General features: G+C 42.1%; 3 protein-coding genes, 1 long non-coding RNA gene and 1 pseudogene across 6 annotated transcripts; 2 read left to right on the top strand and 3 right to left on the bottom strand.

Moving 5' to 3' along the window:
• Positions 1–12,274: 12,274 nt before the first annotated feature.
• On the bottom strand, positions 12,275–18,903 carry LOC127346013 (uncharacterized). The gene is made up of 3 exons (XR_007879223.2): positions 16,939–18,903; positions 13,488–13,611; positions 12,275–13,395 (listed from the first exon to the last, which is right to left on the bottom strand). It is a non-coding gene; the product is annotated as an uncharacterized lncRNA (long non-coding RNA).
• LOC127346012 (uncharacterized) lies at positions 12,293–16,309 on the top strand. 3 transcript variants are annotated; one of them, XM_051372545.2, is made up of 8 exons: positions 12,297–12,503; positions 14,298–14,412; positions 14,497–14,528; positions 14,630–14,954; positions 15,029–15,108; positions 15,272–15,466; positions 15,668–15,724; positions 15,790–16,309. In XM_051372545.2, exons 1-8 carry the CDS (start codon positions 12,381–12,383, stop codon positions 15,862–15,864), a joined length of 1,002 nt encoding a protein of 333 aa, XP_051228505.1. In that variant the 5' UTR covers positions 12,297–12,380; the 3' UTR covers positions 15,865–16,309. The 3 variants fall into 3 exon arrangements, with proteins under 3 accessions (XP_051228507.1, XP_051228505.1, XP_051228506.1); XM_051372546.2 differs by having other exon boundaries at positions 14,298–14,400; XM_051372547.2 differs by lacking the exon at positions 15,668–15,724 and having other exon boundaries at positions 12,293–12,503.
• A 4,116-nt stretch (positions 18,904–23,019) lies between the features above and the next one.
• LOC127346014 (uncharacterized) lies at positions 23,020–24,397 on the top strand. Its single transcript, XM_051372548.2, has 3 exons — positions 23,020–23,474; positions 23,564–24,031; positions 24,120–24,397. Exons 1-3 carry the CDS (start codon positions 23,376–23,378, stop codon positions 24,222–24,224), a joined length of 672 nt encoding a protein of 223 aa, XP_051228508.1. The 5' UTR covers positions 23,020–23,375; the 3' UTR covers positions 24,225–24,397.
• A 9,088-nt stretch (positions 24,398–33,485) lies between these two features.
• Positions 33,486–36,704, bottom strand: LOC127346017 (VAMP-like protein YKT61). The gene is made up of 6 exons (XM_051372550.1): positions 36,204–36,704; positions 36,010–36,107; positions 35,808–35,912; positions 34,888–34,953; positions 34,088–34,174; positions 33,486–33,823 (listed from the first exon to the last, which is right to left on the bottom strand). Exons 1-6 carry the CDS (start codon positions 36,430–36,432, stop codon positions 33,773–33,775), a joined length of 636 nt encoding a protein of 211 aa, XP_051228510.1. The 5' UTR covers positions 36,433–36,704; the 3' UTR covers positions 33,486–33,772.
• A 420-nt stretch (positions 36,705–37,124) lies between these two features.
• On the bottom strand, positions 37,125–40,289 carry LOC127346015 (serine decarboxylase 1-like; annotated as a pseudogene).
• Between the last annotated feature and the right edge of the window lie 31,800 nt (positions 40,290–72,089).

Below are 72,089 nucleotides of genomic sequence, written 5' to 3' on the forward strand. Positions count from 1 at the left end.
TGCATTTTCCGGCACTAACCTATTGACGAGATGCCGAAGAGCCAGTTGCTGTTTTCTGCTGTTTTTGGTTTCAGAAATCCTACAAAGGAAATATTCTCGGAATTGGACGAAATCAACGCCCAGGGTCCTATTTTTGCACGAAGCTTCCAGAAGTCCGAAGGAGAGACGAAGTGGGGCCACGAGGTGGCCAGACACTAGGGCGGCGCGGCCTGGGCCTTGGCCGCGCCGGCCTGTTGTGTGGGCCCCTCGTGTGGCCCCCTGACCTGCCCTTCCACCTACTTAAAGCCTCCGTCGCGAAACCCCCAGTACCGAGAGCCACGATACGGAAAACCTTACAGAGACGCCGCCGCCGCCAATCCCATCTCGGGGGATTCAGGAGATCGCCTCCGGCACCCTGCCGGAGAGGGGAATCATCTCCCGGAGGTCTCTTCATCGCCATGATCGCCTCCGGATTGATGTGTGAGTAGTTCACCCCTGTACTATGGGTCCATAGCAGTAGCTAGATGGTCGTCTTCTCCCCATTGTGCTATCATGTTAGATCTTGTGAGCTGCCTATCATGATCAAGATCATCTATTTGTAATCCTTCATGTTGTGTTTGTTGGGATCCGATGAATATTGAATACTATGTCAAGTTGATTATCAATCTATCATATATGTTATTTATGTTCTTGCATGCTCTCCGTTGCTAGTAGAGGCTCTGGCCAAGTTGATACTTGTGACTCCAAGAGGGAGTATTTATGCTCGATAGTGGGTTCATGCCTCCATTAAATCTGGGACAGTGACAGAAAGTTTTAAGGTTGTGGATGTGCTGTTGCCACTAGGGATAAAACATCGATGCTTTGTCTAAGGATATTTGTGTTGATTACATTACGCACCATACTTAATGCAATTGTCTGTTGTTTACAACTTAATACCGGAAGGGGTTCGGATGATAATCTGAAAGTGGACTTTTTAGGCATAGATGCATGCTGGATGGCGGTCTATGTACTTTGTCGTAATGCCCTGATTAAATCTCATAGTACTCATCATGATATATGTATGTGCATTGTTATGCCTTCTTTATTTGTCAATTGCCCAATTGTAATTTGTTCACCCAACATCTGCTATCTTATGGGAGAGACACCGCTAGTGAACTGTGGACCCCGGTCCTATTCTTTACATCTGAAATACAATCTACTGCAATTGTTCTTTACTGTTCTTTGCAAACAATCATCATCATCCACACTATACATCTAATCCTTTGTTTACAGCAAGCCGGTGAGATTGACAACCTCGCTGTTACGTTGGGGCAAAGTTCTGTGATTGTGTTGTGCAGGTTCCACGTTGGCGCCGGAATCCCTGGTGTTGCGCCGCACTACACTCCGCCGCCATCAACCTTCAACGTGCTTCTTGGCTCCTACTGGTTCGATAACCTTGGTTTCTTACTGAGGGAAAACTTGCTGCTGTGTGCATCATACCTTCCTCTTGGGGTTCCCAACGGACGTGTTAACTACGCGCAATCAAGCATATTTTCTGGCGCCGTTGCCGGGGAGATCAAGACACGCTGCATGGGGAGTCTCCACTTCCAATCTCTTTACTTTGTTTTTGTCTTGCTTTATTTTATTTACTACTTTGTTTGCTGCACTTATATCAAAACACAAAAAAATTAGTTGCTAGTTTACTCTATTTACTGTCTTGTTCTCTATATCGAAAATACAAAAAAAATTAGTTACTTGCATTTACTTTATCTAGTTTGCTTTATTTACTATTGCTAAAATGAATACTTCTGAAAATACTAAGTTGTGTGACTTCACTAGTAAGGCATAATGGAAAACATCTGTGAGCTTTTTAAACTATTTCCTGAGTCAAGACATGAATGGTTTAATGCGAAAATTAAAAAACCTATGGAACCTTATTTGCATGCTGGTAGTAATATTAGTATGAACGCTTTGAACACCATTGTTGATAATGATATAGAAAATTCTAAGCTTGGGGAGGTCGGTTTTGATGAAAATGATCTCTTTAGCCCTCCGGGTATTGAGGAGAAAGTTTATGTTGATTATGATATGCCTCCCATATATGATGATTATAATGATAGTGGTCTTCTGGTGCCGTCTACTATGGAGAGTAAATTTTATTATGATTATACTATGCCTCCTACGCTTGATGAGAATAATAATGATAGCTACTTTGTTGAATTTGCTCCCACTACAACTAATAAAATTGATTATGCTTATGTGGAGAGTAATGATACTTTTATGTATGTGAATAAGAATGCTTTATGTGATACTTATATTATTGAGTTTGTTCATGATGCCACTGAAAGTTATTATGAGAGAGGGAAACATGGTTATATGCATCTTAATAATGTTAAGTTTCCCCTCTTTATGTTGAGAATTGTGAAGTTACACTGGTTTTATCTTCCTATGCTTGTTATTTTGCTCTTCATGAACTTGTTTATTTACAAGATTCCTATGCATAGGAAGCATGTTAGACTTAAATGTGTTTTGAATTTTCTTCTTGAGGTTCTCTTTTGCTTCAACTCTTATTTCTTGCGCGAGCATCATTAAAATTGCTGAGCCCATCTTAATGGCTATAAAGAAAGAACTTCTTGGGAGATAACCCATGTCTTTATTTTATTTCTGCACTTTATTTTATATTTGAGTCTTGGAAGTTGTTTACCACTGTAGCAACCTCTCCTTATCTTTATTTTATTGCATTGTAGTGCCAAGTAAAGTCTTTGATAGTAAAGTCAATACTAGATTTGGATTACTGCGCAGAAATAGATTTCTTGCTGTCACGAATTTCGACCTGCCTCTCTGTAGGTAGCTCAGAAAAATCTTCCAATTTACGTGCGTGATCCTCAGATATGTACGCAACTTTCATTCAATTTGGGCATTTTCATCTGAGCAAGTCTGGTGCCACTTTAAAATTCGTCTTTACGAACTGTTCTGTTTTGACAGATTCTGCCTTTTATTTCGCATTGCCTGTTTTGCTATGTTTGATGGATTTCTCTGTTCCATTAACTTTCAGTAGCTTTGTGCAATGTCCAGAAGTGTTAAGAATGATTATGTCACCTCTGAATATATGAATTATGCACTGACCCTCTAATGAGTTTGTTTCGAGTTTGGTGTGGAGGAAGTTTTCAAGGGTCAAGAGAGGAGGATGATACAATATGATCAAGAAGAGTGAAAAGTCAAAGCTTGGGGATGCCCTCGTGGCTCATCCCTGCATATTTTAAGAAGACTCAAGCGTCTAAGCTTGGGGATGCCCAAGGCATCCCTTCTTCATCGACAACTTATCAGGTTCCTCTAGTGAAACTATATTTTTATTCCGTCACATCTTATGTGCTTTACTTGGAGCGTCTGTTTGTTTTTATTTTTGTTTTTGTTTGAATAAAATCGGATCCTAGCATTCTTTGTTTGGGAGAGAGACACGCTCCGCTGTTTCGTATGAACACATATGTTCTTAGCTTTATCTTTAATGTTCATTGCGAAAGTTGAACTACTTCATTCATTGTTATATGGTTGGAAACGGAAAATGCCGAATGTGGTAAATGGTTTAATGTCTTGAATAATGTGATACTTGGCAATTGTTGTGCTCATATAGATCTTGTTTAAGCTCTTGCATCATGTACCTTGTACTCATTAATGAATAACTACATAGAGCTTGTTAAAATTTGGTTTGCATGATTGATCTCTAGAGTCTAGATATTTTCTGGTTGAGGTGTTTGAACAACAAGGAGACAATGTAAAGTCTTATAATAGTTACAATATGTTCATATGTGAGCTATGCTGCACCTTTTATACTTGAGTTTGCTTCAAACAACCTTGCTAGCCTAGCCTTGTATTGAGAGGAATTCTTCTCATGCATCCAAATCCTTGAGCCAATAACCATGCCATTTGTGTCCACCATACCTACCTACCACATGGTATTTCTCCGCCATTCCAAAGTAAATTACTTGAGTGCTACCTTTAAAATTTCTATTCTTTACCTTTGCAATATATAGCTCATGGGACAAAAATAGCTTAAAAACTATCGTGGTGAAAAATATGTACTTATGTGTCTTATTTCTTAGTAAGTTGCTTGTTGAGCGGTAACCATGTTTTCTGGGGACGCCATCAACTCTTTTACGTTTGTTCAATATCATGTGAGTTGCTATGCATGTTCGTCTTGTCTGAAGTAAGGGCGATTTTCATGATCAAATGGTTTGAGTATGCATACTGTTAGAGAAGAACATTGGGCCGCTAACTAAAGCCATGATTCATGGTGGAAGTTTCAGTTTGGACAACTAATCCTCAATCTCTTATGAGAATATTAACTGTTGTTGAATGCTTATGCATTAAAAAGAGGAGTCCATTATCTGTTGTCTATGTTGTCCCGGTATGGATGTCTAAGTTGAGAATAATCAAAAGCGAGAAATCCAATGCGAACTTTCTCCTTAGACCTTTGTACAGGCGGCATAGAGGTACCCCTTTGTGACACTTGGTTGAAACATATGCTATGCAATGATAATCCGTGTTAATCCAAGCTAATTAGGACAAGGTGCGAGCACTATTAGTATACTATGCATGAGGCTTGCAACTTATAAGATGTCTTATACATAACTCATATGCTTTATTACTACCGTTGACAAAATTGTTTCTTGTTTTCAAAATGAAAAGCTCTAGCACAAATATAGTAATCAATGCTTCCCTCTGCGAAGGGCCTATCTTTTACTTTATTGTTGAGTCAGTTTGCCAATTCTTTCTATCTTAGAAGCAAACACTTGTATCAACTGTGTGCATTGATTCTTACATGTCTACTTATTGCACTTGTTATATTACTTTGTGTTGACAATTATCCATGAGATATACATGTTGAAGTTGAAAGCAACCGCTGAAACTTTATCTTCCTTTGTGTTGCTTCAATACCTTTACTTCGAATTTATTGCTTTATGAGTAACTCTTATGCAAGTCTTATTGATGCTTGTCTTGAAAGTATTATTCATGAAAAGTCTTTGCTATATGATTCATTTGTTTACTCATTATCTTCATCATTGCTTCGAATCGCTGCATTCATCTCATATGCTTTACAATAGTATGATCAAGATTATGATAGCATGTCACTTCAGAAATTATCTTTGTTACCGTTTACCTACTCGAGGGCGAGTAGGAACTAAGCTTGGGGATGCTTGATACGTCCCAAACGTATCTATAATTTCTTATGTTCCATGCTACTTTTATGATGATACTCACATGTTTTATACACATTATATGTCATATTTATGCATTTTCCGGCACTAACCTATTGACGAGATGCCGAAGAGCCAGTTGCTGTTTTCTGCTATTTTTGGTTTCAGAAATCCTACAAAGGAAATATTCTCGGAATTGGACGAAATCAACGCACAGGGTCCTATTTTTGCACGAAGCTTCCAGAAGTCCGAAGGAGAGACGAAGTGGGGCCACGAGGTGGCTAGACACTAGGGCGGCGCGGCCTGGGCCTTGGCCGCGCTGGCCTGTTGTGTGGGCCCCTCGTGTGGCCCCCTGACTTGCCCTTCCGCCTACTTAAAGCCTCCGTCGCGAAACCCCCAGTACCGAGAGCCACGATACGGAAAACCTTACAGAGACGCCGCCGTCGCCAATCCCATCTCGGGGGATTCAGGAGATCGCCTCCGGCACCCTGCCGGAGAGGGGAATCATCTCCCGGAGGTCTCTTCATCGCCATGATCGCCTCCGGATTGATGTGTGAGTAGTTCACCCCTAGACTATGGGTCCATAGCAGTAGCTAGATGGTCGTCTTCTCCCCATTGTGATATCATGTTAGATCTTGTGAGCTGCCTAGCATGATCAAGATCATCTATTTGTAATCCTTCATGTTGTGTTTGTTGGGATCCGATGAATATTGAATACTGTGTCAAGTTGATTATCAATCTATCATATATGTTATTTATGTTCTTGCATGCTCTCCGTTGCTAGTAGAGGCTCTGGCCAAGTTGATACTTGTGACTCCAAGAGGGAGTATTTATGCTCGATAGTGGGTTCATGCCTCCATTAAATCTGGGACAAGGAGAAAGTTCTAAGGTTGTGGATGTGCTGTTGCCACTAGGGATAAAACATCGATGCTTTGTCTAAGGATATTTGTGTTGATTACATTACGCACCATACTTAATGCAATTGTCTGTTGTTTACAACTTAATACCGGAAGGGGTTCGGATGATAACCTGAAAGTGGACTTTTTAGGCATAGATGCATGCTGGATGGCGGTCTATGTACTTTGTCGTAATGCCCTGATTAAATCTCATAGTACTCATCATGATATATGTATGTGCATTGTTATGCCTTCTTTATTTGTCAATTGCCCAACTGTAATTTGTTCACCCAACATCTGCTATCTTATGGGAGAGACACCGCTAGTGAACTGTGGACCCCGGTCCTATTCTTTACATCTGAAATACAATCTACTGCAATTGTTCTTTACTGTTCTTTGCAAACAATCATCATCATCCACACTATACATCTAATCCTTTGTTTACAACAAGCCAGTGAGATTGACAACCTCGCTGTTACGTTGGGGCAAAGTTCTGTGATTGTGTTGTGCAGGTTTCACGTTGGCGCCGGAATCCCTGGTGTTGCGCCGCACTACACTCCGCCGCCATCAACCTTCAACGTGCTTCTTGGCTCCTACTGGTTCGATAACCTTGGTTTCTTACTGAGGGAAAACTTGCTGCTGTGCGCATCATACCTTCCTCTTGGGGTTCCCAACGGACGTGTTAACTACGCGCAATCAAGCATATTTTCTGGCGCCGTTGCCGGGGAGATCAAGACACGCTGCAAGGGGAGTCTCTACTTCCAATCTCTTTACTTTGTTTTTGTCTTGCTTTATTTTATTTACTACTTTGTTTGCTGCACTTATATCAAAACACAAAAAAATTAGTTGCTAGTTTTACTTTATTTACTGTCTTGTTCTCTATATCGAAAATACAAAAAAATTAGTTACTTGCATTTACTTTATCTAGTTTGCTTTATTTACTATTGCTAAAATGAATACTTCTGAAAATACTAAGTTGTGTGACTTCACTAGTAAGACATAATGGAAAACATCTGTGAGCTTTTTAAACTATTTCGTGAGTCAAGACATGAATGGTTTAATGCGAAAATTAAAAAACCTATGGAACCTTATTTGCATGCTGGTAGTAATATTAGTATGAACGCTTTGACCACCATTGTTGATAATGATATAGAAAATTCTAAGCTTGGAGAGGTCGGTTTTGATGAAAATGATCTCTTTAGCCCTCCGGGTATTGAGGAGAAAGTTTATGTTGATTATGATATGCCTCCCATATATGATGATTATAATGATAGTGGTCTTCTGGTGCCGCCTACTATGGAGAGTAAATTTTATTATGAATATACTATGCCTCCTACGCTTGATGAGAATAATAATGATAGCTACTTTGTTAAATTTGCTCCCACTACAACTAATAAAATTGATTATGCTTATGTGGAGAGTAATGATACTTTTATGCATGTGAATAAGAATGCTTTATGTGATACTTATATTATTGAGTTTGTTCATGATGCCACTGAAAGTTATTATGAGAGAGGGAAACATGGTTATATGCATCTTAATAATGTTAAGTTTCCCCTCTTTATGTTGAGAATTGTGAAGTTACACTGGTTTTATCTTCCTATGCTTGTTATTTTGCTCTTCATGAACTTGTTTATTTACAAGATTCCTATGCATAGGAAGCATGTTAGACTTAAATGTGTTTTGAATTTTCTTCTTGAGGCTCTCTTTTGCTTCAACTCTTATTTCTTGCGCGAGCATCATTAAAATTGCTGAGCCCATCTTAATGGCTATAAAGAAAGAACTTCTTGGGAGATAACCCATGTCTTTATTTTACTTCTGCACTTTATTTTATAATTGAGTCTTGGAAGTTGTTTACTACTGTAGCAACCTCTCCTTATCTTTATTTTATTGCATTGTAGTGCCAAGTAAAGTCTTTGATAGTAAAGTCAATACTAGATTTGGATTACTGCGCAGAAACAGATTTCTTGCTGTCACGAATTTCGACCTGCCTCTCTGTAGGTAGCTCAGAAAAATCTTCCAATTTACGTGCGTGATCCTCAGATATGTACGCAACTTTCATTCAATTTGGGCATTTTCATCTGAGCAAGTCTGGTGCCACTTTAAAATTCGTCTTTACGAACTGTTCTGTTTTGACAGATTCTGCCTTTTATTTCGCATTGCCTGTTTTGCTATGTTTGATGGATTTCTTTGTTCCATTAACTTTCAGTAGCTTTGTGCAATGTCCAGAAGTGTTAAGAATGATTATGTCACCTCTGAATATATGAATTATGCACTGATCCTCTAATGAGTTTGTTTCGAGTTTGGTGTGGAGGAAGTTTTCAAGGATCAAGAGAGGAGGATGATACAATATGATCAAGAAGAGTGAAAAGTCAAAGCTTAGGGATGCCCCCGTGGTTCATCACTGCATATTTTAAGAAGACTCAAGCGTCTAAGCTTGGGGATGCCCAAGGCATCCCTTCTTCATCGACAACTTATCAGGTTCCTCTAGTGAAACTATATTTTTATTCCGTCACATCTTATGTGCTTTACTTGGAGCGTATGTTTGTTTTTATTTTTATTTTTGTTTGAATAAAATCGGATCCTAGCATTCTTTGTTTGGGAGAGAGACACGCTCCGCTGTTTCGTATGAACACATATGTTCTTAGCTTTATCTTTAATGTTCATTGCGAAAGTTGAACTACTTCATTCATTGTTATATGGTTGGAAACGGAAAATGCCGCATGTGGTAAATGGTTTAATGTCTTGAATAATGTGATACTTGGCAATTGTTGTGCTCATATAGATCTTGTTTAAGCTCTTGCATCATGTACCTTGTACTCATTAATGAATAACTACATAGAGCTTGTTAAAATTTGGTTTGCATGATTGATCTCTAGAGTCTAGATATTTTCTGGTTGAGGTGTTTGAACAACAAGTAGACAATGTAAAGTCTTATAATAGTTACAATATGTTCATATGTGAGCTTTGCTGCACCTTTTATACTTGAGTTTGCTTCAGACAACCTTGCTAGCCTAGCCTTGTATTGAGAGGAATTCTTCTCATGCATCCAAATCCTTGAGCCAATAACCATGCCATTTGTGTCCACCATACCTACCTACCACATGGTATTTCTCCGCCATTCCAAAGTAAATTACTTGAGTGCTACCTTTAAAATTTCTATTCTTTACCTTTGCAATATATAGCTCATGGGACAAAAATAGCTTAAAAACTATCGTGGTGAAGAATATGTACTTCTGTGTGTTATTTCTTAGTAAGTTGCTTGTTGAGCGGTAACCATGTTTTCTGGGGACGCCATCAACTCTTTTACCTTTGTTGAATATCATGTGAGTTGCTATGCATGTTCGTCTTGTCTGAATTAAGGGCGATTTTCATGATCAAATGGTTTGAGTATGCATACTGTTAGAGAAGAACATTGGGCCGCTAACTAAAGCCATGATTCATGGTGGAAGTTTCAGTTTGGACAAGTAATCCTCAATCTCTTATGAGAATATTAACTGTTGTTGAATGCTTATGCATTAAAAAGAGGAGTCCATTATCTGTTGTCTATGTTGTCCCGGTATGGATGTCTAAGTTGAGAATAATCAAAAGCGAGAAATCCAATGCGAACTTTCTCCTTAGACCTTTGTACAAAGGCATAGAGGTACCCCTTTGTGACACTTGGTTGAAACATATGCTATGCAATGATAATCCGTGTTAATCCAAGCTAATTAGGACAAGGTGCGAGCACTATTAGTATACTATGCATGAGGCTTGCAACTTATAAGATGTCTTATACATAACTCATATGTTTTATTACTACCGTTGACAAAATTGTTTCTTGTTTTCAAAATGAAAAGCTCTAGCACAAATATAGTAATCAATGCTTCCCTCTGCGAAGGGCCTATCTTTTACTTTATTGTTGAGTCAGTTTGCCTATTCTTTCTATCTTAGAAGCAAACACTTGTATCAACTGTGTGCATTGATTCTTACATATCTACTTATTGCACTTGTTATATTACTTTGTGTTGACAATTATCCATGAGATATACATGTTGAAGTTGAAAGCAACCGCTGAAACTTTATCTTCCTTTATGTTGCTTCAATACCTTTACTTCGAATTTATTGCTTTATGAGTAACTCTTATGCAAGTCTTATTGATGCTTGTCCTGAAAGTATTATTCATGAAAAGTCTTTGCTATATGATTCATTTGTTTACTCATTATCTTCATCATTGCTTCGAATCGCTGCATTCCTCTCATATGCTTTACAATAGTATGATCAAGATTATGATAGCATGTCACTTCAGAAATTATCTTTGTTATCGTTTACCTACTCGAGGGCGAGTAGGAACTAAGCTTGGGGATGCTTGATACGTCCCAAACGTATCTATAATTTCTTATGTTCCATGCTACTTTTATGATGATACTCACATGTTTTATACACATTATATGTCATATTTATGCATTTTCCGGCACTAACCTATTGACGAGATGCCGAAGAGCCAGTTGCTGTTTTCTGCTGTTTTTGGTTTCAGAAATCCTACAAAGGAAATATTCTCGGAATTGGACGAAATCAACGCCCAGGGTCCTATTTTTGCACGAAGCTTCCAGAAGTCCGAAGGAGAGACGAAGTGGGGCCACGAGGTGGCCAGACACTAGGGCGGCGCGGCCTGGGCCTTGGCCGCGCCGGCCTGTTGTGTGGGCCCCTCGTGTGGCCCCATGACCTGCCCTTCCGCCTACTTAAAGCCTCCGTCGCGAAACCCCCAGTACCGAGAGCCACGATACGGAAAACCTTACAGAGACGCCGCCGCCGCCAATCCCATCTCGGGGGATTCAGGAGATCGCCTCCGGCACCCTGCCGGAGAGGGGAATCATCTCCCGGAGGTCTCTTCATCGCCATGATCGCCTCCGGATTGATGTGTGAGTAGTTCACCCCTGGACTATGGGTCCATAGCAGTAGCTAGATGGTCGTCTTCTCCCCATTGTGCTATCATGTTAGATCTTGTGAGCTGCCTATCATGATCAAGATCATCTATTTGTAATCCTTCATGTTGTGTTTGTTTGGATCCGATGAATATTGAATACTATGTCAAGTTGATTATCAATCTATCATATATGTTATTTATGTTCTTGCATGCTCTCCGTTGCTAGTAGAGGCTCTGGCCAAGTTGATACTTGTGACTCCAAGAGGGAGTATTTATGCTCGATAGTGGGTTCATGCCTCCATTAAATCTGGGACAGTGACAGAAAGTTCTAAGGTTGTGGATGTGCTGTTGCCACTAGGGATAAAACATCGATGCTTTGTCTAAGGATATTTGTGTTGATTACATTACGCACCATACTTAATGCAATTGTCTGTTGTTTATAACTTAATACTGGAAGGGGTTCGGATGATAACCTGAAAGTGGACTTTTTAGGCATATATGCATGCTAGACGGCGGTCTATGTACTTTGTCGTAATGCCCTGATTAAATCTCATAGTACTCATCATGATATATGTATGTGCATTGTTATGCCTTCTTTATTTGTCAATTGCCCAACTGTAATTTGTTCACCCAACATCTGCTATCTTATGGGAGAGACACCGCTAGTGAACTGTGGACCCCGGTCCTATTCTTTACATCTGAAATACAATCTACTGCAATTGTTCTTTACTGTTCTTTGCAAACAATCATCATCATCCACACTATACATCTAATCCTTTGTTTACAGCAAGCCGGTGAGATTGACAACCTCGCTGTTACGTTGGGGCAAAATTCTGTGATTGTGTTGTGCAGGTTCCACGTTGGCGCCGGAATCCCTGGTGTTGCGCCGCACTACACTCCGCCGCCATCAACCTTCAACGTGCTTCTTGACTCCTACTGGTTCGATAACCTTGGTTTCTTACTGAAGGAAAACTTGCTGCTATGCGCATCATACCTTCCTCTTGGGGTTCCCAACGGACGTGTTAACTACGCGCAATCAAGCAGCAGTAGGCGTTAGGGTTTTTTTTTTCATGTTTTAGCTATGTAAATTATGTTTCATGTATTAAAAAAAATGATTCAGCAAAAAAAAAATGTGTCGTGCCGCTAGAGCCAACCCCGACGCAAACAGATGCGCGGTCGATTTCGACCATTTCAGCGACGCAAACGGACGCGCGCGGACGCTAAAATGCGACGCGCCGTTGGAGATGCCCTTATGATAACCAGTAAATGACAAATGTTTGGTGTGGCATCTAGTGATACTCCTCCACGAGACTACGAGAGGACCGCCAACACTACACACGGGGGGCGTCGCATTTTAAAGCCCCGATCCTCTATTCTTTGACACCGCGCGGCAACAGCAGCAGGCGGTAGCTAATAGCACGCAGAATGGACATGGCGCGGCAGCAGGAGGCAGCAGCTGATAGCTTTCCGGCCGGCAACGGATGGATGGCGAATGTGCTTTCCAGCCCTGTGGACGGGCGCTCGTCCACATCAACCTGGACGACCCAGGTAAGTTCCTCTGTTTTCTTGCATATTGTTTTGTTTCTCGCCTCTGAAGAAACTACTCTCACCTTGTGTGGAGAAGATGGATGTTAATCTCCCAGCCTTTTCTCCTCTTATTTTGCTTTGTTTCCTATGCCTTTTAGCTTTCGGTGTTTCAACTAGTTCATGTGCAGAAGTGATGCTTTTCTCTGGAACCATTCCCTGCAGCCATCTCTGGTGATGAACGGGAAGCACTCTGTTTTGGCAGACCGGCAGGGCTTGCTTTTTTGAAAATTATCATATGCATTATCTAAGCCAGCTTTCTTTTTCTTTTGTATCCACTGGTTCCAAGACTTGCTTTGGACCTGCATTGTTCCTTGGCGTTACGATGCTGTCTAATGGACAGCACCTGCGGTAGTGCAGCCTGGTCTTTTCAAGCAATGTTTTCCTACACATTTTCATCTCCCTAACTGCTGTTGAGGGGTAATATCTGTGTGTAATCTTCAGTGGCCATCTCCCTAACTGATGGCCACGACTGCAGTGCCTCTACTCATACCTTGTACTGAATGAGGAGCTGCAGCCTGTAGCAGTATTGCTTCTCCTCAACCTTGATTGGCAGTGAATGTCACCAATGTGCCCAGTAATCTCGCCGGTCTTCATACCAACAACTATTTGCTTGTTCTTGGAGGGTGCCGCTTCTAAATTTCAATCTTCTCCTTGATTTATATTTCTCACATATGAAAGAGTCGTTGCAATCTGTGGCAGCAAATTCTTCTGTTGCGCACTTGTGCTGCATTGCTCTTTGTTCATTGGTCTCGGTGCTTAAGGATTGATCGGCCGAGGTGCCAGGAGAAAAATGTTATGCAAAGACAACATTATCTTCCTATTCGCTACCTGAGTATCTGGACTCGAGCATGTCCTGTGATTGAAAATTACCTGATGTTATCGAATAGCTTAGGGGTAACAACAAGATATCATAAGATTTTTATTGAACTGTTGTTTTTTCCTTACCTCTTCGTCTCTTTTCTTCCAATCTTTTGTCAAGAAAAAAGTGACGTTTTTTTTCCTACTCCATCTCATAGCTGAGGAGTATGTTTCACACCATTATACTACCTCCATGTCAAGTTTGACTTAGCTTTTACCAAAAATCATTAACATGCAAAATATAAAATTAATTAGATAATAAATATATTTTCGTATGGTATCTACAAAATATTATATTTGTTGATAGATTGTTCTAAAAATTTGGTCAAACTTTACTTGGTTTGACTTTTCAAAAAAATATAAGCCTTAAACTTTGGGATGGAGGTAGTATTGGACATGAGGATGAGGTGGCATCCACTTGTACAATCTGCCATGCATCTAGTGTATGAAAACAGACTAAGGCATAGCCTAGTGGTGGGGGTGGGCTGATGCCTTCCCACCCACCCGAGTTCAAGTCCTCATGCTTGCAATTTCGGTGATGTTGTACCCCTGCTATCAAAAATACCACGTGGCCCCTCCCACGTTGGAAATCATTTTTTTAGTGTATGAAACAAATCCCTAGATGCAGTTTAGCTATTTATATTTAGGACTCTTGAGTAACCTCGAAGAAGAGGATAAGAAAACCAAAATGTTCAATAAAATGTCTGAAAGCAGATTCCCTTATTTCTTCAAATTTCAGTTTAATTGGATGTAACATATGTCGAGTTGTCGAGCATAGTTCAAATATTATCCGACTTCTTTCCATATTATCAAATATGAGTTGGTTATATAGTTTGCAGCGGGCTAAGCAAAATCCTAATACTAAATGAACATATACTTTTGTGCCCTTGATGGCAGATAGCGTTTGAGGATTATTCAGAATATGAGTATTCTTACAGATCTGAAATCCAAGGACCCCGAGATGACCGTGATCTGGGCGAGGTTTTGGGGAGTACAATGTGTAATTATTCTGGTCTATTCCAAACTTTGTTACACAAGTGAACAAATTTATCCATGGTTTCGACTTTCAAACTAATGTATGAAGCTTTCCTTGCAGGTACATTCAGTCCTCTCACTAATATGAAGGAGGTGAGCTTAACTCCCGAGGCATGATTTGGCACATGTAAACGTATAACTTGATAACAAATTAATGTTACAAATAGTGTTGAAATTATGTTTCTTCATGGCAGATTGAATATGAATCTTATTCACCAACTAGTTATCATGGCATGACATTACAAACATATGTTCCCGTGCCACCGGAGACCTGGAAGGTGAGGGAGAGGAGGCATATGCCATCGGCTTTGCTGCCTGAGAAGGGGGAGGCCCCTGCCACCATGGCCCTCCTGGATGAAAGAGAAGGAAATGAGGAGGAGGAGGAGGAGGAGGATGAGGAGGGGAGAGAGGGAGGAGTGTCCACACAGCCGCTAGGCTGTCACTGGAGAACGAGGCCAGCACCCGCCGCCACACCGAGGGAGGAGGGGGGCAGCACCTCCGCCATAGTAGATCTACTAGGTATAAATGATAAAGTCACCAAGTCACTTATTATAGACTCAGGTAGTTAAATACATATGGTATTGTTTCTTTAGATTACATGCGAAAGAGCGGTAGTGGACCAAGACGACCACGCCAGAAAGGAAAATGGTGGCCTCTGCCTGACAATTTTGGGGTAAGAGTTATGTGTACTATCAGGTAGAAGTACAACAAATCATAATATTTGCAGTGACTTCTTTAGATATGTATACAGTGCTCTGTATTGTGCACTCTTTGAGCTCAAATTAGTTATCTTTCATCCAAAAGGAGCTACGTAACTATTTTTGTTGGTTTAACAGAGCGCACCATGCTTTTGGGACTTGTGTTCTTCAAGTAAAGTCGATAAACATGGACCCAGAAAAAATAATGAACATTGGACACCTGAAGAGGTGAAAGTACTAGTTGATGGCCTATCTGAGCTTGGGGTTGGAAAATGGTCTAAGTTGAAGAAACGATGGTTTTCAGATTCAATTCGAACGGCTGTGAATCTTAAGGTATGGTAAATTTGTGATATATGCACCACAAAGCAAATGCATTCTTAGATGTTGCTCGGATAGAGCTGCAACCCCCTACTCTTTCTCAGTTCATCTTCTACTTATCTATATTTTAGAAGAAAAGGTACCTGAATTTCATGTTACCACTGTCCTAGGTCCTGAACTGATACCAATGTTTCATTTTGTCTAATCTGAAAACAGGACAAGTGGAGAAATTTGTTGATAGCTTATACAGTTAGGCCTACCTCCAAAAAGAAGGTGATATTCTAAAATTTCTGGAACCCTCTCAGGAGCACCACTGATTTCCATTCCTTATATTACAGGGAAGTGCACCTCTCGATAAGGAAGTGATTAAGAAGATTCAGATGCTAGCAGTTAATAACCCTTCTCCAAAATGAAGCTGCAGTTATGAATGACCCAAAAAACAGTATTTTAGGAATTTTGGTGTAGCAGTGATTAAGCACAAGAGTTGCGCTTATTCATAGTCCACTAAAGCATAGGCAATATAATACTAGTGTGTAGATTGTAGATTGAGCCATCTGGAGGCAGCAGCTTGTATCTCCTGCGTAATAGCCTTTTAAAGTGATCTTTTGTTGATGAAGTAGAGGGAGATCTCCTGCTCCACCACTTTTATGGCCCAGTGTTAAGCAAAAATTCGAAAACAAGAATGGGTCCCGTTTTCAGTCGACATGTCTTATCAGTGCCTACCTACACATTCTGAGTGTGGCTTCCTTTCTAGTCTTATTTCTAATTGGTAGTCATCTTTACTGTTATGTACAATCATCCCTTAATTAATCAGAATGTCTAATGACCGTGCCTGATCTTAATTTCACTTTGATTTTATCAATGATGAGTCCAAATTCCATGATATGAAATTATGAATCCTGCGGCAACATGCGGGATATCATCTAGTATCTGAGGTGCTATAAATAAAAGTCCTCACAGCACCCCCAGGCGTTTTGCAAACTCCGCTTACATATACACATATGCAGTTATGCGGTATATATGCCTATGGAGACTTCGTTGCATTGAAGGCCAGTACCCGTTTTTAACAGCTAGACAAAGCACAAGTGCACACGCGCACATCTTGACTTTAGGTAAAGGAAATGTGATGCGTTCTGGTTGTTTTGGTTTTGCTTATATGAAAATTCTAATGAAAAGAAATATTCATTCAAAATGGAGATTCTTATTGTTGCAGGTGATATGTACCTGAAAGGCCTATTTTACTTAAAGCTCTTTAAGTCCAGTTTTATCATCATTGAAATATTCTCCGAGTTAAACCAAAGGGAACTTGCCAAACGGCTATATGATTGGTACATAAGTCTAGTAGTAACAGTTTTTCCTACTGCAGCAGCTTGTGAATCAGAGGAAAAACAATAGCTACAGTATTGTGTAAGACAAGAAAATCAGAGGAAAAGCGAATGCACTGCTTTGTCAATAAACCAAGATAGGAGAAAAAAGGTTGTTGGTACCTTATCCTTCCTGGGGTCATTATTAGTCGGAGATCAGAACCGATTTTGGTCAGCTTAGTCACTCAGTGCCAGTAGAGTTCAATTGGGGTTGCACCTTGCTTGAATGATCAGTTTCCGCAATCATAAGGATACCTTAGGATTGTACCATGCTTGATTGTTCGCTCTCCACACCTGAGCATAATCCATCAGGATCACTAAGTCACTGGTTCTTCCTTGGATTGCTGCCCGACTTATTTCTTTGTAGCCAAGAGGCCGCAGCTGTGAGGTAGAGAAAAGGCAATCTGTACATAATAATCTGTGCAATCAAATGCAAAAACGAATGGATAGCCCACTGTCGAGAAACTGATGGTGACTAGCCATAACCATGTTAATTTCATTCAGTAGACATTAAGTTTGGACTGTCATTTTACTACTAGTGAATGAACTCTATAGTTTGCCACTAACAAACTGAAACAGTATGTTGGTGGAGTACCTATAAGGAAACAGATAAAATTGCAAAACCTTTATTCAAAATCAGCTAAGGATATCTGAACTATAGTAGTTCCACATTACTAGGAAGGTTCAGCTCTGGAGCCCATTTGGCCAATTTACAGTCCACGATGCATCTTGTGGAATCCTTTCTAATATCTGGTACTGTATTATGATTTCTGTGATCCCCTGAAGCAGTTCCCACTGCCTCCACAGTTTCTGTGAACGCCTGAAGAAGTTCTTCAGAATAGCAGTATTAAGTTTTGATTTCTGATCCGTCAGTTCGAAATCATGCAGCAACAATGCAGTCTACTCCAAAGTAGACAGCAGAATGCTGACTTTCTTTTAGGAAAAAAAAGAAACACAATCAGAAAGTAGACAGCAGAAGATGCGTCTGACACAGTAACTTAACTAAAGAAGAAACCATATTAACCGTCATGACAAGATCTAACAAACCGATCAATTTTTGACCTAGGCAGCGCAGATTTTAAACGAAGGAGCCGCTGCCAGTGGAGTTAATCATGTTACTACTGTCATTTTTTTTTTTTGCAGGGACTACTGTCTTGTTACATATATAGCCTACGCATTAACACTTGCTGTGTGGAAAAGGAGCTTAGTTCAAAATAAAGATGCCCTTGATCCTCAGTCATAATGCAAGTTGGCCAACCAGTTTCGCAAGCTCTACTTTGCAGTTTATAGAAGAGTCGACCGCTGCCTTCTGACCAATCAGCATTTCAAGTAAAGGTAAAAGAAGAGAGCGGAATAACTCTTTCTAACCTGACATGCCCACATCTATAAATCATTTTAAGATGAGTGTACATACAGTAGCACATGATTACAGTTTCTCAGGATTTTCCTTCTTTGGGATGTTTGATCTATGCTACTGTACTACCAAATTAATTCTCAGTCCTCAAGAGTGAACTTATTGTCAATTTGTTTCTCAAATGCAAAATGTGGAGAACTGAAGCCGGGAAATCTCATCTATACTTATCAGGACTTCGATGGAGAGCGCACGCGAGAGCTCCGCCTCCTTCACCCCACCAGCCTCCCGGCGGTTGGCCACCGACGGCCACCCACTGAGTCCCTGGATCAGGTGCATTGACTTGGACCTCAGCCCGGCCTCGTCGGACGAGTCTGTGTCGAAGCCGAGAAGCGCATCATTCAAGGATGCCCTCCTATCCGGGGCGGACAAGGAAAGAGCGCTCCTGCCGGTGCAGCGGCGCCTACGACCTCTCTCCAAGGTACGATTCATGGTGCCGTTCCGTCTAGCCGGGATCTGGCAGGGCCTCCTGTCGTGCAAGACCAGCCTGCGGCCTCTGCTGCCGCCGAGCCGGCATGGATGGTGCAGCGGAAAAGGGGTGGTGGCGCAATGAAAGGCTCGCCGCCTTCATGGCGCCGCAGGTGGCTTTCAATGGAGGGAGGAGGACGAATGCCATGGGGGAAGGCAGTTCGCTCAGAACTCCACCGTTGGCAAGTGCTTCAAATGCCTTCCCGTTCTCAGCGTGCCTCTGAGTCTGACTGTAGAGATCTACCTGCTTTTAAATATTTGTAAAAGTAATCAACATCTACAATACTCTCCATAAGAAGATGCCACTAATTTATCCAAATTCTGATATATCTATCACTGAAAAGTGTCTAGATACCAAACTTTCTATATCTATTTATAGTTAGAGGTAGTATAAAATTTACTAAATTATAATCGTCATAAAGTATACTCTCTCCATCCACAAATAAGTGAACATACAGATATAAGTGAAGAGATAATTGCATTGGGAATATGTAAATCAACACCTCTCTTTTCTTTAATTCTTTCACTTTCAATAAACTAAGTGCATGTAGAAAATGAAGATAATACGTGCTGAATATTACTATAGGTTCGATTTTCGTGCGATGAGAGATAAGCTATTTTTGATACTTTAAAGTGCATCTGAAATATAGAAGTACACTCTTTCATGGACTAAATTTGAGGCTAAACGTCCACTTATTTGAGGACGGGGGGAGTACTTTCATGTAGTTGGTATTATGAATACTGATATTTTCGTATGTTCTTAGTTAAACTTTGCACAGTTTAATTTAACAAAAAATCTGAACGAGTATTTCGTACTTGCATCAGACAAGGAACAAAAGATCACCGAGACACCTTCATCAGAGAAGCCCAAGGGACAAGGAAGGCTCAAACCTCTATTCCTCGGACTAGAATTCTTGGCCCAAAGACATACTAAAGGCAGTAGTTGTCTACAGATAAATGAATCCAAAATAATCAGTAAAACGGTGGCAGCTTCATTCCTTCCCACCCTTGGCTCTAGTTCCCCGGATCCACTTCTTGCTTCATACCAATTAATTTATCAAACTTGCGATCGAGAGATAATCTAGATCATGTTGTACCAACTATTAATTGGTACAGAGTTATTATCAAATTGTTATCAAAACCTCACAGTCACCCTTCCTAAATCCCCCCAGCCACCCCACCCACCCGTTGATGTGGCCTTCTTCGTCAAATCCATCATCCCGACTAGATCCGAGGAGGGGAAGCAATCCACCATGGACGAGGATACAAACACATTGGGCTAACTCATCGAAGAACTTACGGGTAGCATATAAAGGACATCAAAAGAATCACTTGGGGACTTGGGAATCAAGTTCTACTCCATCGTTCAGCGGTCCGTGCTCGCCAACTAACCCCACATCACCATCGACATCCCGCCCTCATTAACAGCCGTGCCCATCGGCGGAGGCAAGGAAACACCACATCTTACGTGCACGGCACCGTTGGGGCGTCCCCTAGGCAATCGATCCACGGCAACCAGGGAAAGTTGTTGGGGTTCTTCGGTTTCTCGACGACTAATCCGGTCATAGGTCCATTACTGATCTCGACCACAAGTGGCCTTACGTTTCCTGTCATGGATCCAATAGTGTCTCAAGATTTGGTGCATAATTCTAGAGTAGTAGGGCAAAATAGTTCGGTTATGGCTTTCCCTCAATTCAATCGGGAGAACCCTAGATTGTGCACCATTGTAGTTTAGCTTCACTTAATGCCGAAGAAATTAGCAGTGATGGATTGGGAGAGTTTATGTGTGAGTTTTTATATTCTAAATTAGCTCGAGATCAACATTAGTAGTTGACTAAAAAATCTATTGTAGTCACTATTCAAAAACTAGGCCCAATCAGCGATTAATAGGCCGATTAATCGCTACAAGGGACCTGGCAGTGTCGAATACCACTAATCGCTTGTGTTAATCATTTTGTTCGATTAATTTGTTTGACAACCCGATTACTAGGAATGTCCCCGATTAATTAGTCCACTTTGGTCAATGAAACTGCAAAATTTTCAAGGCAGATCGCCCGTCGAGCCACTGCCCCGCCCAAATCAAGTAGGGTTGCAAATTTCCAGCTCATATCATAACCATGGGGTAAACAAACTCTTGTCACCTCTCATTTTAGGGACCATAGTATTCATGGATGTATTGCTCACAAATCTCTTATCACTAATTTATTTACTACACATTTGTACTTTATTTCTATACGTATGCATAGCAGTAGGAGAATCCTTGACTCTGGGCTATTTTTAATCTATTGGAAAGGTCCGATAAACGTAAGAAAAATCAAGTAGCAAGTCTTGTAGATGTTTCTTTTACACCACTTTAGCAGTGCTTCCCAAGGTTCGATATAGGTCTTATAGGGAAAGAAATTACAATATTACAATCCATAATCCGGATCGAAGGTATAAAATACGAATACAACTTGGCACAAAAAACAAGGGAATTGTTCCATGCTTTCTTCTTGTGAGCGCTTGGCTTTGGAGAAACTGTTGATTCGGCGGTTCCGTGGAGCCTACGTCGGGTGCTTTAAAATCCGTGCCAGTGCTGCCTTTTTGGACCACCTTGTTTGGTAGCCCACTAAAAAATTACTGTTTCTTGGCCATATCGTCTACCTATCACCGTGACTTGAGTAGACTTTGCCATCGCATCTGAACTGTTTCCAGGTTGGGTGCTCAACGTGATGGAAATGATTTTAGATTTTTTAGATTTTAGATTTTAGATTTTTTTAGATTTTCATTTCTGCTAATGAAATGAAATGCTGGGCGTCAAAGTTTCCAAACGAGATTTTAGATTTTTTTCCCAGCAACATTCGTTATTTTATTCATTTGAAAATTTGAAAATAAGAATACATCGTCGAGCGTGAGTGAGCAAGTTATACTGTTATATATAGCCCGATTGTAGTACTGTCGTTACGGAAACTCCAATTGTAGCCCGAGCTACATGGCTCTTGTTTTTTTTGCAAAATTTAAATTCAATAATTTGTTTAAATTCAATAATTTGAAGTTTCAAAAAATTCTTTAAAAAAATCTAGTTGTAGCCAATGATGTACTCTGCCACTCTGCAAAATCTGAGGATGAAATACATTATATCGAGCCAACAGGAAAATGACAAATTCTGACAAATGTTGGAAGTTTCAAAATCTGCACTGTTCATCTTTTCAGATCTACAGATTTGTGAATTTTGTACAGCCCAAAATACGCAGTCTTTCGAATTGCTTTTTTTCACAGTGGTAGAGTACATTATTGTCTATTTTTTTGTTCATTTTTGTTTGAAACTATTAGATGCTAATCCGCCGGCGAATGTAACAGTGCTTTTTGCCTGGAGTTTGCTGGATCGGTGGTATTCGGTCGTGCGCACCCATGCTTTTATTCCGATCGATTGGTTCTGGAGGGAGCGGCGCGAAGCTCTTTTTCTGTGTTGACATCAAGTGACTATGGATCCATGATGAAAGTCGGAAGAAGAGAAGTTCATGAAGGCCGGAGGGGAGGACTAGCTAAGGGAGGTTCAAGTTTTCGCGCTGTTGAGGGACTTGCTTGGTGTTCCGGGCTTCACAGCAGCGGTATGAAAGTGGGGGCGACAACACAGGTGAAGTTCAGAGTCCTACCTTTCAGGGTGAAAGCCCAAGGTCTGGCCTTAACTGGTTGTGCCTGGCAATGACCTTGTTGGAGGCATTGTTTTGAGAGCGGGGACTATCTTCAGGGTGAAAACCTAAGATCGTTGATCGGGCGACGATGGTGTTAGCGCACTGTTCCCTTCTTGGAGGCGTCGTTTTTGGAGATTCTGTATTTCAGGTGTTGTCTTGGCGGTGGATGTATTGCTGTTGTTAGGCCCGAGATACTGTAGCGGGACTTTTGTTTCTTAGTTTTCTTTTTCTTTTTTTGGCTGTGTGCATCCGTAGTGCCATTAGGGTGGTGCGTTGTTGTAGAGGCTGGGTGTAATTGGTATCGTTTTGATATTAATATATTCCCTTTATCGAAAAAAATTAGATGCTAATTTCCATTTTTTTAATAAACGAGCTCCATGTAGCCCGAGCTACAAAATGCCGCACTCACTGTTGTTAGTCGGAATTCCTTGTTAGTCGTATGCTTCAGTTACCGTGGTAGTCGTCGTAGCCGTAGGTGCTCAAAGTTGAAAAACATTCTCCGCGGTGCGAGCGCAAAAAGGATTTGTAAACTCACTCCCCGACCCAAAGCAAGAAAAAGAGAAACACGGAGACACGCCGCGCGGTGCCCAAAGATTCCTTCCAAAGACGCCTCCTCGTAATCTCCAACCTCGCTCTCTCGCTCACACTCACACTCACGCCGAGAGAGAGAAAGAGCTTTCGGTTTCACTGTCGCCGTAGCGTCCTTTCTCTGCACGCTCCCATAGCCATAGCCATAGCCAAAGCAGCTGGTCTTCATCAATCATCATCACCACCACCTTCTCCTCTCGTGCTGCGCTGCGCCGGCCTCTCATTTAAAGCCCTCACCAACCTCTGCCGCCGCTGCCATTGTTGCGCAGAGCCATAGCTCCTTTCGTCTCAGCCTGTGGCTCAGAGTGCCATCCATTACATTTCTTGCTGCGACTTGCAAGTACAGCCACTGGACCGAACCAGTGCTGGTGTTCTTAAATTAGTGCAAGCCGCAGCGAAAAGGGTAGAGCGAGGTGAAGATGGGTAGCAATGGCGCTCTCGTCTGGCTTCTCTGCTGCGTCTGCGTGGGCGGCGCCTCGGCCTACTACTCGGTTCCGGCCGATCCCAGACACCCCACGGTAAGCTTTGCTCTGTCTGAAGTTCAGTATGGCCTGTGCAGCTCAAAAGCAACCATGTCTGAGCTGGTGCTACGATTTATTTTTGGCAGTGGCAACCTTCCCCTAGTCCTGGGCGCCGAGGCTACCACCACGGCCCTGCAGCGTCCCCGCGCCAGTACCACCACCACGGCATCTCGCCGGCGCCAGCGTCGCCGCACTACTCCGCTCCTGCGCCGGCGTCGCCGCGCCACTCCGCTCCTGTGCCGGCGTCGCCGCACTACTCCGCTCCGGCGCCGACCGCCGGCTCCGACGACATGCCGTCCCTCCCACCGCCGGCTACCCCAGTGTACTCCCGCGCTCCGGAGCCGCAGCAGACGACCACGACGCCGCACTTCGGGTTCCCGCTGGAGCCCACGGTGGGCGTCGCGTCGGCGCGTCCGGCGGGAGCTCCCGCCAGCGGAGAGGGGTACCCGTTCATCGGCAGCAACCCCACCGTGCCGCTGCCCACCGGCGTCACCGACACCGCCACCGTGCGGCCGCTCCCCGACACAGGCGGCCACGCCGACGCCGACGGCAAGGTACAGTGCATACACTTTTCTGTGACAGTGACGGGACAGTAGCCACTGTGCGATGTTCAACTGGTGCTCATCGACGCTTTTCGTGCAGGTAGTGGGCCGTGCTGCTGCGCCCGTCCGAGCCCGGGCCGCCATGATTGGTCTCCTGGTCGTCTTCTCCAGCGTGCTGTTGTCCTCTTGTTCCTGGAGTAGCTAGCTGATTGTCCTTGATTGCTGTGTTAGCTGCGAGATGTTTTTTTTTACCTGTCATTAGTTGAATGTAAATATGAGTGTGGACCATGTCTTGTTTGGGTTAGCATTAGCATTTCACCTGCCTTCTAGGAAAAAAATCAGGGACACACTGGAAATACTGCACTCGTTTTGTCTGTCTTTTGCAAGTGTGTGGCATAAGTTATGTTGTATGACATCTACTATTGCCAATTGTCAGACATTAAAACTCCAGAGCAAATCTCTACCATTGTCTCTACCATATATATGGGCATACCTCTAGCCGGGCCACGCCTAAGGTTGGGCCAAAGAAACCAAAGCTAAGAAACCAGGCCCTAGGCCTGGCCCGGCCGAAAAGATGTAAGCCTGCCGGGCTGGGCCTTTTCCTAAATGGGCCCATTAGTGAAGCCTAGGCCTGGCTGTCGGGTCTAAATTTCAGGCCCAAGCCTGGAATTTTGGCCTGGGTATCGAATCGGGCAGCCCATGCCTATTTATAGTCTACCTGTAGGGATGTAAACGGATCGGATCGGATCGGATATTGGTCTTACCATATCCTTTACCATATTTTTGTAACGGATTCGGATCGGAGCGGATAATGGTCGGATGCGGATTCGGATACGGATTATATCGGATTACGGATATGGAGCGGATTCGGACCGGACTCGGATCGGATGCGGATTATTAAAAAAATATGCATAAAAAAAATAAAAGTATGGTTTTTTATGTAAAATATGTTTGTAATTATAGACTATAGCTAAATGTACACACTTGTTCCTACAACAAAGCAAATTGCCTGCTAATAGAATACATATTTTAGCCGATGAACTAACTATATTATCTAAATGTTTAGGGTTGGACTAGTTTTTTCGGATTATCCTCTTTGTGGACCTCGGATAATCCGCAAAAAATGGCGGATAATCCGTATCCGTCGGATAGTATCAATACCATATCCGTCGGATATCCGCTTGATCACTATCCGCATCCGTATCCATATCCGGCGGATTTCTAAAAATGCATACCATATCCTCAAAAATGGATACGGATGCGGATTAGGAGCGGAAATTATCCGTACCATTTACATCCCTATCTACCTGTGGTGTCTATGTCTGCAAGAAGAAAGTCCTCCTTCAGTCCTTGAATTCTAGTGAAAGTTCACTTTGGTCCTAAAACTTCAGTTTGGTTCAAAATAAACCCTGAACTCTCGGAACCATTCACATTTAGTCCTTATCTCGGTTGAGCCAGTTAAATATTTGCCACAGTTTGCAAGAAAAGGTCAAAGGCAACGGTTCATGAAAAAGAGAGGCATGATGATGGTGATATGCAAAGCAAGCGGATAATGAGAGAATTCGAGGGTGAGACAGGATGCAAGGGTTTCTATTTTTTTGCATTTAAGATGTTGGGTTCGATATCTCACCTGGCTTGGGCTTGGTCCGGTTCAAAACCAGTTCGGTTACTTGCCTGTTTCTTCCTTTCATGTTAGCAATTTTTCAAGTCAACCAAAAGGGATAAAAAGCGAACTATTTTGAAAGTTTAAGTTCCTTTCTAAACTAAATACTCCCTACATTCCTAGATATAAGCAATATAGTGTTTTGAGAAAAGTCCAGAATATAAGGTGTATTGCATTGCACCAGTTGTATGGACAATATTTTTAGAAATTTGATTACATTTTCTTATCTTATGCAAAATTTTATATTAGCTCATGTTAATTGCCTAGGGTTAATCCCGCCCAAACATGGTTTTCCAAAAATTGCATTATTTAATTTCCGTGCCAGAAACTATATGGCTTATATTTAGAAACGGGGGGTGTATAATTTTTAGGACGAAAAGTGAACTTCTCCATAAGTTCAAGGATGAGAAGTAAACTTTCTTCTATCTGCAATGTGAAGTCCTACCAGTTTTTATATCAATTCAACGGATGTGGAACATGATGGATCAAAGAGAAATTCAGAAGAGCCAGTCATTAACCAGTTTGTAAGAGAGAAAACCAAAAAAAAAATGTAAAAGACATTTGTTTTTTGAAAACGGGAAGACCTCACTTTGATGCATACAACTTCTACATTATTGAAGTTTGTTTTACAATCATTAGAAATCATGGATCACATAAAGTTGAGACATGAATCAGCCATCAAAATATATAAAATAGCATCCAACACCTTTGCATTAACATGTTAATTTTCTATCAAATCACCAATCACATTGGTGTATATATCTCATGCAACCGTTGCCAAGCGGTTGCACCTAAAATTTATGGCATGGTTGTCCTCCATGAGGTGACTCAGCATACCACTGATGTTATAGTATACACGTTATCGATATAATCACTGTTCCACTAGTATTGCATCCGTCGGAGTGATACATTAGAACCCTGACTCTTACAAAAGATCAACACAGCGTCCTAATTATAATGAGTGCAAAATAAACTGTAGAAGAACAACTCATGGACTCAACTTATTCCTAGCTCTACCTATAGAGATGCTTGGCCTGGTAAGGAAACTATAAATGATCTATAGCTACTTAGGTTCTAGGATTATGGAATTGGTTCCCGTCTACTCCTAGTCTAGGTTTCCACCATGTTGTATGTAAAAGTTGACTTCATCGACTCTATTGAATGGTACCTGCCCCTTGTACTAGTTAACTCCTCCGTCTTCGGGTTTCATTGTAGCTTCTCCTTTGGCAACTCCCAATCTTACCAAGGGTGCAAGAGAAAACGTGTGAGTGTGAGCGTACTTAACAAGTTCAATAATAGAAATAGGTATTTCATGAACTAACTACATCCATGAACCAGAAAGTCATAATCAGATAGAAGTTTCGCAATCATTTCTTCAACAAATTGCAAACCACCTAAATACAGGATTGGGAAACATATAATACGACTTGGCTTCCCACAAGATGGAAATAATGCATATCCACCACCCCCTCTCCCCGCGTTGAGGGAGGGCCATGTGGAAAGGGGCATCATGCATGCAAGCTACCTCCTTTTGTGAATACGAAAAAACAAGGTAGCCACTTCCCCTGTTCTACAATAAAAATCGTACAGTGCATGCTACCATTAGAACTATGAGGATGTCTTGATCAGTCCAATGTACTCAGCAACATTTAGCTTCTTCATAGCGTAATGCTCATATCCCCGCGTCATTGCCAACTGAAAATATATAAATACAAAAAAATTAACGACCATGTGCGCCAAATTTTCATCCTCATAAGTTACTCATACATACCTTTTGTCTAACTTGTTGTGCAATCAGCTCACGGGCTTTATATTCTGGAATCTAGAGGCAGAAATTAATGCGACATAAGATATGAGAACATATTGAAAACACTCCACACTAGATACAAGACCACGTCATACTATACTTACATTCTTAGTAATGCCAACTGTGCACAGGTGAAACTACAAAACAAGATCAAAATATTAACACTAACATATATATAAATTAACAATAAACGTTTGTGAACAAAAGTAGCCTACTTGTTCCACCATTGTATGCTCACACTTCATACTGCCCTCTCGTGAAGGAAACATCTTCAGCTCATAAACCTCCTTCAGAGCTTTCGCGAAACAATCATTAACATTCTGCAAGGAAGAGAAAAAATTGTCATTAAGCATAGATATTTATATATATAGAGAGAGCTTAATTATAAAAAAAATGTTCTCAAGTCAGAATAAGACTAATGTACAAAGCTAACCTCTTCCTTAATGACCCGCTTCCAAATCTCATAGAAGACGCCATCAAGATCTTTCCGAAAATAGACATAAAGGCGTGTGCTCCATAGAAGCTCCTTTATAGAACACAATTGTTAAATAGAAAATTAACCAGAGCTGAGACCATTTAAATGGGCATGCGACAAGGAAATCATACCTCTATTCCAAGAAGAGCCAGATCCTTGTCAATATTTTTAAAGCCAGTTGCGATTCTAATTGCTTGGTAGCTAGCTTTCCTCCTGATGTTTGAATACTAATAAACAATATAAAACAGGAAAGTTATATTTTTTCTATCACGGATTTACACTTACTTGTAGTCATTCCATGTTTTTGGGGGGTCTTTGTTTTTACACAAAGGCCGATCATTCACTGGGTTCCAACCAAAATAACATAACAAAGTTGGTATGTGGGATCATATATGCTTACCTCACGAGAAGACGTCTCTACATACATGTAATCTTCAACCCACTGCCAAGAACAAAAGGCTGTCAGTTAAAAACATAGAAAATAATAAACAATGTTTAAAAATCGGTCTAGCTGATTGCGGCAATATACATACTCTAATTTTCTCTGAAATTGTTTTCCAGTAGAGCAGATAATCTCTATCAGTTTCAGGCGTGTTATAGTGCGACCGGTAACGGCTCCAATCTTGATACTGGTCCTCCCACTGCACGAATAGAAGGAAAGCAACCTGTTATATCTCTCTTGAGAATAACAAATCCTGGACATAATAACACGGATTTTAGCTCTCTTATGGTCATATGCGGGCACACTTCAAGAAATTCCAAAACACATATTGCACTAGAGCATGTCAAATATATGGGAATCGTTCATGATCGAGCACTTACATAATTTAAGATGACAAGCCGCTGGTAGTCGGTCAAGGCAGCAATTTCACAGAGGTCGGGATCAAAATACCAACCAAAGGCATCGTGATCCTGGTAGTCGAGAAAGTAAGAGTTGTCCACGATAAGCTCTGGAGGGTACTTGCTCTCCAAAGTAGCATCGTCCAGCTTGTCAATTGCCTTGCCTTTTAACAACTATACAGATTGACAGGTGCATATATAAGAGGGCATAATTGTTCATTTATTTCTATGAATGACGATTGATAGGCGGGTATGATGGATAGGAGCATTGTTACGGGACTACTAACCAGGAGAGCTCTGATGCGGTACAACGCACGCTTCAGTTCGTGCTCGTCGATCTCCTCTTGATCCAGTTTATCGTGTTCATCGACCGGAGTTGTACGAGACTTGATCTGCCGCGAGTCTTTGACGAACTCCTCGGTGGGGATATCATCGTCCACCGAGTACACGTCGTGGGTTTCTGCGAGTTCTAGCGTGCGATCGCTGGTTATGGCAGTCTCGCCGCTCAGGTACTTCTGTACTTGGTATTCTACCAGGGCGCCTCGCAGTTCGTCGTCTAGGAAGGAAGAACGGGTAAGGGCTTCGATGACTTCAACGGAAGGGAGATCTGGGCGGTCGGCCGTGTCAGGGTCGACGCCGTTGGCGCTGGGTGGCAGGTTCAACAGGTGGAGGCGATCGGCGAGAAGCGGCTGGTATCTCGGCAACGATGCGCCCGCATCATCATCACCCGATTCGAGAAGGGTTCCGGGCAACAATACGCGGCCATATTCACCATGGCACAGGATGGAGGATCCTTCGGTGCTTAAAGCCATCTGATCTGCTCACTGTTTCTTCGATCTGATCGATCGTTTTTCGTTCTACATGTAGAGTTTTTTTTTTTTTTGAGGTACGTTCTATATGTAGAGTTCCTTCTACTTTTGTTATCATTGTTAATCGGGCTTGCTTCTGCTTCGGACGTAACTTTTCCTCGTTTGGATGATTGGATCGACTCCTACTCGAATTGATCCTGCAATTTATGTCGACTTTTCGGGAATTTGCTCGTTTGCCAACACTTTTCATGTGGTTTGGTTTTTTTTGGGGGGGGGGGGGGGGGGGGTTGCTTATGTCTGACTTAACTATTTCTTAGAGCATCTTTAGTGGCACCACAAAATCGTTCCCCAAAGACATTTAGGTCGCGCCGGACGTTTATCTGCTCCCAGCCACGCGGCGCAAAACCATTTTTCATCTGTCGCGCCCCCAGCCCATCCTGCTACAGAGGGGATGGTGCGAGTGCATCGGACGCAACTAAAAGACGCAACACAAGAGGCAGGCCCCCCTCGCCAACGACGTACATGCATACACGCGGGTTTAAACCCGTCGCCTACCTCTGGTCAAGCGGCGGCTGGAAGATGACCGTCAATATGGGATTGGCATTCTACTCGAGCCCGCACTGGGACTTATCATTGGCGCAGCGAGATTAGGGTCCAGGCACCCAACGGCGCCGCCTAAGCTCGGAGGAGCATGCCGATCCCACCTAGCCACCGACAACAACGGGTGTTGGGCAGACTTCTTCAATGTTCGCCGAGAAGGAGAATTGCCCAGCACCGACGGCCTCATTGGGCTGCTCACTTCATGGAACAAAGATGGGTGCGCCTATTTCTGGGGTACGCTGGGACGAACCCTCTCTACCGTCATCGACGGCCTCCACAATGGCGCCTCCGGGCTGGAGATGCCGTCGTCCCCGCCGCCATCGCCATCACGTTGGCTACCAAGGGGGACGACTTCGCATTCGTCCTCCTCCCACTCATCCTCCTCAGGGCCCGCACGCTTGACGCCAACCTCCTATCGCGTCTCCCCCTAAACCGTGCTGAGGCGCGAGTTGTAGGAGGAGTACAATACTTCGGCATCTCAGCTGAGACGTGCCAGCGGCGACGGCATAATAATCCATGAGCCGGAGCACCGGGCAGCCCATGGTAGCGCCGGCCTTCTCCGCCCGAAGCCGTAAGTGAAGGAGGAGGACGATGACGAGGTGGCGACGCTCCTCCGCTAGCGGTGCCTCGTCGCAAGGAGTGACGACCTGACGACACGTTGGGATACAACACCGCATTCACGTCGTCGCTCAACGACCACAGTGCCTAGGTGGGGAACATCAAGTACGTGATCGCCATGTCCATCCGCGAGAGCGGCAGGCTGCTCGTCGACCTCACGGGCGATGGCGGTGAAGTTGGTCCTAGCGGCACGGTGAAGGAGGACCCCGCCGACGTGCCTTCCGACCGTCGTGGCCAGTAGGATGACGTCATGCACGGCGATGACTACAATTGCGTTGGCCATCGCAAGCATCGTTATTTTTTTTAAAAAAAATTGTCGGATTTCATTCAAATCCTTGTAATATATGACACATTTGAATGAATTTGAGTATTTCCGGTTAAATTTAATTTTTAAAAAAATTATGTATGAGGGGACGCGAGACGCGCTCCAAAAGCGGCAACTAGTGACCGCGTCTCCCAAACGCTCAATCCGACGCTATTATTGGACACAGTTTGGAGGGCACGACTAAAGATGCTCTTAAGTCATAGTTAGCAGGGGAAAATGTAACTGGAGTTTATAGAAAAGTACAACTTGCACTCGATGCAGAGTCTGTGGTTTTATCAAGGTTTTATTTAAGCTATGTCCAACAGATGAACTTGCATATACTGTATAGACAATATCTGGTCATGTAAGTTAAATCGCATCAAAAAAATCTGATAATGTAAGTTGAATCCAGCTACAAAATAATCTAAGGCAAAACATATGCAAGTCGAGAAGCAAAGAAGGCCGTCCAATCTATCTCAATGGGCACAATCTTCCTACGGTTCAGAGCGTTACTACTTGGCCAATCCGGGACCTCCCTCATCACCCCTGTCTTGATATCAACAACATAGACGTGTCTATTCTTGACCTTGACGAGCATCATGCCGCCCTTCTCTCCCAAGCAAGTGTACTGAGTATTCCAATTCGTCAGTTGTTCTGGTCGTTGTAGCATGAGGGTTGAAGTTTGAAAGGATCTCCCGCTGTCGTGCGATGTCCAGATTTCTAACCAGCAACCGTCCTTCCGTAGGCGGAGCACCGTGAGGTTCCCCTCACCGTTGACGGTAAGGTATGGCTTGCCATTATATTTTCTACAAAAGCTATAGATTGTTACGTCCATCATTTCTGTAGAGGAGACATGGCCAGTCTCGGCGCTCACATCTAGCGTGTAGGTTCCTGTCGCGCCGGACAAGAGCCAGTGTGCCGCACCACGGAGCACAACCGCATCGCGTTGCCTAAGCATTGCGGAGATGCCGTGGATACCGGAGCACATGTTCCATCCTGACTCGCCGGGTGATGAGAAGGTGTGGAGATTGTAGTGTCCTTGCCTATGGTTGATGGTAATGATTAGCACCTTGAAGAAGCCGAACCGCCGCTCCACCCCGCCAGTGTCGTTGGAGCTAGAACAGTCCGCAGCGGTAAGTAGAGCGTAGCCGGTCACTTGATTGCCCTCTTGGAAATCCCAATAATGCTCTAGACGGGGGAGCTCATGGACCGTATCGGCAAGCAGGTTACACACGGCCATGAAAACGCCGCTTGGATCAGGATCGCCGGCCTCACGGCGTGGTTTGAGGCGCACGAGAAGTAGGCCGCGGCGTGAGGTTAGGGGCACCGCGTTGTCGAAGTAGCCGGTAGGGACGCCAGGGAATAATGAGTCGAGAAAGCGGCTACCATTATACAACACCGGACGGGGGGCTAACACCGGATGCGGCACCGGGAGGAAGCACGGTGCATACCGGTGTCGTTGGGCGATGAAGCCGGAAAAGGGGGATACCGCGTCGTCCTCCGGCAAGCAGCGACGGAGGAAGGAGGTGTCGGCGACGAGGAGGCTGCACCATCCCTTGCAGGTGGTGGCGCAGCGGAAGAGCGTAGTCACGTCCTTGACGCGGATGAGGATCTCGCGGACCACGTCATACGGGGCTTCCATGATCGATGCTGCTGGTTGTACGTCGACGTGTTCTTCCTCTGAATTGCGTCTTCGATTACAGGTTACAGCTGATCAATCGGGTCTTGGGTCTTGGGTCTTGGCCTGGGCCGGGGAAATATAACACAGTTTGACATATATACTGTCTCGATTGATTTTCTCGAGTCTGACATATGAGTCGGATAGAGTGTACCTGTTTCTCCGATTTGGACATGACCTAGTTGGAGTCGACTACAATACTATACGGATACCGACACCAGAGGCACCTGAGAAAGGAAACATGGAACCCCAGCCCCAAAACAGAAAACAGAATCAACAAGTTGAATAGTAATAGCCAATATTGGGTCACGCACGTCATGATACTACACGTTTCCTTCCAAAGAATGGCTTAGTTTTGGAACAATGTAATGGTACCGAAATTATCATCAGCTTTATCTATCATTTTGGACTGAAATTATATGCAATTTCTAGGGTGATTTTGGCATAAATTGTGATGCAGTGATCCAACCTGCTTATTTGTTGGATGATGACACATATCTAATGCTCCGATGATGTACTCTTCGACAAGCAAATGGGCTTACCAATCGCTAACTCTTCTGCAAATTTCTAGGGATATCAGTTTGCAAGCTGATGTAACTCCTCTGCAAGTTAACGTGCTAACTCTTCTGCAAATTGAAAAACGCAATATCAACTAACTAATCGCTATGGGAATGCGGCAAGTAATAATCAGTTAGTAACATATGGCAGCCATAAAGGTTCATCAGCACCAAGTAGCTTCAACACAGCAGTGAACACAACTCCACTCATAACAACACCCTGACCACACTTATGCATTACTTGCAGAGAATCACACGAGAACCTGTGGACTAAGACCTACTCACTGTGTAGACCAATGTAATGTTTTATGACAATACATCTCAGGATTAAGAAGCGGTAAACGGAGATGCTTTTGGCACTTCTGAGCCCAATACCACACTGCCCTAGGAAGATGAACTTTATTACAGGATTGTACAGCAAGAGTTGGTTTTCTTAGCCTGCTTGTAGAATATCTGCAGAGGAACGACCGGAAAAAATCAGTACGATAGCATGAACACGAGCTGATTCATCGACTTACAAGGATTTGCTTCTCTATGTAAACAGATGAAAGGCAGTCAGAGTATACTTTTTTCCATGCACTAGTTCAAGTTAGAATGGTGCAGTTACACACATAATTTTTGGAAGCCATACATAGGGTCCGCTTGAACTAGAATCGCTGCACGCAACATGAATCTGTAAATTGGCATACCGCAATAACCCAAGGAGAACTTCCCTACCTGTGAAGCAGCACTTAGGTCTGAACTCTTCGCTACTAGGCTATCCAGCCGTTCGCCTCTTTCCAGCACACTGTCGATGGTCTTATGCTGCAATGATTCAAATTATGAATAAACATGTGACTTATTTTGCAGACTAAATTACAGAAGCCAGCATTAACTAGTTTCAAGAGACAAGAGTCATTGTTGGGCATACACAACTAAACTAGATAAACAGAAAAGAGGATATCTGAAAAGCGGACATTTTACAAAAGATAAATAAAATCACCAAACACTTGTCAGAGATAAGACATTCATCCGAAGCAATAAAACTGAGCTCCTATGTGTTTGAATTTTATTGTTTGTTTAAGTGAGAGCTATTGAGAAGCTACCAAATATGCAGGGAACTAATTTGACATTGCAATGTTAATCGAACAGCCAGAAGGAGCCCTGCTGCAGCTCAGTGTATCAATTTTCCATGTTTTCCTGACCTATATTCAAAAGATGAACTTGCATACACTACTTGACCAGATTATTCATTACACACAGCACATCTGCACATGCAAGTTGAATTAAGTCCACTGATTTGCACTTATGTCACAATACCGAATAATTTAAACTCAACAAGTTCAGAAAATAAAGGGGAAACTTGGGTTAATTGCCAAGATGGCTTTCCTTTCCTGTTAGATTTAAATAGATAGCAGATATAAATAATGTAACCTATTATGAACATTAATTGAGTATAAACATCATGTTTCGTACGACTGCACCCAAAAGAACATGGGTGATAGCATCAATAGTTCATAGGTGATAGCATTACTTACGAGAATAATCTTGGTTTCATCCAAGTCCCTCTGAATTTTTAACAACTTGTCAGCCTCTGCAGGATCCTGCCACCGAAAGTATTTTGAAAGCAAACAGAGTAAATTTCAACAGAACAAGCATATCAAACCATGCTTGAGGATATTTCAGATTTGTTGAAATGCCCTGGTAACTAGAGGCCCAACAACTATTTGGCTGCATACGCGGATTTTGTTTGGGCCCTCTTCATGGACAAACTACTCTGTACAGTTTTAAGTTTGGTTACATACACGGATTTTGTTTCGGCCCTCTTCATGGATAGATAAACTACTCTGTACAGTTTTAAGTAGGCAATGTGTTAAGCTTTGAGCAAGTTAGTTTTGGTTCCAAATAGAACATGAAGTTGACCTTATTAGGCGCAAACCTTGTCAATACACGGAATACCCTAAAGGGAATAAACCAATTAAGGGAACTAGTTTTCTCGTCTCTAATTTGATTACCAACTAATGCAGCACTGCCGGTTGGGCCGTATGAACAGTACGAGGGGCAGTATTAGGTCATTACCAAGTGAACTGTGCCCACCAAGTAATTCCGTTACAGTCACAAATTTGTACTGGAAGAAAGTATATCGATTAATAAATGGTAAGCGAAGTGTTCGTTTCAAAACAATGGTCTTGTAACCAATTTATAGTAGTAGTAGTACTACTTTACTTGCTCTGTAAATTGAAGACATTTAAGCGTCGCTTTCGCCTAGATGCAGAGCCTACTATTGCCACTATTCACAGCGGAAGAGAAAATGACGATGAACAAATATTTCCAATGCACTCGCCAAGATGACAGAGATGTGCATCTACAGTTTGCGTATTACGACCCGAGAGAGAGAGCTATTTGCTCAAGCTAGCAGTTCTGATAGAAAACAACAGAAATGATCAAATAAAGGAACCTGGTATCTCGTGAGGGCGTCGTCCAGATATTCCCAGGGCTGGGTGGCGTCCTCTTCCGCCGTCCTCCATGACTCTCCGAAGCTCTTCTGGTACTCCTCGAGAACCTGAGGAACTCGAAAGGAATGGAACAACCCCTGTGAGACTAAACGGGAACAGAGCAACCGAATTCACTATTACAGGAACCTCGTCTGACATCGGTACCTTGATGAGGACGGAGTGGGCGCTCCTGACGGGGTAGTGGTCGTCGGTGAAGATGACGGCGCAGAGGCCGTTCGGGTTGTAGGAATGCACCTTGTACTCTGCAGCATGGGGGTTCAGAAATCAGAAACAAAGGCGTCAGACCACATCGCGACAGGGGAGTAGGAAGCGCCGGACGAAGAGCAGAGTAGGCGTGCCTTCGTGCTGGACGGTCTGGCGGCTGCCGGCGGCGGTGCGGAGCGCGACGGTGCGGGCGACGAAGACGATGAACTCGCGCGCGGCCGGACGCTGGAAGAAGCCGAAGCGGCTCACGTCCGACGCGTTCGCCAGCACCACCGCCTGCTGCTGCTTCTGCTCGCCACCCGCCGACGAGGCGGCGGCGGGGTCGCCGGGGGACTTGAGCACCAGCAGCGCCGTGATCTTCATCGGTGACGGACGGCGCGGGGATGAGGCGTGCGCGTGGTACGGAGGGGAGGCCGGCACTCCGCGAGAGGAAGGAAGGAAGGAAAGAACAAAGCCGCGACCACCAGCACAGGCGGTGCCGGTGCGCGCCGCGTCGCCGAATGCGATGCGATGCGATTTGGGGGACGACGTGGGCCGTCGGCGGAGCTTCTGTTGCCTCCGGCTCTCTTCTTCCTTTCCGGGATTCTCCGTGTTCTTTGTTCTTTCCTTCCTTGATTATACTCCGTTATATGAATGAACCGTTTTACCTTTGGCATGAAGCATCATTTATACCTTTGCCATGAAGCAATTCAGATTTTATTTTTTTCATTTTAGCTTGTGGATAATGGATACGAAGAGCCTAGCGCAATCACAAACACCAGCTCAGTCAATCTATCAACATTACTTACATCACTAAAACATGTCGCTATAGACAGTATACAGCAAATAAGATGGATAGTGACAAGCAGCGGGGTCTAATTTAAAAAACCCAAACCAATCATTTGTGACATCAAAACTCCAAATTTTAAGTACCCATCAACCTGTATAAATAAATTAGGTTGTTTAACACGACATTTTTTAGGAAGTGTAATATGTGTTGTCCCTTTTCAAATTTGGTTTACTTGGCATCCAGTGCAGCAGACCAAACATACATCATGCTAGGTAGTAAGAAAGTGTTCCACAAAAAGTACTAATAAGAGGCATAGATGGATAACGAATAGCAAGGGGCAAACACAATGGCAATCACCGGTCCAAACAATCCATTAACACTAGACTAGATAACTAAACACATGTCAGCCTTCTTAGATGGTGCAACTAAAGAGATGGCTAGCCACACACGTAAAGTTCCAATTTATAAAAGTAAAAAATCAATCATTTGTGCCATTACAAACCATTTGATTGTCACTATCCAAATCCTTTGAAAACCTTACCCAATTCTTGACTTCTTGTTATGCTGGCCGCACAGACAATTTTCAGCCCCTATGTCCTTTGCAACGCACGGTGCCCTAAACTCTTTGCCTTCATGCCAGGAGCTTCGTTTGGCGACGAGCTCTTCGACGAACCCGTCGAGCTTCTCTATACTCACGTTGGGCATCACCACCACATGTGCGATGCTCCCCTCGCACGCGAGTTGCCACTTGTGCACGAACGCTTCGTCTCGTGGCCTCTCGAACACTACGGTGTTGCTCAGCGCATTCAAGGACGCACTTACTCCCATCTCCTTGAGACGGTTTGCGAGGTAATGGGCATTTCTAAGGCACTTTTGAACTTCTTTGCGGATCCCTCTATATCCCTTCTTATTTAGGGTGTACCATAGGAACATTGGCGCATGCCCATTGCGGCTCCCCATAATCGTGGCATCTCTGGATGATAGGTACTCGATGTCGGTAGAGAGCACTTTTACATGCTCAAGCCTTGTTATTACAATGCCACATGGTACAGGGCATCCTATGAACTTATGACCGGAGACACTAACGCTTCCGATAGGCTTCTTGAATGTCACCTTTGGTGCCTACATAAAATACAATGTAGTAAATTAGTTGGTTTATTAAAATGGCTATGACACCGGTGCTAAGTATCATGATTACTTGAAATTAACATGACCCACTTGTTTGATAAATGGCATCATAAGGCCAGCCAAAGCTCCATCACAATGGATGTAGAATCGATCTTTGAGTCCACATTTTTCAAGTGTTCTTATGATCCTATCAAGGTCATCGATCGCCCCCTTGACAGTAGTCCCTACAAGAGATAGAAGAAAACAAGCATGTCACGGTCGACCCTCAAGAGAATTTGAACAAATAAACTCGAAAGTTCATCCAAATTTATTGTACTTGCTAGGTGGATGTAAGATGGTAACCTATGTTGACATTCACAATCGCGGGTTTCCCGGGATTTTGTAGTAACTTGGACTTAAAATCTGCACAATTCATCTCTCCGGAGACCAGAGTGTCGATCTTGACACATTCGACTCTGTACATCCTAGCTGCCTTGAAGATTGAGTAGTGCGACGCATGAGATGCATATATAATCCCATCAGGAAAAAGCTCTCTCCTAGCAAACAAAGAATAATACACTCAACTATAATTAGACAAAACCGAGTCAAAAAATGTGTAGTCACCAAAACCAAAATGAAAGAATCATGTCCTTGTATGAAATGAATCCATAGTGCACGTGAGATTCATATGTTTCAATCGACATCGAGACGTATTAACATAGATAGATACTAACCCGACTAGTAGACCATGCAGGTTTCCTTCTGTGCCGCAGTTGGTGATGTAGCCCCAGTACTCGTCTTGTTGGAGGTCCCATAGGCGGGCAAACCAGTCGAGCACGGCCACCTCGAACTGCCTGGAGTGAACACCATAGTTGCTCTCGATGAAAGGGTCTCCAAGGTTGTTGATGGAGAAATTCTGAAACTGTGCCAAAACGCTGAAATCGAAATCCAAGTTGTACGGGTACCCTGCAAATTTTCAAATACACCGATCAATGCATGCAACATGCGTTGGAAACTCGTAGTAGATGATAAAATGTGTGTGGCACGGTTGTTTTTTTGGCGAGATATATCTATATATGCATGATAAACATGTGGAATGGGGGTACCTTTTCGGTGTACTTGTTTTCTAGTTAAAAATTACAGTTTGAGATTGAGTATATTTTATTGATTCTATTTTTTAAGCGCAAGATTCTGTTGGTAGCTGGAACTAGTTTAGTATTTTTTTAAGCGCAAGGTTCTCACCAAAGTCTTGATTAGTTAACTCCAAGTAGCTAACCAATAAATCAAGGAAAATAAAGCAAAAGAGGGAGCAGCTTGTGGAGGGAAACGAACTACGAGAAATGGTGAGCAATATCATATTTTGGGTGGAGATTGGTAGCCGAGATCATTTTAGTCCTCTTTCAGTGAGATCCGTCTCTAAATCTTGTTTGAAGGGGAAGAAATCAGTAAAGCTTAGGCACAAGATATGTATTTTTAGATGCTAAGTACTACACAATTTTGGAAGTACTTAGGGCGCATGTCAATGAAAAAATTATAACTTTTGATTCGTTTAGTTGCGTGCATCATTTCGATGTAGAGCCTGAAAAATGCTTCACTTTTGAAAAAATAGTGTTTCATTTAGTATTTCGACCATTGAAGTTCAACCCGACCCAATGAAATGCAATTCCATCAAATAAAGAGCAATTGCACAAAAACAATTAATTTGAACAAATCCAAAAAAAAAATGAAAAACAGATAAAAGGTGGTTGGAACTTCACAAAAGTGGCCGACACTTGAGAAAAAGACTGAAACACTATTTGGCAAAAGGGTGAATAAAATGTCAAAAAAAATCAGAAGCTTTCGTCTTAACCAATTCCGGCGTGATTTTCAGAATGTTGCGTTGCTTTTTCTTAGATATAAAAAAAACGGATGATCGAGCTTTGCTATAAGTAGCAACACGTCGTATGCACTCGATCGTCGTACGACATTGGATCGCCGCTCATGCACGAGCACAACGGTCGCGCGCGGGGCAGTACCCAGGTGGTGTGCGGTCCTCTCGTGGAGGTGGTTGCCGCGCCGCCACGTCGTCCGCCCTCTCCGCCGCCTCCTCCGCGTCCACCGGCGGCTCCAGCACAGCGAAGCCTTCCACCAGCTCGCGCTGTGTGGCCACCTGCTTGCCGGCCGTAGACTCTGGTGCAACCTGCAGGAGTACCTGGACTGCCGCCGGGCAAGAAACAACACCAAGAAGCTGGTGGGGGTGGTCTCCGGCGATTGGGGCTACCACCACCATTGTTTCTCCTCCTACATCGCTACCACACTTCTCTACCATCTTGATTGGAACGAAGAAACGCTCTTACTCTACTTGAAAATTGAACTTGCTCTCTGAAGAGAAAACTGGCTATAGGGGTGAGGAGGGGAGAAGTGGGAAAACGAGCTGAGAACGAGCGATCGAGTCGAGCTGGAGCCTGGAGGGGAGTCGAGTACGCGCGAGAAGAGGATATTTCTGGTGCACGGCAGGGGCGCCCCCTCGAGCTGGATTGAGCCGCCCCGGCCGGCTGCCGGGCGCCGCGTCGTGGCCGATACTATTGGTGGAGTCCGACGTGCACATGCCAGCGCGTCCCTGTCGGCTCCACGTGTCACACACGCGGCAGATCCATCTATTTTGACTTTCCTATGTAGACATCTACAGAGATGTACAGTAGTACCATACAGTGGATAATGATGTTGTGGCAATTCAGAATTTTTCTCTTCCGCCACGAGACGATCTCTCTCCGCTTGTTTTAACTAATTACTAGCGAAGTTTAAAATAAATCTATCATGTTACGTTTGACTTATACCTTGATTTTTGTTGTATCATTGTTTTAGAAGTATGTTGTTTTTTTATCAAAGTTTCAATCCCACTACACAACAATCCTGACAAAAGTCTATATAATATTAATAGGAGCAACGGTTCTTCTCGTATCTATCTTTACAAAAGTATCCATTCTTGCATCTATATTAGTAAGCATATAAAAGGAAATAAATGGAAAGATTTACAATATTGGCAATATCACCCTATGATGCCACTCTAAATGTTGGTGATGTAGCCTCAATACTCGTCTTGTTGTTTGGATGGAAAGGAGATCCTGGTGTTAGCAGCGCTTTGACGATGCCAGCTCTGAGACCGTTATGGAGGCCTGGCTCTGGGGGCAGCATGCAGACCGAGATCTTAGGAGCGGTGTAAAGGTTTTTCCGGAAGAAAGCTCAGCGCTTCAGCGTCAACATTGGCGATGCCTGTGGATGTTGTTGCCCTGTTGGGTTCCCCGTTGTGGGTACCCTCTCCACGCTAGGGCTCATAGTGAAACCCTTGATCTTTGTGGTTTGGACGACGGCGATGCAATGCGCCGTTACCCTCTTGGGGCATCGTCGTGGAGCTTTGGTTCTCCTCGGTCTTGTTCCAGTGTCTTTGGTGGCAAGTCATGGTTCTTATTGTACATTTTGTTTATCTTTGATCTACTTTACAAGAGTTTTTCATCATCACCTTATATTGGTTCTGTTGTTGTGGATTTATTTATAAAGCTGGACTAAATACTTTTTTAATGAATAAACCTACACATTAAAACATGTCTAAATACAAGAATATTAATGTATGGCATCTGCTCCAGTACAACCCCCTCCCCCGAAACACAGAGCAAAGTCAAACACAAGGACGGCTGAGATCGCTCGATACCCCTTGTTATTAAAACACAATACGTATACGTTGACCCGTATAAAGCCCGTATGGCCCAAATAAATTGTACAATCTGTAAAGTACATATAGATACGAGTAGCACGTCGTCATCGTCTCTTCCAAGGTGGCTTTGCCGGGTGAAGGCATTCATGGCCGGTGATACGTCTCAAACGTATCTATAATTTATTATGTTCCATGCTAGTTTAATGACAATACTCACATGTTTTATATACACTTTACATCATTTATATGCATTTTCCGGCAATAACCTATTGACAAGATGCCGAAGCACCAGTTCCTGTTTTCTGCTGTTTTTGGTTTCAGAAATCCTACACAGGAAATATTCTCGGAATTGGACGAAACGAAAGCCCAGGGTCTTATTTTTTCACGGAGCTTCCAGAAGACCGAAGAGGATATGAAGTGGGGCCACGGGGCGCCGAAACCACAGGGCCGCGCGGCCAAGGGGGGGCGCGCCGCCCTATGGTGTGGGGCCCCCGTGCCTCCTCCGACTCTGCCCTTCCGCCTACTTATACTCTCCGTCGCGAAAACCCTATGACCGAGAGCCACGATACGAGAAAAGTTCCAGAGACGCCGCCGCCAATCCCATCTCGGGGGATTCAGGAGATCGCCTCCGGCACCCTGCCGGAGAGGGGAATCGTCACCCGGAGGACTCTACATCACCATGATCGCCTCCGGACTGATGTGTGAGTAGTTCATCCTTGGACTATGGGTCCATAGCAGTAGCTAGATGGTTGTCTTCTCCTCTTGTGCTATCATGTTAGATCTTGTGAGCTGCCTATCATGATCAAGATCATCTATTTGTAATGCTACATGTTGTGTTTGTTGGGATCCGATGAATATGGAATACTATGTCAAGTTGATTATCAATCTATCATATATGTGTTGTTTATGAACTTGCATGCTCTCCGTTGCTAGTAGAGGCTCTGGCCAAGTTGATACTTGTAACTCCAAGAGGGAGTATTTATGCTCGATAGTGGGTTCATGCCTCCATTGAATCTGGGACAGTGAAAGAAAGTTCTAAGGTTGTGGATGTGTTGTTGCCACTAGGGATAAAACATCGATGCTTTGTCTAAGGATATTTGTGTTGATTACATTACGCATCATACTTAATGCAATTGTCTGTTGTTTGCAACTTAATACTGGAAGGGGTGCGGATGCTAACCCGAAGGTGGACTTTTTAGGCATAGATGCTTGCTGGATAGCGGTCTATGTAATTTGTCGTAATGCCCTAAGTAAATCTCATATTAGTCATCATGATATGTATGTGCATTGTTATGCCCTCTCTATTTGTCAATTCCCCAACTGTAATTTGTTCACCCAACATGCTATTTATCTTATTGGAGAGACACCACTAGTGAACTGTGGACCCCGGTCCATTCTTTTACATCTGAATACAATCTACTGCAATCATTGTTCTCTACTGTTCTTTGCAAACAAACATCATTTTCCACACCATACGATTAATCATTTGTTTACAGCAAGCCGGTGAGATTGACAACCTCACTGTTAAGTTGGGGCAAAGTATTTTGATTGTGTTGTGCAGGTTCCACGTTGGCGCCGAAATCCCTGGTGTTGCGCCGCACTACACTCTGTCACCAACAACCTTCACGTGGCCTTCATCTCCTACTGGTTCGATAACCTTGGTTTCTTACTGAGGGAAAACTTGCTGTTGTACGCATCATACCTTCCACTTGGGGTTCCCAACGGACATGTGCTTTACCGTCACAAGCAGCTCTTTTTCTGGCGCCGTTGCCGGGGAGATCAAGACACGCTGCAAGGGGAGTCTCCCACATCCAATCTCTTTACTTTGTTATTGTCTTGCTTTACTTTATTTTATTTTCTGCTTTTTTTGTTTTCTTTATATCAAAAACACACAAAAAATTAGTTACTTTCTTTACTTTATTTACTGTCTTGTTTGCGTTCTTTATATCAAAAACACAAAAAAATTAGTTACTTGTTTTACTTTACTTTATTTAGTTTGCTTTATTTATATCTGTTAAAATGAATACTCCTGAGAACACCAAGTTGTGTGACTTTACTAGCACAAATAATAATGTTTTCATATGCACACCTATTGCTCCACCTGCTACTACAGCAGAATTTTATGAAATTAAACCTGCTTTACTCAATCTTGTTACGAGAGAGCAATTTTCTGGTGTTAGTTCTGATGCTGATGCTGCCCATCTTAATAATTTTGTTGAACTTTGTGAAATGCAAAAGTATAAGGATGTAGATGGTGACATTATAAAACTGAAATTGTTTCCTTTCTCCTTAAGAGGAAGAGCTAAAGATTGGTTGCTATCTTTGCCTAAGAATAGTATTGATTCATGGACTAAATGTAAGGATGCTTTCATTGGTAGATATTATCCTCCTGCTAAAATTATATCTTTGAGAAGTAGCATTATGAATTTTAAGCAAATGGATAATGAGCATGTTGCCCAAGCATGGGAAAGAATGAAATCTTTGGTAAAGAATTGCCCTACCCATGGACTGGCTACTTGGATGATCATCCAAACCTTTTATGCAGGACTGAATTTTTCTTCGAGGAACCTATTGGATTTAGCTGCTGAAGGTACTTTTATGTCCATCACTTTGGGTGCTGCAACAAAACTTCTTGATGATATGATGATCAATTACTCTGAATGGCACACTGAAAGGACTCCACAAGGTAAGAAGGTAAATTCTGTTGAAGAAACCTCCTCCTTGAGTGATAAGATTGATGTTATTATGTCTATGCTTGTTAATGGTAGATCTAATGTTGATTCTAATAATGTTCCTTTAGCTTCATTGGCTGCTCAAGAAGAACATGTTGATGTGAACTTCATTAAAAATAATAATTTCAACAATAATGCTTATAGGAATAATTTTGGTAACAACTATGGGCCATATCCTTCTAATAATGGTAATGGTTATGGTAATTCTTATGGTAATTCTTACAACAATAGTAGGAGTGTACCCTCTGGTCTTGAAGTCATGCTTAAAGAATTTATAAGTACACAAACTGCTTTTAACAAATCTGTTGAAGAAAAGCTTGGTAAAATTGATGTTCTTGCTTCTAAGGTTGATAGTCTTGCTGCTGATGTTGATCTTTTGAAATTGAAAGTTATGCCTAATGAAACTAAAGATATTAAGTCATTTGCTACAGCAAACGCAATCCAAGTTCGAATTAATGAAAATATTAGATTGATGGCTGAATGGCATGCTAGGTGGGAAAGAGAAGAAAAACTAGCTAAAGAGAACAATGTAGCTAAAGTTTGGACTATTACCACCACTAGTAATGTTGATGCTTCACATGTTGCTAAACCTCCTACTATCAATGATAAAATAATTGGTGTTAGCAATGTTTCTACTCCTAATGCAAAGCGTGCAAAACTGCCTGAAACTGTTTGTGATAAAACTGCTGAAATTTTTCAGAATATTGGGGGCAATGATCCCATTGCTTTAGATCATAATGGTTTAGATTTTGATGATTGTCACATCTCTGAAGTTATAAAGTTCTTACAAAAACTTGCTATAAGTCCTAATGCTAGTGCTATAAATTTGGCCTTTACGAAACATATTACAAATGCTCTCATAAAAGTTAGAGAAGAGAAATTAAAACTTGAAACTTCTATTCCTAGGAAGTTGGAAGATGGTTGGGAGCCCATCATTAAGATGAAGGTCAATGATTTTGATTGTAATGCTTTATGTGATCTTGGTGCAAGTATTTCTGTTATGCCTAAGAAACTCTATGATATGCTTGACTTGCCACCATTGAAAAATTGTTATTTGGATGTTAATTTTGCTGATAATTCTATAAAGAAACCTTTGGGGAGGATTGATAATGTTCGCATTACGGTTAACAATAACCTTGTCCCCGTTGATTTTGTTGTCTTGGATATTGAATGCAATGCATCTTGTCCCATTATTTTGGGAAGACCTTTTCTTCGAACTGTTGGTGTTGTTATTGATATGAAGGAAGGGAATATTAAGTATCAATTTCCTCTTAAGAAAGGTATGGAACACTTCACTAGAAAAAGAATGAAGTTACCTTTTGATTCTATCATTAGAACAAATTATGATGTTGATGCTTCATCTCTTGACAATACTTGATTTACACTTTCTGCGCCTAGCTGAAAGGCGTTAAAGAAAAGCGCTTATGGGAGACAACCCATTATTTTTCTACAGCAATTTTTGTTTTATATTTGTGTCTTGGAAGTTGTTACTACTGTAGCAACCTCTCCTTATCTTTATTTTATTGCATTGTTGGGCCAAGTAAAGTCTTTGATAGTAAGGTTGATACTAGATTTGGATTTCTGCGCAGAAACAGATTTCTTTTTGTCACGAATTTGAGTAGATCTCTCTGTAGGTAACTCAGAAAAATCAGCCAAAAATCATGAGTAATCCTCATATATGTACGCAACTTTAATTAAATTTGAGTTTCTTCATCTGAGCATGTTAAGTGCCTCTAAAAAATTCGTCTTTACGGACTGTTCTGTTTTGACAGATTCTGCCTTTTATTTCACATTGCCTCTTTTGCTATGTTGAATGGATTTCTTTGTTCCATTCACTTTCAGTAGCTTTGGGCAATGTCCAAAAATGTGAAGAATGATTATGTTACCTCTGAACATGTGAATTTTTGATTATGCACTAACCCTCTAATGAGTTTGTTTTGAGTTTGGTGTGGAGGAAGTTTTCAAGGATCAGGAGAGGAGGATGATACAATATGATCAAGGAGAGTGAAAAGTCTAAGCTTGGGGATGCCCCCGTGGTTCATCCCTGCATATTTCAAGAAGACTCAAGCATCTAAGCTTTGGGATGCCCAAGGCATCCCCTTCTTCATTGACAACTTATCAGGTCACCTCTAGTGAAACTATATTTTTATTCCGTCACATCTTATGTGCTTTACTTGGAGCGTCTGTATGTTTTTATTTTTGTTTATGTTTGAATAAAATCGGATCCTAGCATTCTTTGTGTGGGAGAGAGACACGCTCCGCTCGTTCATATGAACACTGGTGTTCTTAGCTTTACTTTTAATGTTCATGGCGAAGGTTGAAAACTGCTTCGTTCATTGCTATTTGGTTGAGAACAGAAAATGCTTCATGTGGTAATTGGTATATTGTCTTGAATAATTTGATACTTGGCAATTGTTTTGCTCAAATAGATCATGTTTAAGCTCTTGCATCATGTAGATTGCACCTATTAGTGGAGAATTACTGTAGAGCTTGTTGAAATTTGGTTTGCATGATTGGTCTCTCTAAAAGTCTAGATATTTTCTGGTGAAGTGTTTGAACAAAAGGAAGACAGTGTAGAGTCTTATAATGCTTGCAATATGTTCTTATGTAAGTTTTGTTGTACCGGTTCATACTTGTGTTTGCTTCAAACAACTTTGCTAGCCAAAGCCTTGTACTGAGAGGGAATGCTTCTCGTGCATCCAAAACCTTGAGCCAAAACCTATGCCATTTGTGTCCACCATACCTACCTACTATGTGGTATTTTGCTGCCTTTCCAAAGTAAATTGCTTGAGTGCTACCTTTAAAATTTCATTCCTTGTCTTTGAAATATATAGCTCATGGGAAAATAGCCTTAAAAACTATTGTGGTAAATAATATGTCGCTTATGTATCTTATTTCTTATAAGTTGCTTGTTGAGCGGTAACCATGTTTCTGGGGACGCCATCAACTATTACACCTTTGTTGAATATCATTTGAGTTGCTATGCATGTTCGTCTTGTCTGAAGTAAGGGTGATTTATCATGATTAAATGGTTTGAGTATGCATATTGTTAGAGAAGAACATTGGGCCGCTAACCAAAGCCATGAATCATGGTGGAAGTTTCAGTTTGGACATTAATCCTCAATCTCTTATGAGAATATTATCTGTTGTTGAATGCTTATGCATTAAAGAGGAGTCCATTATCTATTTTCTATGTTGTCCCGGTATGGATGTCCTTAGTTGAGATCTATCAAAAATGAGAAATCAAATGTGATCTATCTCCTTGGACCTTTGTACAGGCGACATAGAGGTACCCCTTTGTGACACTTGGTTGAAACATATGTAATGCAATGAGAATCCATGAAAATCCAAGCTAATTAGGACAAGGTGCGAACACTATTGGTATTCTATGCATGAGGCTTGCAACTTATAGGATGTCTTATGCATAACACATATGAATTATTACTACCGTTGACAAAATTGTTTCTATGTTTTCAAAATAAAAGCTCTAGCACAAAAATAGTAATCCATGCTTCCCTCTGCGAAGGGTCTTTCTTTTACTTTATGTTGAGTCAGTTTACCTACTTCTTTCTATCTTAGAAGCAAACACTTGTGTCAACTGTGTGCATTGATTCCTACATTCTTGCTTATTTGCATTCATTATATTACTTTGTGTTGACAATTATCCATGAGATATACATGTTGAAGTTGAAAGCAACTGCTGAAACTTATATCTTCCTTTGTGTTGCTTCAAAACTTTCTACTAAGAATTTATTGCTTTATGAGTTTACTTCTATGCAAGACTTATTGATGCCTGTCTTGAAAGTACTATTCATGAAAAGTCATTGCTATATGATTCAGTTGTTTAGTCATTATCTTTACCATTGCTTCGAATCACTTCATTCATCTCATATGCTTTACAATAGTATTGATCAAGATTATGATAGTAGCATGTCACTTCAGAAATTATCCTTGTTATCGTTTACCTACTCGAGGGCGAGTAGGAACTAAGCTTGGGGATGCTTGATACGTCTCAAACATATCTATAATTTCTTATGTTCCATGCTAGTTTTATGACAATACTCACATGTTTTATATACACTTTACATCATTTATATGCATTTTCCGACACTAACCTATTGACAAGATGCCGAGCGCCAGTTCTTGTTTTCTGCTGTTTTTGGTTTCAGAAATCCTACACAGGAAATATTCTCGGAATTGGACGAAACGAAAGCCCAGGGTCTTATTTTTCCACGGAGCTTCCAGAAGACCGAAGAGGATACGAAGTGGGGCCACGGGGCGCCGACACCACAGGGCCACGCGGCCAAGGGGGGCCCGCGCCGCCCTATGGTGTGGGGCCCCTGTGCCTCCTCCGACTCTGCCCTTCCGCCTACTTATACTCTCCGTCGTGAAAACCCTATGACCGAGAGCCACGATACGAGAAAAGTTCCAAAGACGCCGCCGCCGCCAATCCCATCTCGGGGGATTCAGGAGATCGCCTCCGGCACCCTGCCGGAGAGGGGAATCATCACCCGGAAGACTCTACATCACCATGATCGCCTCCGGACTGATGTGTGAGTAGTTCATCCTTGGACTATGGGTCCATAGCAGTAGCTAGATGGTTGTCTTCTCCTCTTGTGCTATCATGTTAGATCTTGTGAGCTGCCTATCATGATCAAGATCATCTATTTGTAATGCTACATGTTGTGTTTGTTGGGATCCGATGAATATGGAATACTATGTCAAGTTGATTATCAATCTATCATATATGTGTTGTTTATGATCTTGCATGCTCTCTGTTGCTAGTAGAGGCTCTGGCCAAGTTGATACTTGTAACTCCAAGAGGGAGTATTTATGCTCGATAGTGGGTTCATGCCTCCATTGAATGCAGGACATGTGAGAAAATTCTAAGGTTGTGGATGTGCTGTTGCCACTAGGGATAAAACATCGATGCTTTGTCTAAGGATATTTGTGTTGATTACATTACGCACCATACTTAATGCAATTATCTGTTGTTTGCAACTTAATAGTGGAAGGGGTGCGGATGCTAACCCGAAGGTGGAATTTTTAGGCATAGATGCATGCTGGATAGCTGTCTATGTAATTTGTCGTAATGCCCTAAGTAAATCTCATATTAGTCATCATGATATGTATGTGCATTGTTATGCCCTCTCTATTTGTCAATTACCCAACTGTAATTTGTTCACCCAACATGCTATTTATCTTATTGGAGAGACACCACTAGTGAATTGTGGACCCCGGTCCATTCTTTTACATATGAATACAATCTACTGAAATCATTGTTCTCTACTGTTCTTTGCAAACAAACATCATTTTCCACACCATACGATTAATCCTTTGTTTACAGCAAGCCGGTGAGATTGACAACCTCACTGTTAAGTTGGGGCAAAGTATTTTGATTGTGTTGTGCAGGTTCCACGTTGGCGCCGGAATCCCTGGTGTTGCGCCGCACTACACTCCGCCACCAACAACCTTCACGTGGCCTTCATCTCCTACTGGTTCGATAACCTTGGTTTCTTACTGAGGGAAAACTTGCTGTTGTACGCATCATACCTTACTCTTGGGGTTCCCAACGGATGTGTACTTTACCGTCACAAGCAGCCGGCCGGAACCTTGGACATGCAGCGGCGTGCCGGTAGGCAAAGCTAGCGGTGATGGCCAGTGATGACGCGTAAAGCACACGCCCGTTGGGAACCCCAAGAGGAAGGTGTGATGCGTGCAGCGGCAAGTTTTCCCTCAGTAAGAAACCAAGGTTATCGAACCAGTAGGAGTCAAGAAGCACGTGAAGGTTGTTGGTGACGGAGTGTAGTGCAGCGCAACACCAGGGATTCCGGCGCCAAGGTGGAACATGCACAACACAATCCAAATACTTTGCCCCAACTTAACAGTGAGGTTGTCACTCTCACCGGCTTGTTGTAAACAAATGATTAATCGTATGGTGTGGAAAATGATGTTTGTTTGCGAAGAACAGTAAAGAACAATGTTTGCAGTAGATTGTATTCAGATGTAAAGGAATTGGACCGGGGTCCACAGTTCACTAGTGGTGTCTCTCCGATAAGAAATAGCATGTTGGGTGAACAAATTACAGTTGGGCAATTGACAAATAGAGAGGGCATAACAATGCACATACATATCATGATGAGTAAAGTGAGATTCAATCGGGCATTACGACAAAGTACATAGACCGCTATCCAGCATGCATCTATGCCTAAAAAGTCCACCTTCGGGTTAGCATCTGCACCCCTTCCGGTATTAAGTTGCAAACAACAGACAATTGCATTAAGTATGGTGCGTAATGTAATCAGCAAAAATATCCTTAGACAAAGCATTGATGTTTTATCCCTAGTGGCAACAGCACATCCACAACCTTAGAACTTTCTCACATCGTCCTGCATTAAATGGAGGCATGAACCCACTATCGAGCATAAATACTCCCTCTTGGAGTTACAAGTATCAACTTGGCCAGAGCCTCTACTAGCAACGGAGAGCATGCAAGACCATAAACAACACATATATGATAGATTGATAATCAACATAACATAGTATTCCATATTCATCGGATCCCAACAAACACAACATGTAGCATTACAAATAGATGATCTTGATCATGATATGCAGCTCACAAGATCTGACATGATAGCACAAGAGGAGAAGACAACCATCTAGCTACTGCTATGGATCCATAGTCCAGGGGTGAACTACTCACACATCGATCCGGAGGCGATCATGGCGATGAAGAGTCCTCCGGGAGATGATTCCCCTCTCCGGCAGGGTGCCGGAGGCGATCTCCTGAATCCCCCGAGATGGTATTGGCGGCGGCGGCGTCTCTGGAAGGTTTTCCGTATCGTGGCTCTCGGTACTGGGGTTTTCAAGGCTTTAAGTAGGCGGAAGGGCAAGTTTAGGGGCGACACGAGGGCCCCACACAACAGGGCGGCGCGGCCCCACCCTTGGCCGCGCGGCCCTGGCGTAGCGGCGCCTCGTCGCCCCACTTCGTAACCCTTTCGGTCTTCTGGAAGCTTCGTGGAAAAATAAGACCCTGGACGTTGATTTCGTCCAATTCCGAGAATATTTCCTTTGTAGGATTTATGAAACCAAAAACAGCAGAAAACAGCAACTGGCTCTTCGGCATCTTGTCAATAGGTTAGTGCCGGAAAATGCATAAATATGACATAAAGTGTGTATAAAACATGTGAGTATCATCATAAAAGTAGCATGGAACATAAAAAATTATAGATACGTTTGAGACGTATCAGCCAGCGCGATCAGGCCATACGGCGGCCTGCATTAATGGTGGTGCAGTGATGGCCGGCGGCATACAGCATGGTGGTGTGCAGAAACGGCGGCGGTGACGCGGTGGTCGGACTGTCCGGCAACCCACTCGCCGGACAGTCTGTGTGTTGAGAAAGAAGGCCGCCGGCCATCCTTGGTGTTTATACTGACGGAAAGTCCAAAAAAGTTTTACGCAGCTTATGGGCCGGATACTGTGGCCACGAGCGCAAGATAGTCCACGGTAGTGGCAGGACTTAACAGTGTCACGACCAACAAGAGCTACACTCATTTCTCTCTTCAGAGTGGACACACGCGCAGCTCTGAATCAACTAAGGCGATATTGAGGTTTCAGGCAGAGAAAATACAGAGGAGACAATTAGAGTTTTCCAGCCCCCTACTTTGGGTGCCCTTTCTTTTTTAGCTTAACTGAAAACTGCTACATAGCTGCAGCTTTTCTTTTACAACACGGCCTAGAGATAACAGTGTGCCCAGTCTTACCTTCCAACCAGCTAACATTGCTGACGGGTACACATTGCATCTCTACTCCCATACTGCTACACACAAGTTGCACACACTAGATGATGCACTCACACACTGCCAAATCCATGCTTATGCAATTGCATCAGGAGTGACTGGACAATTCTAAAACACACCCAAACACATAGTGTTTAAGCACAACAGTCTATGGGCCAGATAGTCTGGCCACGAACGCAAGATAGTTCCGGGAAGTGGCGGGACTTTTTGGTCTAGGCCGGACATGTAGCCGGCCTGTCCGGGCATAGAGTTACGAAGATGGCCGTGGGTGACGCTGGCAGATGGCCGGGCATAGCGTGCGAGGGTTTGGAGATGCGAACACGGGAATCGGCTGGACGGCGGCTGGCGTCTACGAACGTGGAGGTGCAGATCGGCTGGACATGGAGATCGTGGAGTTGTTGGTGGCAACTGAATACAGTATACCCATACATAGGCATATACTGGGTTTGGATTTGGGCTTTAGGAGTCCAAACTGAGTTTGGGGAGGGGGTTGTACTGGAGCAGATCCCTTTATGTATATATAAACTGGTCACACCTACAGTGACAAAAAATGGGATACACATATCGATTAGAGTCGACTAAAATAGTTCGGTCAGTTAACCAATACGAAGTGTGCGCCAGTGCGGATTAGTTTAACTCCAATGCCAAGTAACCGGCCGACCCTTGTGTTCTGCATGCACACAAACTCGGGTCAAAAACAATTGCGCAATGCATGGCGCGCACCGATTATAGTACGAGATCAGTTGGAAGAATCTCTGACATACATGATTCAGACAATAGAGTTTGCTTCTGATTAACTACCAGACTAGAATAGTAGTAGCTAATTTAAAAATTACAGTATTTTAAGTGTACAACACTCATGGGGCTGGAAATGGCTAATTAAGAAGTCAGAAGACCGTGATGGTGCATCTTGTTATGTCACCATCGATTCCTTATATATGGATCGATTTGATTTGGAATCCAATTTATTTATCTCCACGACATTTATGTAGGACTATCGGCTAGCTTCATCTGTGTATACCAAAGACCCATACATGGGGAAATAATAATTTGGCAGTCATCATCGGAAAAAGGTTAATAATGTTTTAACAATAGGAATAATGATTTAGACACTCTTGTTTGCCATTTATTTGACCTGAGAAGTAAACTTTTCTCGATGAAAGGCAAAAACATGTACTTTGGTCGTTGTTTCGGTACTTTTTGCCCGAATTTGAGCTTGTTACACCTGAAAAGAAATCTAATGATCCAACTCTCTTATGAAGATCTAAAATACTTTTACTAAGATTGAAATGAAAACAATAACAAACTAGTAATAGTAGAATTTATCTAACTATAGTCCAATTAAGGATGGTAACACTAGTAGAAAAACGGCCAAAGGATTTGATATTTAGTACCGGTTTCCTTAAGAACCGGCACTAAAGGCTGCATTAATACCGGTTAACTGCCCAGGTCGCCGAGAAAGTTTAATACCGGTTTGTTAAGGATCTATCATACCGGTTCGTGTTATGAACCGGTACGAAAGGGTTTCACGCCAAATTTGAAGCAGAGGTGGAGCCAGTGCTGCACCTTTAATACCGGTTCATACAAAGAACCGGTACTAATGGGTCTCCAGGCCTATTTCTTCACCCGAGCCACCGAGCAGCTCCATTTCCTTCTTCTCTCACATTTCCAAATATTTTCCTCCTCTCACACTCCAACAAATCTCCATTTTTCTCTACCATTTTGTCAAGATTGACGGCACCCATCTATCCAAGGGTTAGCAATATCATACTTTCTTCCGACGTTCCTAATTTAGCTCATTTCTTTGCTAGTTTAACTCGTATCATTTTTTTAGTGCTAGCAAGGTGTTCGATGAAATGCCTAAGTTAGGGATTTCATTTTTTTTATATGCAATTTGAGCTCAAATTAAAGTATGATTTGTTGGTTTTAGTATTCTCCCAGTCCTCACCGCCGTCGATTGTCAGCGTCATCCCTAGCCGGCACCACCTCGGTGAGCCTCTTCTTTTTTATAAAAAAACTTAGTTTTATGTGATGAACGTGAATATTAATTAATTTGGTCACTCATATATTCATGATGTTGTGTAATTAATGATTTTTGATATAATTATATAATGCAGATGAATCGACAATGGATGTACGGTGACCGATGCCATCCCGAGTTTGTTACTGGCATGCATTGTTTTCTCAACGTGGTTGAGGAAAACAGGTGGTCGAATGGTTTCATTTGTTGTCCATGTAGTTCCTGTAAGAATATGAAGGATTACTCTACCTCAAAAACCCTTCACGTCCACGTGCTTGAGAACGGTTTCATGTCCGGCTATAATTGTTGGACCAAGCACGGAGAAAGAGGGGTTATAATGGAAGACAACGAAGAAGAGGATAATGACAACTATCCTATGTTCACTGAAGACGGTGATAGTATAATGGGGGAGACGAAGCTGAAGAAGAGCCCATTTTCTATGAGCCCATTTTTGATGAGCCCGATGACGATTTGGGTCGGGCCATTCTTGATGCGAACATAAACTGTGGAAGTGAAAAGGAGAGGTTGAAGTTGGAGAAAATGTTAGAGGATCACAACAAAATGTTGTAGACAAATTGCGAAGATGGCCAGAAAAAGTTGGATACCACACTGGAATTACTGCAATGGAACGCAGAGAATGGTACTTCTGACAAGGGATTTGAAAAGTTGCTAAAAATAAATCCCCAGAAAGGCCTTGCCCTTGAAGAATCTCCACAACTTAATTGGAGCCCCCAAGAACACCAAAAAGACCACAAATACCACTAAGCCGTCTAGGGTCCAAAGACCCGAGAGTAACAAGCTCCCGAAGTGAATATCTCACGAACTTTCACCTCCATGTATCACCGCGGAGAAGTCAAACCGATGCACCAAATGCAATGGCAAGAACACCACAAAGATGCTCAAGTCCTTCTCTCTCAAATTCCAACAAAGTTACAAAATCTATTGGGGGAATAAGAGAGGAAGAACAAATAAGAGGAGAAACACCAAATTTCTCCAAGATCCAGATCTAGTGGATTCCCTCACAAAGAAGGGATTTTGATTGGTAGAAGTGTAGATCGAGGTCTCCTCTATCTTTCTCTCAAATGGATGCAAGAATCATTGAAGGAAGAGGAAGATAGCAAGCTCAAGAGGGTCAGCAATGGGGAGCAAAACGAGCTGGGAGAGATTGTGGACTTTGGGGAAGAAGACCCCCTTAAATAGGTCCCCAGAAATATGATTGTTATGGTCAGAAACGCGTCTCGGGCGGTACTGCCGCTGCAATTGGCGGCACTACCGCCCCTGTGAACCTGGAAAATGATTGTGTGCGACCTTGGGGCCGCACTACCTCTAAAACTGGTGGTACTGCCGCTCCGGGCGGCAGTGCTGCCCTGTTCAGCGGCAGTGCCGTCCTTGGGAAAACAGCAAAACTGACCGATACGAAAACTTCAATAACTTTTGCATTCGGAAACCGATTTCGATGATCTTGGGCTCGTTGAAATCACAACAAAGATTTCTACAACAATATGCATAGAAACATCATAGACCAGTACGGGAGGATAGAAACAAATGAGTAAAGATTTTACCTATCTATAAAAGCCAAACCGGTAAAACCTCCAACCTTGAAAATGCAACAAGTTGCTCGTGTAAAAACCATTCTTGATGAACTAGAGCTTGTCATGAGAATAAGAACAAACTCTGAAACATCACATGGATAATATAAAAATAACAACCAAGAAATATGATGCAAGGATGCAAAGGTTTGAGCTCTCCGAAGGATACGATCGAGTTACTCACTCGAGAGCCCTCTTGATAGTACGGCAACTAAATTATAAAACGGTCTCCAACTACACCATGAGACCGGTAAGAAAGGAACCCTATCAAGAAAAAACCTTAACCTTGTGTGTTCCTCTTGAGCTCGATGATGATGATCTTACCCGCAACAAGATGGAATGCATTTCTTGATTGTGCTTGCTTGACGAAGTCTTGTGGATTGATCCCTCATATTCCACCATGTGAGAGCTTCTTCTTCGGCGCATCTTTACATATCCATGATCACCATATGGATGGAAAGCTTCAAGCAAATGATCTCTTTGAGATGGCTCATCTTGAACTTGCACATCATTTCTTCATTCTTCATCATGTTGATGTCTTGAAGTTAACTTTGAGGGCTCACTTCATCTTCATGGTTCAAGACATACTAGACACTTAATATTCTTCATAAATTTTTTCTTATTGCAACCTTGAAGCCAACATATGGTTCAAGCATTGCATATGGACAACTCCTACAAATATAACTCAATGCAAACATTAGTCCATATGGATTGTCATTAATTACCAAAACCACACATGGGGTTCCATGGACTTTGAATCTCCCCCATTTTGGTAGTTGATGACAATCTATTTGAGAGGGTTTATATGAGGAATTTAAGTAACAAACAAGTTTAATACATAGAGCAAACTCCCCCATAATATATGCATGTGTGAATAAACTTGACTTCCATTGCATACATTGGCATTCAAACCCTAGTGGAGTTTCCTCTAAATATTGAACTATGCAAAGCAACAAGATGCAATGCAAGAAAGGCATATGCTTAAGAACAAAGCAAAGACATAGCCAAATTCCCTTAAACCCTCCAAACTTCTCCCCCATTGGCACCAATTGCCGAAATGGTTGAAAAATTTAGAAGGCCAATATAGTGAGAGTTCCTCCATATCGTGTGCATTTCTCATCCAATGACGAATATTTGGAAGGAATAACACTATAGAGAGGATCAAAGATTGCAAAAAGATAACAAATTCAACAAGCTTCAACAAATGAAGCAAGCAACCAAATGATCTACAAAGAAGATACCAAAAGAACGATATATATTATGATAAGATCAAGAAGATTGCTCTAAATAATATGAGGAAGTTACCCAAGGTTTATGCACAAAAATAGACAATTTGCATTGGAGTATAAAGTGAACAAACATGGAATCATCGCTCCCATAATATCATTCAAAAAAAAGATACCAAGTGAATTAAACTCTAATGATCACCACAAAATAGTTCTTTAAATAGGTAGCTCCCCAAGGTACATGCATAAACGAAAATGTTGCATTTAAATACAATATGCATAACATGAAATCCTCACTTCCTCATTATTATTTAAAACACAAACAATTGCAAGAGACCATAGATAAGAAATTAGGTTTGACACTTGGAGTCAATTGATTGAGCAACAAGTAAGAGACACACTAAAAAAGGCTCAACCAAAAGGATATGTGAGAGGCATGACAAAGCATATTATAAGACTAATACAAGGATGGGAAAATAGCATCATCATAGTCTTCAAACAATGATTTTGCTTAGCATGACCAATCAACACATATCAATTAAAAAAGATATCAAATGGAGATGTATCCTCTCTCATGTATATAAGTTCCTCTAAGTAGACAATATCACGACGATGTTTATCCACAAAGAAACATGTACACACAAAATAGATACACAATAAGTAGAACATGATATATAAAAATGAAGTCATGCAATATATCAATAAGATATTTGCTTGATAGCATGACCAAATGCTCAATTTTATCTTATTGTACATTAAAGAAGTTCAACCACAAACACACCAAAGAAGTCAGAAATATCAACAAGGGAAGGAAGATAGTTGGGATGCTTTGAGAAAATCAAAAAGTATCACAACTAAAGGATACCAAAATAAAGAACTCAATGTGCAATAAGGAGGTTTCATTAAGACATTTGTAAATAGAGAGATTCATGCCAAGATGTAACCACGAGGATGGATACAAGAAAAGTATGCATGAGAAGATACTTGACCGAGATAGCCTTGGTGTGGATGTAGTAGATATGAGTTCGTTCATCATCCTAACTTGCCTCAAATAATCATGTAGTAACCACTTCTTCTTTATGAATTTGTCAAGCATCCAATGCATCTTCATGCACCTAAAACAAATTTAAGTACAAAATGGTCCCCAAACTAATTGGGTCCAAAGTAGTTAGAAACTACAACATATCGGACAAACTCCACATAAATATGTGCATATTGGTAGGAAATTGAATTTCATGCACATCTTAGCCCATTTAGGATTTGTTGGAGTTTACCCTATATATTGGAACAACGAAAGCAAAGCATGCCATAGAATATACATATAGTAAGTATGCATGCCAAACGGAAATACAATTTGGACGAAACACAAATTACCTCAAGAAACAAAGGTTGTCCAAATTATATCAAAGAATCAAATCAACAAAAGATTGACTCCATAGACTCATCTTATTACAAAAGGCTAATTAAACCCAAGGAAAATGAATGAGATAACCAACTCCCAAGGAGAGCAAGGTTCCAACAAATAAACCAACCCCTCAACACTTTTCATGATGGCACAAAGTACCGAAAAGAAAAGGTTTGTCTTCCAAAAACAAATACTTGATAATGATCAAGTGATGTTATGATAGTATTATAAAGGTAGTATTCTTAATAAATCTAGGAGAGCTCCCCCAAGATTAGTGCATTATTTAGGATTTTGCATTTGGATACAAAATGCACAAGAGTGGGATCATCACTCTACTTATATCTAATAAAACACTAGAAAATTTCAAGTAGATAAAAGATCCATAAGATGCAAGGAAGACACATGGGAGTCAAAGGAAAAAATATTTCATGGCAAGGAATAAACCAATTAAACACAAGCGCTATTGTAAAGATGATCAATAAATATCTACCTAATAATAGATTACCAACTGACCTAGGACAAGAGATATTTCAGACCTATTTCCCAGTGGTAGTTTCCAAGTATCCAAGATCATCTTCACACCAAAGAATGCATATGGTAAAAGATACGAGTTAACCATCATGCAACGAGAGTTTCTTGATAGCTTCACTTAATTACACCATCATGCAAAGCAATAGATAGCATAACTTGAAGCACATGATTTCCAAAAAAAAAAGTATAAGACACACATTGTGGAAAAAACATGCCAAGAAAATCTCTCAGAAACAAGATCCACAAGGATATTAGCAAAGAAGCCATTTAAGCAAATTTGGACTTATTTTAGCAAAAACATGCCACATAGGAATGAGATAATTTACAATGTCAATACTATGTGACACAACCTCAAATATACACATTTTCATGGCTTGTAATATGCACAAAGCATAATATTTTCACAAGAGGCAACAAGGAACCAAAAAGAGATAATTAATGGAAATTATAGAATTTGAATTTCTCATGAGGATGACATACCACATAGAGACTAGATAAACTTGCAATATCAATTCTAAGTGGTATTCCTCATGTACACACATTTTTAGGGTTGTGACATAGCCAAGGGCATATCACTCTCCCAAAATGGGATAGTTCATTAATCACTCCCAAGAGCCAAATAAGACACAACAAGAAGCAAATAGGCTCCAACACAAACACAAATACATGGTGCGCAGCCTAACATACATAGCCTTGATTTCTCAAGATAAGTCAAGTAGGAAGCACAACATATACAAGCATATGCAAGGTACAAAACCAACACATGCAAAAAGGGGCGAGTAACTTTCAATGTAAATAAGTTGAGTACAAGTTACCGCAAGGAGGAACATTGGATATGATAGAAGTGAGATAACCCAAATGACTTGGCTTGAGACAATATAATTGATGAAGATCCCTTATTTATTCATGATATAACCAAGTCTCCAATGCCATCCAAACTCCACCTATTGATCAAGTTTTAGCTTGTTGGTCCCCAACCAAGTTGGGTCCTAAGAGGTTAGTCACAATAGGCTTGCCAACCCAAATGGTTCTTTTCTTGACACCATTTTGAGCACCAAAGTATTTGGCAAACACATTGCCAACTGATGACCCACAAGTATAGGGGATCGCAACAGTCTTCGAGGGAAGTAAAACCCAAATTTATTGATTCGACACAAGGGGAGGTAAAGAATACTGATAAGCCTTAACAACTGAGTTGTCAATTCAGCTGCACCTGGAAAAGCACTAGCAACAGGGGTGATGTGAAAGTAGCAGTAATATGAGAGCAATAGTAACAGTAACACAGCAGCAGTAATAGCAATATGAGAGCAATGGCACCGGGAAATAGTTGATACTACTTCCAATGACATGTAGAACAAATATATAATGATGAGAGATGGACCGGGGTTCCCAGCGATCTACACTAGTGGTAACTCTCCAATAAGTGACAAGTGTTGGGTAAACAAATTACAGTTGGGCAATTGATAGGAATCAAAGCATTAAGATAGAACATCCAGATTATTAATTATGTAGGCATGTTTTCCGTATATAGTCGTACGTGCTCGCAATGAGAAACTTGCACAACATCTTTTGTCCTACCAGCCGGTGGCAGCCGGGCCTCAAGGGAAACTACTGGATATTAAGGTACTCCTTTTAATAGAGTACCGGAGCAAAGCATTAACACTCCGTGAAAACATGTGTCCCTCACATCACCGCCATCCCCTCCGGTTGTCCCGATTCTTGTCACTTCGGGGCCTTTGGTTCCGGACAGTGACATGTGCATACAACTTGTAGATACGATCTAAGCAATACATATAGAGCTCAAATCTAAGATCATGCCACTCGGGCCCTAGTGACAAGCATTAAGAATAACAAGATTGCAGCAACAATAACTTCACAAACTTTATAGATAGACTAATCATAATGTATCATCCATCGGATCCCAACAAACACAACACCGATTACATCAGATGAATCTCAATCATGTAAGGCAGCTCATGAGACCATTGTATTGAAGTACATGGGGGAGAGTATACCGACATAGCTACTGCTAGAACCCGTAGTCCATGGGGGAACTACTCACGGAGCATGGCGGAGGCGGTGGCGTTGATGGAGATGGCTTCCGGGTGCACTTCCCCGTCCCGGCAGGGTGCCGGGACAGAGTTCTGTCCCCCGAATTGGAGTTTCGCGACGGTGGCGGCGCCCCAGTAACTTTTCTGGAGTTTCGTCAATTGGTACTGCGTTTTTAGGTCGAAAGGGCTTATATAGGCGAAGAGGCGGCGCAGGAGGGTGCCTGGGGGCGCCTCACCCTAGGCCGGCGCGGCCAGGGTCTGGCCCGCGCCGCCATGTGGTGTGGTGGCCCCCTGGCCCCTCTCCGACTCTTCTTCGGTGTTCTGGAGCCTTCCGGGAAAAATAGGAGGTTTGGCGTTGATTTCGTCCAATTCCGAGAATATTGCCCGAACAGCCTTTCTGGAACCAAAAACAGCAGAAACAGAGAGCGCACTGTGGCATCTTGTTAATAGGTTAGTTCCGGAAAATGCATGAAATCATCATAAAGTGCAAGCAAAACATGTAAGTATTGTCATAAAACAAGCATGGAACGACAGAAATTATGGATACGTCGGGGACGTATCACCAACCTCATCCTTGAGAAGAGAATAAACATCATCAATGATAATAGGGTTGGATGAGGTACCAATAGTGCAAAATGAGGAGATGTGGCCCTTCTCACAGCATATGTAGCAAGTTCTTCTCGTCTCCTTGTTCTCACTTGATTTCTCCACAATGGGAGCATTAGCTTGATTCTTCTTGGGAAGTGGCTTTTCTTCAACCCGAGGTTGGGCATTGCCTTGAACTTGAGGCTGCTCCCCTACTTGCTTCTCACTAAGAGGTTTCTTCTTCAATGGGCACGATCTAACATGATGCCCTTCAATTTTGCACTTGAAGCATGTAATCTTGGCCGGATCTTTGACTTGAACTTGGCCCTTCTTGTTCTTGGATCTATTGGACTTTTTCGTGTTGTTGGAGATAAATCCAAGTCCTCTCTTGTCATTAGGGGATTGTTGCACACTCAACATCTTGTCAAGTTTGCATTTCCCTTCATGGCCCTTTTTTCAAGTCTTTCTTCAAGGAAGTGACTTGAGCCTTGAGCTCTTTGATTTTCTCTACATGGTTAGTAACAAAACAAATACTAGAGAAGTAGAGAATTCATTGTTAGAGCAACAAGGCAAGAAAGATAATTCATCACAAGATTTTGCACTACTATGAGTGGATGAATTAATAGAACTAGCACATGGAAATATAGCATTTTGAGAAGTAGTGCTATTATCCACATGAGGCTCACACGATGTTACTTTTGACATAATAGCCTCATGAGCTAACTTTAGTCTTTCATGGGAAGCTTGAAGATCCACATGGGAGCTAGAAAGCTTTCCATGATTCTCTTCCAATTTCTCATAATTGCTAGTTAGCAACTTAAGTTGAGCTCTTAGCTCGACATTATCCTTCAAGATAGATGCTTCACAAGAAGTAGTGTTAGTATCACAAGCATCATTATTAATAGCAACAAGAGAAGGTAAGTTGTCATGCTCTTTTAGATATGAAGTTTTAAGTTGCTCATGTGACTCGGTGAGTTTGGTGAGCGCAATCTCAATGACCCGGCCTAGAGCCATTTTTTAGTTGCTCAAAATCCTCAAGGAGTTTAGCATTAACAAATACAAGTTTATAATTTTTTAGCTTTACATCATTTTCCACTTCAAGATCTCTATCATGGTTTTCCTTTATTCTAGACAATTCTAGAGAAAAGGTCTCTGATACGTCCAAAACGTATCTACTTTCCCGAACACTTTTGCTATTGTTTTGCCTCTAATTTGTGTATTTTGGATGCAACTAACACGGACTAACGCTGTTTTCAGCAGAACTGTTCTGGTGTCTCGTTTTTGTGCAGAAATCCAACTTTCGGGAAAATCCTCGGAATTTATGCAGAAGGCCCTATTTTCCCAGAATACTGACGGAGCCAGAAGGACAAATCAAGTGGAGGCCCGAGGGCCCCACACCATAAGGCGGCGCGGCCTAGGGGGGGCGCGCGCGGCCCTATGGTGTGGCCCCCTCGACCGGCCTCCGACGCCCTCCTTCGGACTACTTATCGGCCTCGACCTAAAAACGCACAGAGAGAAGTCGAAGTCGCGAGAAACCCTCCAGAACGCCGCCACATCGCGAAACTCCGTCGCGGGAGCCAGAAGTCTCCGTTCTGGCACTCCGCCGGGACGGGGAATTGGAGGAGATCATCACCGCCATCACCGCCAACGCCTCTACATCAACCAGCCATGTTTCCCCCATCCATGTGTGAGTAATTCCCCCGCTGTAGGCCGAAGGGGATGGTAGGGATTGGATGAGATTGGTCATGTAATAGCATAAGATTGTTAGGGCATAGTGCCTAGTGCCCGTAATTGGTACTTTGATGATATTGTTGCAACTTGTTATGCTTAATGCTTGTCACTAGGGCCCGAGTGCCATGATCTCAGATCTGAACGTGTTATTGTTTCACCAAGATATTCATTGTTTATGGTCTTACCTATAAGTTGTATACACATGTCGCTGTCCGGAACCGATGGCCCCGAAGTGACAGAAATCGGGACAACCGGAGGGAATGGTAGCGATGTGAGGATCACATGTGTTCACGGAGTGTTAATGCTTTGCTCCGGTACTCTATTAAAAGGAGTACCTTAATATCCAGTAGTTTCCCTTGAGGCCCGGCTGCCACCGGCTGGTAGGACAAAAGATGTTGTGCAAGTTTCTCATTGCGAGCACGCACGACTATATATGGAACACATGCCTATTGATTGCTTTGTACTTAGACACCGTTTTATTATTATCTGCAAATGCCCTGCTATGATTGTTACACGAGTTTCTCTCATCCATGCAACGCCCATCATCCGTCCCCGTGCCTACAGTATTTTAATCCTGCTGTTTACTATAATCACTACTGCTGTCTTTGTTACTCTGCTGCTGTTATTTCACTCATCGCCATCGTTATAAAACTGTTACCTCGATAAACCCTTGCGAGCAAGTCTGTTTCCAGTGCAGCTGAATTGACAACTCATTCGTTAAGGCTTCCAAGTGTTCTTTGTCTCCCCTTGTGTCGAATCAATAAATTGGGTTTTACTTCCCTCGAAGACTGTTGCGATCCCCTATACTTGTGGGTCATCAAGACTATTTTCTGGCGCCGTTGCCGGGGAGCATAGCTTTATTTGGAAGTTCACTTGGATTAATATTGTTCGCTGCAAATTCTACATCATGGGTAAACCTCGCGATACTAAGATCGCCATATTACCGTCCACTACAAGAAAAGGTACAATTCTGAGTACCTCTGCTGCTCTTGATTCACCATCTGTGATTGATAAACTTGTTTCACCGCCGCATGCTTCAAATGCGGGTACTTCTGCTGAATCTGAAAACTCTCATAATATTGATAATATTTCTGCTGTGCTTGATGATAGTGGTTCATTGGGATCCTTTCTAGATGCTACGATTGCTAGGTCTAGACAAATTGAAAATACTGAAACTCCTAATGCTACTACACCTGTTAGTTCACCTGAACTTGATTATTTTAGTGATGATCCTGAGGAAGATTATGTGGAGCTTAATGATGATTTTATTGAAAAATGCAATGCTACTACTGATGCAAGAAAAATTAAAAAGTTGCTTGCAGAACATGCTGTTAGATATAAACTGTCTCCTGATCCTAAATTTGCCACATCTCCTATAAACATTAGGGATAAAGATTATGATTTTTCTCTTGATCTATCTCATATAGCTATTGTTGAGAAAACACCCTTTTGTGGTACTGAAAAAGAAAGTGCTGTTGAACACATGACTGAGTTATCTACTCTAAGTAGCTTGTTTTCTGATGATGTCAAGATGCGTACTTACTTTGTTGCTAAAATCTTTCCATTCTCATTAAAGGATGACGCTAAAACTTGGTATAATAATTTGCCACCTAATTCTATTAAAAGTCCGAAAGAATTGCTTGATGTTTTTTTCAACAAATACTTCCCTGCTAGTGCTCAACATATTGCTTTGTAGAGAATTTATAATTTTGACCAGGGAGATGAAGAGAAATTGCCTGAGGCTTGGGCAAGATTTTGCTCTCTTATTAGAGCTCAGCCTGACCATGATTTGGAAAAGCATGATTTACTTGATATATTTTATAGTGGACTAACCATTGAGTCTAGGGCATACCTGGATAGTTGTGCTGGTTGTGTTTTCAGGAAAAGAACTCCAGACGACGCTGAAAAGTTATTGGCTAAAATAAGCCGGAATCATGATGATTGGACTACACCTGAACCAACTCCAACGCCAATATTGAAGAAGAGGGGTATGATTAAATTAAATGATGAAGATATGAGGGAAGCCAAGAAGTCTCTCAAGGAGAAAGGTATTAAATCTGAAGATGTGAAGAACCTTCCTCCCATAGAAGATATATGTGAGATAATTCCCCCTTCATCCATGATTGAGGTAAACTCCCTTCAGCGCTTTACTATGGAAGATATTCCGTATTCGAAACCTCCTGCACAATGCTTAGATGAGTTTGATAATTATATTGTTAAGCAAGAAAATTTTAATATGAGAGTAGAGAATCATTTAATGGAAAATTCTCGAGCTATTAGTGAATTGCATGGTATTGTGGAGAGAACCTCCAATGATGTTAAGATGCTTGTTAAACATTTTCATATGATTCAAACTCAAATTGATCAACTCACTAAAGTGCAAAATGACTTGTTAGGGAATAATTCTAAAGAAAAACATACTTATGAAGTAACAACTAGAGGTGGTGTCTCTACCCAGGATCCTCTATATCCTGAAGGGCATCCCAAAAGAATTGAACAAGATTCTCAACGTATTGAACCTAGTGCTCATTCTAAGAAGAAAAAGAAGAAGAAGCATAAAAATGTTGTAGAATCCTCTGAACTTGTTAATGATCCTAATAGTATCTCTATTTCTGATGCTGAAACTGAAAGTGGTAATGAACATGATAAAGATAATGATAAGAATGATACTCCTGATAAAGAAGAGGTAGAAGAAGAACCTGAAAAGCATGCTAAAAATAAAAAGTATACTAAAGAAGATTTTATTGCTGAGAAACATGGTAATGAAAGAGAACCTTGGGTGCAAAAGCAAATGCCTTTTCCTGCTAAGAAACTAAAATCAAAGGAAGAAGAACACTATAATAAATTTTGCGATTGGATGAAACCTTTATTCTTGCAAATCCCTTTGACCGATGCTATTAAATTGCCTCCTTATTCAAAGTATATGAAAGATATTGTTACTAACAAAAGGAAAATCCCCAATGAGAAAATTTCCACTATGCTTGCTAATTACTCTTTCAATGGCAAAATTCCAAAGAAGTTGGGCGACCCAGGTATACCTACTATTCCTTGTTCTATTAAGAATAATTATGTTAAAACTGCTCTATGTGATTTGGGAGCTGGTGTTAGTGTTATGCCTTTTTCTCTTTATAAGAGACTTTACTTAGATAAGTTGATACCTACTGATATATCTTTACAAATGGCTGATAAATCTACTGCTATTCCTGTTGGTATATGTGAGAATGTTCCTGTTCAAGTTACTACTAACTGCTTGATATTAACTGATTTTGTTGTGTTGGAAATGCCTGAAGATGATAATATGTCTATTATTCTTGGGAGACCTTTTCTTAACACCGCAGGGGCTGTTATTGATTGCAATAAAGGAAAGGTTACTTTTAATGTTGATGATAAGGAGCATACCGTCTATTTCCCCAAGAAGATTGATAAAGTATGTGGAGTCAATACTATTACTAATGTGAGAAGTATTAAAGTGGGAACTATTGATTGTCCTATATATGAGCCTAAAGAAGAATATCAAACTCTTGTGATTGGATCCATATCAATACAATTCAAGGTAACATGATTGATTTGAGGTTTATTTCTTCTTATGCTATGTAAAATTTATTTGGTGGCAAGACTTGATCAACCTTGTTAACAAATACCTTTTATATGCATAGAGGAGGTAAACAACATCTCTTTCTTCCTCCACTTGCTCTAGTTGCTGTAGCATTTTTAATTTGCAAAGTTCCTTAGCTAATTGAAGATTTCAAAAAAAAAATTTCCTGGCCAGTAATAATAAACTAAATACCCAGAAATGTGCATTTTTCAAAGTTTTCAAAAATTCACAAAAATTATACCGTTGGTCCTATTTTTCGACGAGGCACCTGGGAGCACCAGAGGATGACCTGTGGGGCACCGTAGAGGCGCCAAACCACAGGCCGGCGCGGCCAAGGAGGTGGCCGCGCCACCATGTGGTGTGGGCCCCCCTTTGCCCCACTTTGTCATCTCTTTCTCCCAGCACCTTCTCTCTCCCGAAAAAACTCGTACCAGGTTCCTCTCACTCGCGTTTTTGCTCAAGAACTCCAGATTTCTCGATCTCTTTGCTCAGCTCAGATTTCTGTCTGAAATTTAGCACATTTGCTCTTCGGTATGTGACTCCTCCACCCATCCAAGTAGAATTTTGTTTGGTTGAGTATATCTTGAATATTTTGCTGCTGTAGGTAACATGTTTAGTGAGCTTGCATGCTTGTTCTAAGATATATAAACTTGTTTTGATGCATGATTAGTACTCTAGCAAGTTCCTATGGTAGTTTCCCTTGATTATATGTCACCAAATCAAAATTTTATATCATTTGTTAAAAATTTCAGAGAAGCTATGAAGAAGTTCAACTTTGGAGAGTTGTTCAAGAAAGGGACAACCAGCACCGGGAGGCCTTCTAGGGCCGCCACCCGGATTAGACGATCATACAATGAAGACATCATCGCGCCTAGCTTCGCGCCCGAAGAGGACAACGGGGCTCCTAATGCTTCGTCTTTTCCATGCTATGATTTTCTTAGGAATGCAGGGATATTGGAGGATTTCTTCACCCTTGTCAACAGGGCAGGGTTAACCACCTATGTGGGCGATGAAAGGGAGCAATACTACATACTCACCAAGATCTTCGTCGAGAGTTTCCAGTTCAACAACAAACAATATGAGCCGACGGTTGCATTCAGGATCTATGGTAATCCTGTTACTATGAAATTGGAGGATTTCTGTCGTGCAATGGATATTGTCCCTGTAGGTACAGCGAGTAGGATTGATGACAACCCCCGGGACTTGTTGGAGCTCTACCGAGGGATCACCGATGATGATTGTTGCACCATTCAGCGGGGCAAGATAAGGAACATTCAACTCCCCGCCATTAAATATTTTGCATACTACATTGCTACTAGCATTCTTGGTAGGGAGAACACTAGCAACATTTCTAGTTACCATCTTGCTTTCTTGAATATTGCACTTATTGGTCAGACATCTTATCACCTTGGTGCTCTTATTGCTCGCCGCCTGACTACCAGGGGGCCTATTTTTGGAGGAACTATTGCACTGCGTGTTTTAACATATCTAAATCTTCCTATTGATCCTAATGATGTGCCATTGGCCCCTAGGAGACTCGATATTGCTGCTATGAAGAGTCATCATTTTGTTACCACTGATTCTACTTTAGATAATATGGTTTATAGAATGTTGTTTTCTGACGGGGATGAGAAAGAAATTCCTCTTCCCCAACCAGGTTTGTTCAGTATTGACAGGCAATCATGGTCGTACACTAAGGAGGAAGTGGATGAACATTTGAAGATAAAAGACTTCCACCAGCAACATGACTCCGAGGACGCCGGGGCCTCCTACGACCACACCGTCATGTATCCGGGTGCTTCTTCGAGCACATACCCGGAATACGATCCATCTTCGTCATACTACGGAGATACTACCTCATGGGATCGATGGGATTGATCTCCACTTAGGCCAAAAGCCTAAGCTTGGGGGGAGGTATACCGGCATCACTCATTATTTGCATATTATGGTTGCTGGATACTTGTACATACTTGTTTAGTTTGTTTGAGTGGTTTTCTAATGAGAGGAAGATGATATTTGGGGAAGTGCTGCCTGAAAACAGATTCTGGACTGTTACTAGAAAAATTCGTGCGCACAGCCAGAACGTTATTTTGAGCTGCCAATTTTTGTGCAGGTTCCCCAGGTTGTTATCTAACTTTCATTAGTTGAACACTTTTCGATCTGAGCAACGTAAGATTTTTGTAAAAATCGATTTCTGTACTGCTGTCAGGTTTTGGCAGATTTCTGCCATCTCGCTTTTCTGCGTTTGTTTTAGTTTGCTATTTCTTGTTTTTGTTTCTTTCTTAAAACACAAAAAGACCAAAAATATTTCTGTTGTTTCTCTTCACCATTTGTTTGCTTTGGTTTCTTGCATTTGTTTCGCTTTATTTGCTATTGCTAGTTTGCTATAAGAAAACCCAAAAAGATTTTGCTTTGTTTGTTTGTTTCCTCTTGTTCTTGTTCTCAAATTCGAAAACACCAAAAATATTTGCTGTTCTTCTTTGGTTTTGTAAAGTTCTTTATGAGTTCAATGGTCTTCGGTGGCTGGAGCGTGGTTTTCATTTCATATTATCCAAGCTACACAAGTGAAAGGCAATAATGACGATCTACGACAATCTGATTGTGGTGAGAGGCTGGTATGAACTCTATTTGTTTTCATTTTTGTACATATACTCATCCATGTGAGCATGCTTAGTTAGTTCATGTGAGGTATATGTTATTTGAGAAAGTCTAGTAGTTTATGATCTCTCATGTTTAGCTCCAATCTATTAATATGAGTAGCATGTCATGGATGTTTGCTTGCATTGTTTTATTCATAAGTAAGTATGGCATTGTGGTATCCCCCTCTGAGTAATTCATTTATATCGACTTGGCACATGCTCACGCATGCATATGACTGAACAAAAAGTCAATTAAGCCTCGATGATCTATATTGCTTCAGAGTTCTTGTATCACTTTTATGCCTCCGTTAATTTATTTTGCCGCAAGCATGATTATGACAGTTACTGCTCTCTTGATTTGTCGCTCCCTAGTCTATTGCTAGCCTTCACTTGTACTGAGCGGAAACGCTGCTCGTGCTTCCAAACACCTGAAAACCAAGTTATTCCAAAAGTGTCCACCATAAATACCTATGCATGGCATTTCAAACCATTCCAAGTAAATTCTCATGCGCTACCTTTAAAACCTTCAAAATGCTTCTCAATTTGTGTATATGTTTCATAGCTCATGAGGAAGTATGTGGTGTTTAGCTTTCAACCTTGTCATTTACTTTTGACGGACTCTCATATGGACTAGTGGCACATCCGCTTATCCAATAATTTTGCAAAAAGAGCTAGCAATGGGATTCCCAGTCCCGAATTAATTAACTTAATAGACACTCCTCCATGGTTTGTGATTGTTGGACGGCACCCGAAGGATTCGGTTAGCCATGGCTTGTGTAAGCAAAGGTTGGGGGGAGTGTCATCATCATAATAAAAATAAAATAAAAAGGCACTCCTTCATGGTATGAGATTGTTGGCAGGCACCCGAGGATTCGGTTAGCCATGGTTTGTGAAAGAAAGGTTGGAAGGAGTGCCAAATAAATATGCAATAATTCATGGGAGCCGCTCTTAAAAGTCCGGTTGGCGAGGTAGTTAGTGTACCCATTACCATTCGTTGACAACAACAAACACCTCTCAAAATAATTTTACTCCTGATTATAAAAATGAAAAGCTCTAGCGCATGTTAATCCCTGCTTCCCTCTGCGAAGGGTCAATCTTTTACTTTTATGTTGTGTCTCCATTATTTCTTTGAGCACTATCTTGAGAGCACAACTGTCATTCTTAGTATAATATGCTTGTCTCAAAATATGATTGATTGTGGTATAACTTTGATGCATTTATCTTTTGACAATCACTACTTCTAGTCTTTCTATGAACTCCAGAGGTGCCCGGGCATTTATGTTTTGCCAACCAAATACAGGCAAGCGAGATACCACTTTATCATACTCCCTTATGAACATTGCAATCCTGCTTATATACATGATTCATGATGCTTATTATTAATTGTTGGTACCTCTCCATGTTTGGCATAGCTGTTAGATGATCTTATTTGCATGTATTTCATTATGAACTGCTTAAGTATTAGCCATAGCATGAGAATATATACATCATATGAGCAAATGTGTTCGTGAAAGTTCTTTTATCGCTCAGTTGTTAACTGAATTGCTTGAGGACAAGCAATAAGCTAAGCTTGGGGGGAGTTGATACGTCCAAAACGTATCTACTTTCCCGAACACTTTTGCTATTGTTTTGCCTCTAATTTGTGTATTTTGGATGCAACTAACACGGACTAACGCTGTTTTCAGCAGAACTATTCTGGTGTCTCGTTTTTGTGCAGAAATCCAACTTTCGGGAAAATCCTCGGAATTTATGCAGAAGGCCCTATTTTCCCAGAATACTGACGGAGCCAGAAGGACAAATCAAGTGGAGGCCCGAGGGCCCCACACCATAAGGCGGCGCGGCCTAGGGGGGGCCCGCGCGGCCCTATGGTGTGGCCCCCTCGGCCGGCCTCCGACGCCCTCCTTCGGACTACTTATCGGCCTCGACCTAAAAACGCACAGAGAGAAGTCGAAGTCGCGAGAAACCCTCCAGAACGCCGCCACATCGCGAAACTCCGTCGCGGGAGCCAGAAGTCTCCGTTCTGGCACTCCGCCGGGACGGGGAATTGGAGGAGATCATCACCGCCATCACCGCCAACGCCTCTACATCAACCAGCCATGTTTCCCCCATCCATGTGTGAGTAATTCCCCCGCTGTAGGCCGAAGGGGGTGGTAGGGATTGGATGAGATTGGTCATGTAATAGCATAAGATTGTTAGGGCATAGTGCCTAGTGTCCGTAATTGGTACTTTGATGATATTGTTGCAACTTGTTATGCTTAATGCTTGTCACTAGGGCCCGAGTGCCATGATCTCAGATCTGAACATGTTATTGTTTCACCAAGATATTCATTGTTTATGGTCTTACCTATAAGTTGTATACACATGTCGCTGTCCGGAACCGATGGCCCCGAAGTGACAGAAATCGGGACAACCGGAGGGAATGGTAGCGATGTGAGGATCACATGTGTTCACGGAGTGTTAATGCTTTGCTCCGGTACTCTATTAAAAGGAGTACCTTAATATCCAGTAGTTTCCCTTGAGGCCCGGCTGCCACCGGCTGGTAGGAC

This window comes from Lolium perenne, chromosome 3 (assembly GCF_019359855.2).
Source record: "Lolium perenne isolate Kyuss_39 chromosome 3, Kyuss_2.0, whole genome shotgun sequence".
Lineage (NCBI taxonomy): Eukaryota > Viridiplantae > Streptophyta > Magnoliopsida > Poales > Poaceae > Lolium > Lolium perenne.

What these genes read in the sequence shown, in the direction of transcription:
- LOC127346017 (XM_051372550.1), bottom strand. Translation starts at nt 36,432, where the DNA reads ATGAAGATCACGGCGCTGCTGGTGCTCAAGTCCCCCGGCGACCCCGCC. An exon ending in CCCACTCCGTCCTCATCAAG is followed by an intron (nt 35,913 to 36,009) that starts GTACCGATGTCA and finishes CGAGTTCCTCAG; the next exon opens with GTTCTCGAGGAGTACCAGAA. An exon ending in ATGAAACCAAGATTATTCTC is followed by an intron (nt 34,175 to 34,887) that starts GTAAGTAATGCT and finishes GAATCATTGCAG; the next exon opens with CATAAGACCATCGACAGTGT.
- LOC127346014 (XM_051372548.2), top strand. Translation starts at nt 23,376, where the DNA reads ATGGGTAGCAATGGCGCTCTCGTCTGGCTTCTCTGCTGCGTCTGCGTG. An exon ending in CCGATCCCAGACACCCCACG is followed by an intron (nt 23,475 to 23,563) that starts GTAAGCTTTGCT and finishes TATTTTTGGCAG; the next exon opens with TGGCAACCTTCCCCTAGTCC. An exon ending in ACGCCGACGCCGACGGCAAG is followed by an intron (nt 24,032 to 24,119) that starts GTACAGTGCATA and finishes CTTTTCGTGCAG; the next exon opens with GTAGTGGGCCGTGCTGCTGC.
- LOC127346012 (XM_051372545.2), top strand. Translation starts at nt 12,381, where the DNA reads ATGGACATGGCGCGGCAGCAGGAGGCAGCAGCTGATAGCTTTCCGGCC. An exon ending in CATCAACCTGGACGACCCAG is followed by an intron (nt 12,504 to 14,297) that starts GTAAGTTCCTCT and finishes CCTTGATGGCAG; the next exon opens with ATAGCGTTTGAGGATTATTC. An exon ending in GAACGGCTGTGAATCTTAAG is followed by an intron (nt 15,467 to 15,667) that starts GTATGGTAAATT and finishes ATCTGAAAACAG; the next exon opens with GACAAGTGGAGAAATTTGTT.